The following is a 72,089-nucleotide window of genomic DNA, read 5'->3' on the forward strand; positions in this document are numbered from 1 at the left end:
ACTGAAAAGCTTATCTTTGATGAGTATGGCAGAGATAACACAGCTGGCTGCAGGTATACTAGTAGCTGGTGTGACTGTAGGAATCTGAAAAGTTGAGAGATAACCTTGAAGGAAAATATTTCTTCCTAATACTTTTGGCTTTGAGCAGTAGATAGATATTGCAATATAGATGGGCAGTATAAAATACTTTTTCCGCTCATGAGCCACATGCTATTGAGATCAACATCACTAGGGAAAAGAGTTAGCTTTTCTACCTTAACAAAGAGGTGGACTGTGAAAACACAAGAATGGGCTGGAGCAAGATGAGGACCTGCATTAATTACTTTTTCAGTATTATGAACACAATGTCTGACAGAAATGAGGGAGTGTTGTTTATTTTTAGTATTTTTAGTTCGTAGTTTCCTGAGGATTTCTTGTCACTGTGGTCAGGAATAGTTGGAAACAGCTTAGGTCATGGTGGTCAGAGTGTAGGCTTTTTGCTTCCGGGTAGAGCAGGAAACAGATGACCACAGGAAGCAGGACTGGGAATAACCTTTAAAGTTCCACCCCAAGTGACCTATTTCCATAGCTAAGCACCACCTCCTATTAGTCTCACAATCTCCTGAATGATACACCTAGCTAAGGAAAACATTTAAAACAAGGGTCTGGGAAGCATTTCAATTCAGATCATAACAGAGCCATGGTAGGGAGCTAGACAAAATTCTGGAGCCAACTAGGAATGAGACTGATACACACTACATAATAAATGGAGATCCAAAAGTGTAGAATTCATAGTTTTTAAAAAGCTATTTACTTTATGATGTAAAAGAACTCTCTTCCAGTGCTTAGACCGTCTGACAGTTTGCCAGAACCAAAGTTTGGGGGAAAAATGACTCCCAGCAGAATGTGAGCACTGAAAACAACAGGGACCATGAAGAGCCCTGCACCATATCTCAGCAACCAAATGTTGGGAACCAGGCCTGTAGAACTGCCCTCTCTCCTCTTCTGCTTTTCCCTTCTTTGACTTTCTTTGACCTGAAAGTACACATGATGCTGGAAATCCACGATTTTAAAGAAACATAAAGAAAAAATGAAAGCCTACTTAGTACTCAAGAGACAAAATAGACAAGTGAAAGCTTTGATGCACTGTCAGCTCAGCAGCAACTCAAGGTCCCGATGCCCTCCTTCTCACCACCAACTGAGTGTCCTAATGCCCTGCTTCCCACCACCTACTGAAGGTATAGATGCCCCCCCTTCCCGCAAGCAACCAAACGAAGGCTTTGATGTTCTCCTTGCCAACACCAAGCCAGTATGTTTATTTATTTAACTTTTATAACTTATATTTTCTGTGCATGAGGATGTCAGAAATGATGGGTTAGGTGGATGTTGCTAATTCTATGACAATAGTAATTTGTTTAGTTCTTTTAGGTATGGCCAGAAATTTGCTATCACATTCATTATAAACTAGTAACCAAGTAAAGAACATATGTTATTTCCAATAATTGTTGGAGAATCTGGAGTTGGGATTAATTGATGAGCTGGTCATTGCAGAAGTCGGTTCAAGGCCCAGGATTTGAACACCATCTGACTCCAGGTCACTGTTCATACTCTGCCTCTGTCAGGTCTTCACGGAGAAGGAGAAGAACTTTTTGCCTTCTTGGTTTAATGTTTACAAATTCCGAATAAATATTATCTTAAGGTTCTGAAAATCAGTCCATATTTAAAGATGCACAATCATCTACAACAGAGTAGCCACATATCTAGAACTCTAAACAGGTTTAGTTCCTGAATTGAGTTCATTACGGGCCTGTAAATAGTCCTGCAGACCCCTGAAAGCAGAATTCTGTGTGTCTGTCCATGAATGGTCAGCAAACAGAGCCTGGTAGAAGGCAAAGGACGGGGTCGGGAAGAAGAGAGGGAGGACATTGCCTCTGGAAACATTGCAGTTCTGAGCCTCGAGCTTACTCCACAGGGGTGCCAAGCAAGATGAGAAACTGACCCTATATGTTCAGTGGGAAAATCAAAAAGTAGGCCAAGTGCACATTAGTTAATATTAAAGTGAGAGTCTCTGGAAGTGTTTCTGCAAATCCCTCACTCACTGGTCTAATTAGGGAAAACAGAGGATCCCAACATATCAGTAATTTCACACCAGTGCCAAGCAGTGGAGTTACATAAATGTTTACCAATCCAGGCACAGGGTTATGTCTGCTTCTGAACAATCAGAGAAAGAGGAGGGGATATCAGGGACTCCCCAAAGACTGGAGAAGTTGCTCCGCAAATAAGCAAATAAAATCTGGCTACTGTTCACTGGCTACTCACAGTATGAAGCCATATGACCCTCACATATTTTGTTTTCTGGAGACGTCTCTCCCACCAGAGAAGGCTACTTCTCTCTAGCATAGAGCCCACTGGCACTGTGGACAGAGCCTGGATCGCAGAGCATGGTCACTTGTCACTTCTGTTTACACAGTTCTTGGTGGAAGAAATAAATTATCCTTTTTGTCAGCGTGTTCCCTTGTTTATATTACCTGCTATAAGTGACAGATGACAACAGGAAGTAGCAATGCTTACCTCTCCATTTGCTCCAGCTTTGAACAATAGTAATGAATATCTACCTGACTCCTTGAAGTTCATCTGCCTTGTGGGCCAACCACTTATAAATTATATTCTCATGTGAATATTGCTGCAGTGACCAAGACTTTGTAGCTGAAAATGAAGAGATCAATTTTCTAACAAGTTTAACAACTTTCTTGTGTTCACACTGAAAACGAGTTATTCAGCTTAGACTGGAAAGCCAGGATTTTTGACTTGAAACCCTGCTGCTTCCTCTTTTGTTACTTTAGCATCTTGGGTTCTCAGTCTTCCTCTGTCTTCAATCTCTCTCTTTCATCTAGTAATAACCTAGTGTCTTCAGTCCTCGTGAAGTGATTTTCCAATAAGTTTAAGATATTCATCAGTAAAACATTTCCACAAGGTTATTAAGTCCTTCACGAGCCTGCTAGAGGGCCACTTTACCAGCAGCCAAAAAAATGCATTAATATATTCTTATGTGTGAAGTAGGTTAAAAATAATATACACACTGAAGATAATGGAAACATGTTGACATTATTGAGGTTATAACACTCTTGAAGTTACCTAATTGTAATATTGAGCAAATTAAATATTATCAAGTACAGTGTCCCTGAACATCCTGGAGCAGCATCTTTTCCCATTTGACTAATTGCTGCGACACTTGAGAACTCTGTGTGATGTTTAGCTCCACACAAGTGCACAAGTGGAGGCCACTGCACCTCTTTAAATAAACAGGCAGATGTGCTTAAATAATAAATTAATTCATGAGAAGTCAGAGTTGCAGCTTTGGTCCTTAGGCTCCACCACAAATGTCTTTCACAAAAGGAAAGTAGCTGTGGTGTGTGCTTGTTCCATTGAGCATGCGTGAGAAGGAGGGTGGCTCTCTATTTTATCTGTGAATGAGTCCAGGAGAATCACTGCCTCCTGCCGCTAGAAAGAAATGGGGGTCAACTTTGATCCCACTCTGAGAATAAAAGTTTCAGGCTATGAGGAGTGGTGGTCTCTTTTGCAACTCCCCTACTCTACTGAGAACAGAGAAAGCAGCCAAAGCTAGAGGCAAGGGAATGAGCATGCCTGCATTCAATCAGATGTTATTTCTGAAGGCAGATGTGCTAGATTTGGCAGAGGGACGTACTGCAGATTACCTGCTCCCAAACTGTGCATGGAGTGACTTGTGGTCAGGAGAGAGACATTCAATCATCATTGAAGCAATCATGCCAGGTGACCTCAGACAGTTCATGTGTGGTCCTTAATTATCCCTTGCCTGGATTGGGCTGTCTAGTTCTTGACATAGAGGCTGTGACTCTTTAGGAGCAGCTTCAATGCAGAAGTCAATTGAAACCCAAAAGGATGGATTTGATTGGTCATGGATCTTGTGTCCATTTTAATTTTCCCTAAACAGATACAAACGCAGGGGTACCAGCCTCTTATTTTGCACATGGTCCCAGGAGCACATAGAGGGAGTGTGGAAGTAAGCAGGCAGCTGACAAAATGTGCGAAGGTGATGGCTAGGCTCTGGAGTCAGTATTGATGGAGACTTTCTAAGGGACTGAGTGAAAACACTGACACCTCCCTGAGGTGTCAAAGAGCCAGTGTACCCCATCCAGAAGCTCTGTTTCACTGGTTGGTGGAGAAGGTGGTGGAGCTGCTCTTTATGCTGGTCTGGTCCACTCAGATACCACGTGCAGAACATTGGGAAAAATAACAGCCTCATAGTGAAAGCTACAGGAAGCCACTGGTCTATCTAAAGTGACCTGTTCTATACAAGAAACAACAATCAGTAAAACTTGTCAGTCAAAAAAACAACAAGAATTCAGCAATGAGAGAGCAAAGGAATCAAGGAAATACTTCTTAAAAGAAATACAAATGGCCAATAAGTATACACACAAGAAAAGATCAGCCATCCAGCCATCATGGAAATGCAAGCCAAAACTACATTGAAATTAAATCTTACTTCAGCTAGAACATCTATTACTAAGAGATTTAACACACACACACACACACACACACACACACACACACACACACACACACACACACAATTCTGGTGAGGATGTAGGGAAAAGAAAACAATAAACACTGCTGATAAGAATATAAAATATGCAGCCACAAGACAAATCAGTATGGATGTACCTGAAAACTCAACCGTGAACCATTATATGATCCAGGTAATGCTATGCTTGGGCTTCTATCAGAAAGGATCAAGGTCATTATATGACAGACACCCATCTTTCCTGTGGCATTATGCACTATAGCCTGGGTCTGGTGCAGGACCCAAATTCCTCCAGACAGATGAATGGATAAACACAAATGTGATAGCTGATGGAGTATTATTTACTCATAAAGAAAAATGAAAATGTGATGTTTGTGAGAAAGTGGGTGGGGCTAGAGCTCATCAAATTACTTAGTAAAATAATACAGACCCAGAAAGAAAATATCATAATGTCCCTCATATGCAAATCTATGTTATAAATGTGAAAGTACAGGAGTGACTGTTTGGTACGAGGGTGGGACCAGTGGGAGAAGCGAGACAGACAGGGGTAGCAAAGGGGAAGATGATGATTAAAATACATTATTCACATACATTAAAATGTCATAATGAAACCCAATATTCTATATTTAATATGCACCAATAAAAAAGAAATACAACAATCGTGGGAGTATGACAAATCCAAGAGTGTCTGTCTAACCTAAGGGAATGACAGATTTGCCAGAAGGTTCCAGCAGATGTTTCAGTGTTTCCGAACCAGTCTGAAATCCAGACTATCATATGAAACATTTCTCATGTGTTTTTTAAACTTTATTTATTTTGTGTGCATAAGTGTGGGGTGGGGGTGATGTGGATATGTGCTGGATCAACCCATGTGGAGATCAGAAGACAAATTGATACAGAAGTTTTTTCCTTCCCAGATGTGGGTGCCAGGAATCAAATTTACGTTATCTGGCTTGGTGGCAAGTACCTTACTTGCTAAGCCACCTCTATGTCACTAACTTTCTCACATGTAAATATCAACATATATTAGGACACAGTCAGCAGGACCATCAAGAACAAGTGGCTGTCTCCAATTCATGTTACAGCAAAGGACCGAGTCTTCAGCGGGAAAGAATGGGTAGGCATGGGTAGACCAGTTCAAGGATACTCTCTTGTTTTGTGCTTTACCCACAGCCTTCTTGTCTCTTATTTGAGTCTGTAGCCCTGACCCTCAGCCAAAGCCAGAAGAAAACTTTGAAAATTAATTGTCTTAATATTTCCTATATCACTAAGTACTTTTAATTGAGTTTTCAGGGGGCCCTGAAATTCTTTTTCTTGTTCTTTCCATTCAAAAAAAGCTTCTATTACCTTAATTCAAAATCTTGTCCCACGCTCTAACTTGTAGCCATATAGCTGTCACTGCTGGTGGAACTGGGTAGCCGGTGGCTCTGCTGCTCGTGATTTTGACACAACCTGTGTTTCAAATTGCAAGTGGATGACTGTGCAGTACTGGTCTGATCTCACAGCTTCCCAGGTTAAAACCCAAGGGAGAAATCTGGTTTCTTGCCATTATCCTGCACATGCTTGGTGAGGCACGTCGTATGCATTTTTCTGTTTTCTTTCCAATTGTAGAGTACTATCCCATCTTTTTCCTATTTTTCTGACACATTCCTACTGTATAACCCAGGATGACCTCAAATTTGAGATCTGTGTGTCTCCTCACAATCTTTTGCCTACCCATAAAATCCTCTTCCATCCTTACTACATACAGCTACATGCACACACAGTTCATCTTGTAGGAAACCTGGGAGTTCTTTACTCCAGAGAAGAGAAGGTTGAGTTTGCAATATAGAGTTTGAAGAAAAAAACCTTCATGGTTTAAGGAATGCAACACCTCAAGCCAGTCTCCAAAGCTTTTTCTTTTCTTTTTTTCTTTTCTTTTTCTTTCCTTTTCTTTTGTGTAGACATAGGCCAGACACCTTGTCCATATTCCACTATCTGTCTCTGTACTCTTCAATTTAGGCTACCTTACAATCTATTTACTGTACTGAGCAATGCTCATGACTATTTCTCTTTAAGGCTGTTCTAAGGGCAGAGGTGGTTATTCTTGAAGCTTAGTATGGCCTTGTATTACAGTGCACTTACACCTGACAATTAGCTCTGTAACAGTCCCCAGATGATCCAGGTGCTCAGACAGGGAGGCACCAAGTCTATCACTGGTATCTGCATTTATGCTTCCCCATGCCCAGCATCTACACATCAAATTAAGCATTACAGTTACATAAATAGGGCATAATAAATGTGGACAGAGACAGATCACTTTACCCGACAATTTTCTAATCATAAAGGCGGCTACTCAAGCAAACCATGCCAAAAGGAGATGCAAAATACTACCAGATATTCTGATACTAATGTTAAGTTCTTATAAGGTTGTCATAAAATTTGACCTATGGTAAAGGTCTTAAATGGGGAGTCTAAAGTTTATAACCTAAAATGTTGAGTCACCTTTTGAGCATCTATGAGCCTAGAAATGTATACAATATGAGGTTGAAGGAAAAAGGGCCAAATAAACCTAAAAACCAAGTGACCATTGGAAAGCAGAGGGGAGTGACCTATAACCCTTTCCCTCTACATCGTTGGATTCCATGGGACCCACCTAGTTCCTCCGTGATCTCCTTTTTCTTAGAAGACTGGATGCCGTACATCTCATCTGACACTCCCTCATCCATGGATTGGTTTTCAAGCTTCCTTAACTTTCCATGTGAAAAGATGAAAGAGAATATCCAAGAAAAAAGACCTTTTAGGTTGTGTAGCATTCTGAGTATTATGGTGAAGTCTTGGCTGCCCCACTCTCTCCCACTCAGGATAGGATCACCTGCTGTTATCTACACTGCTTGTGTTGTCTGTCCATCAGTATCTCCTATTAAACCATTTGTGAAGGTTCTGCTGTGCTGTGCTCAAAAAGTTTACTGTACTGAATAAGTACAGTAAGACCCCAAAGGGCAAAAATAGAAGTCTTGGGAATGCAAAGTAGGCAAAAGTGAAAGTGTAAAGTAATTTTTTAAGAGACAGAGGAAAAATGTGTGTGTGTGTGTGTGTGTGTGTGTGTGTGTGTGTGAGAGAGAGAGAGAGAGAGAGAGAGAGAGAGAGAGAGAGATGTTTGCAGAACTTTTGCTATTATAAATTGATATAACTGCCTTATTTTGTTTATTATAGCAGTTGTTAATGCATTAGTGTACTTAACGTATAAATTAAACTCTCTCATAGGTTTATATGTATAGGAAAAATAATTTTATGTAATTGTATATGTAGGGGATAGTGCCAGTCATCTATTGGATAAATCTTGTGGTGTGTTCTTGAGGAAGTCTTAAGATTCTCTATCCCAATCTCTACATTGTCATTATTCTTTTTTCTTTCTTTTTTTTAGTTTACTGGAAGCTGTCTTGCCAAAAAGCTTGTGTTGACCTCCTAATCTTCCTGATTCTGCCTCCTTATTGCTATGCATACAGGATCTACCTGCATGAGTGGGCCACAAAAATAACTATTGAACATCCATCTCTGGTGTGATTTCTCAGAAGGCTGCTCTGATGTTTCCAGGATTTGCTTCATCCTTTGAGTATTGCTGAGCACACAGCACTTCCATACCACTCTCCTATGATATTTGTCTTTCCACTTATTGTTGAACCCTTCCAGAGGAGAAAGGACTTGACCTTCATGTATTTATGATTTATTTCTTAGTCTCAAAAACCAATCTCACCTACAGTAAGAGTCTTTAGGGTAAATAAATAAAAACAGTGAAAAGCTAGCAGTGTACCAGGGTCAGATAACCCAGTGGGAGGGCGAGAAACCTGAGTTTAAGAACCATGGGAAGAAGCATCATGCAAGACATATGTTCTTGACGATTTCTTTCATAATCTTATTTAAAAAACAGTTTGGACACAGAAGAGGATGCTCACAGTCAGCTATTGGATGGATCACAGGGCCCCCAATGGAGAAGCTACAGAAAATACCCAAGGAACTAATGGGATCTGCAACCCTCTAGGTGGAACAACATTATGAACTAACCAGTACCCCGGAGCTCTTGACTCTAGCTGCATATGTATCAAAAGATGGCCTAGTCGGCCATCACTGGAAAGAGAGGCCTATTGGACTTGCAAACTTTATATGCCCCAGTACAGGGGAATGCCAGGGCCAAAAAGGGGGAGTGGGGGAGGTAGGGTAGTGGGGGGATAGGGTAGTGGGGGGGAGGGTATGGAGGACTTTTGGGATAGCATTGGAAATGTAAATGAGGAAAATACCTAATAAAAATATAAAAAAAACAGTTTGGAGAAAACATCGAAGCTATTGGGATTCTTTGATTTGTCTCAATGAGTTTAGATGTCCTGTGCATTGTTTTCAATTGTATAGGTAGGTCCATCATATTTCCTAAAAATATAAACTCATTCCTGAAATCCCCTTTAACTTGTATCCATCAACAGTTTGACTCATCCAAAGTGTTAAACAACTACTGTTGGCCAGACTTTATGTTAAGCAATGACTATTTCAAGAAAAGTTACTGTTTAACTTCAGTCTCTATGGGTTTCTATATAAAAGTTCCCTTTGTTACTTGAACTTTTTCAGGTTCTCGGTACTAGGTACTCCACCAGGGACAGACTGTAGAAACAATGGCACTCAAATGTAGCTCACCAAACCATTGAGTTTGATTGGGGCTAGTTACAGGAATGGGGCTGAGAAGAGAAGACAGAACTGTGTCCCAAACTGTTGACTGTGTGACTCCCACAAGGAAAGGGGCCTCATTCCTGAGCTCTCATGGAGTGTCTTGTGTGCTTAGCTTGGGCTTCTTCCTTTTTGTGACCCAATCTTGTGCTGAGCTCTGATTCTGAGACAGGATTGGTTACTTCAAGCCTAGAGTACAGAGATACTCAAGTAAGCTTGGTTTTTTTTTTTTTTTTTCCTTTGTGTTAGCCACTTTCATATCACTGTGAGCAAAACATCTGACAAAAATAACTCAAAAGAGGAATCATTTATTTTGGCTCAATTCTGGCCCCCGGATTCCTGAAAGTTTCCATGTGTAGTGAGTTGGCTCCATGTCCGTTAGTAAAACATCCTGGCACTGATATGTGTAATTACACTGTTCACACTGAGGTGAACTAGGAACCACACAGATGAGGACTGGAACTTGTGTTCTATCCCTAGTGACTTACTTCACCAGCAAGACACCACTCCTGGAGATTCCACTGCATCTTGATATGGTAGGATGGGCATTTAAAATGGGTATTTCAGATTTAAACCACACTGGTCCCAGTCCCTAAAGGATGGGCTGTAAATCCTAACACATGCAGGTGCTGATTTTTTTTTTAAATTATTATTCGTTTCTTGACCATTTCAACCTCTCCATATATTTGGGAATATATCTGTTTAATAAAAGTTCTCAGTAGCTCAGTTTGGCTGTCTGGTGATATTTATAGCAGCAGACCCAAACTTGTCTAAACTTTTTGTTTTTAATTGTGCTTCCAAGAAGCACAATCATGGATCATGGTTGTTAAGGCACAAAGCTGCGCTGTACAGATAGCAGTGGAAGGGGCTTGTTTCCTTTGGTGCCTCCAGCGATGAGAGGAAGAGGGAGATAGCGATCTATGACCATGGTGTTCTTCAGCTAGCATGTGAAGAATGTTAACACTTTTGTCAATGTCAGTTGATTAATGGACCAACCCCTTTTGGTTGATATACTTAAAAATGTGCAGGTGTTGCGGTGTGGGAATGTGCTTTGTTTTGGGTTGGGAGAGAAGCAGCTCAGAGGAGGATTTGTTTTGGTTTTTTTTTTTTTTTTCAACTGCATACCTGAAGGTATGTGAAAAAAAATTAAAAAATAAAAAGGAACCAAACCATGTGCCTTTATGATGAGATCAGTTTCGTCAGAGTCTTTTACAGAGGGTGACCATCTCCTGGTTGTTATAGCTGGGGACAGTAGGCCTAAACCACAGTGGGCACCTCTTTAAAATGAAGCCCTCTCCCACCAGTGTTCAGGATAATGCACACACTCTAATGTGGACAAGCAAAGGAAAGAATGCAACTTTTTCTTTCTAGTAAAAGCTGGTAGTTGGGCTGGTGAGATGGCTCAGTGGATAAAGACATTTATTGTCTAGTCTGATGACCAACTGTACTCATTGGATTTGTTAATCTTAATGTACTGAAAACAATGGCAGTTCCAATTCAAGGATATCCCCATACTGTTTCCATCACTAGTGCCATGCCTATCAAACCAAATGGAGGGTGGTGGTCATGAATCAACTGAGAAACATGGCCAGCTGGGCTGAGGTCTTATGTATTATTGATTCATTTCCTCTTCTTTCTCTTCCTTTGTGATTTCCTCTTGCCTTTTCATGTTGGCTGCATACATTCCTGTTGAATAAGTGCCAATAATATGGTAAAACTCACTCAAAGGAAAGCGTGTCTTCCAGACACAATAGAATTGTCATATGTGTATGACACACACATAAATATGAAAACACAGAGATTGTGGCAGCATGCACACGGTCTGCACAGGTTTCAGCCAGATGGAGTCCCACTGCTGAGTAGGGAAGGGGATACTGACTCCCATTCATAACCAAGGAGATATTCCACTGACGTCTATTTGCAAAGGAAAACTTACTTTTTTTCCAATAGAGTCTCACTGTAGATATTAACCACACTTAAGAGTGGGTGCTATGTCCAGCATCTGATGAGCAACACAAAAGAAACTCAATGGTAGAGGGTTTTTGTTGTTGTTGTTGTTTTTGTTTGATTGTTTGTTTTGGTTTTTTTTTGTCTCATATTTTTTGATTTGGACAAGTCTCACTAATCTTTTTTTTTTTTTTAAATGTTATGGCTTCCAGTTTTGTGTTTCTATATCTTTTGTTGTGTGTGTTTCTTGTGTGTTGTTTTTTCCATTTTTACTATTCTAGTTTGGTTTTTATTTTACTTTCTGCTTTTTTAAAGAGTGAGAGAAAGGAAGGGCATTGAGTTGGATGGGTGGGGAAATTGGAAGGATCTGAGAGACGTTGGGGGAGGGGAAACTGTGGCCAGAATATATTGTCTGACTAGCTCCTTTGACGAAATGATGTTGCAGCTCTCTTGTCAGAGTCATTAGGTCAAAGGCTTGTAGTTAGGACAAGTGACATACTTTTTTTTTTTAATAAAGGAGGAAGAATCATAACTGCAGTACATAGTAGGTGTGATATATATGTGTGTTCACTTGTGTGTGTGGGGGGCACATGCATGTGTGAATACTTGGGCATGAGTTGTATATGTATGTGTGCCTGCATGTAAATGTAAGTGTGTGGTGCCTAAAATCATACAGATTTTTTTAGTAGGATACCACACATCAACAACTCATTTTTAGAATGATGTTGACACTATTCTATCTTTCCCAGAAAATTAAGGTTTTTTAATCTGATACACTTGGCAGCATGGTGAACTCTGCTTGCCAATAGTAACATCGAGGTATTCAAGGTCTTATAGCTAGTGAGTGCAAAGCCAAAAACTCTAAAAGAAGTCCGTCTTTCTTGAAAGATACCCTCATAATAACCACACTCTGCATACCCTAAGTTGGTCAGCAACCCCTTGTAACATAGCAAGTACACGCACACATGTGAGCAATATACTTTTCCCTCTGAAAAATATCAAAGAGTAATTTCTGGGGATATCTCCAAACCTATGCTGTCTTATAAGCAACTAAGTCCCATGCAACTATGTAAACTAATTTATCAAAACTAAGTAGCATTGAAAGTCACATGTCCAGTGGCTGAACTGATGAGTGGCTATGCATATTAAACAACTCAGATAGAGAACATTTCTGCTATTGCAGAATGTTCTGTGGGGATGTGCAATGCTTCAGCTTCCAGCCGATATTCTACACAAGGCTGGTGAGATCTCAAGCAGTATGCTCACTCAGTTCAGATTCCACTATTTAAATATAACACCTTCTTCCTTAAGCCATATCTGCTTTAGCTCAGATACAGTAGGGACTAACCCCACATACTTTCATTGACTTAGCATTTTTCTGGAGTATCTATTATTTGATTGGCATTCTGCAGAAGGATCAGGATAATAAATTCAGAGCTTTCCATATGAGTAGATCATAGACAAATGCTAGAGATACAGAAAGTGATAATATCTTTAGCATGCAGAAAGGGTAGCAACACAAGCCATTGCTGTGGGAGTAGGAGTGTCAAGAAATAGTGGCCAGTGCTACCATGCTGTTTCACCTGGTTAGTACTCTATTCTGAATAGTCCAACTGAACCAATCTGTAAGAAATTACCCCATGGGAGTTCCCCTGACAGTTGGCAATTTAGTTGCTGTCCTTGGACTTAACTCTTCTCTTTTACCCCTCCCCACTTTACAGTGTAAGATACCTTCTTGTAATCTGCCCCAGAGACGTGGAAAGTCAAATACAGACTTAGATTGGACTAGCCTCCCACTTGTCCCCAATAAATCATTTGAAATTAAGAGCACTTCCATTTGGAGTGGAGTAACGTGGGAATGCTGGAGGGCAAATGCCAGGCTGCATGGGGAAATGGAAGCCCTGGCCTACAGGCAAGGATGGAGTGTCACACTGTTCTGCATTAAGATGCCACTTTTGTTAGGAGGAGATTAAGCAATCTTTAGCCAGAGTCTACGTGTGTTGGCTTGTGGCTTTAAATAAATAATTTCTAGCTCAACATTTTCAGTCTCTCTTGTCTAGTTAGAGTTGCAAAGGGGAAAATCAAATGGCAGTGTTGTACCATCGAATTACCCCAAGGAATGATCTTAATATTTGACTTGCAAACTCTGATTAATACTGCATAGGTAATGCTTTTTATAGAAGGCACGGGTAGTGATCCACATGTTGTTTGGGGAAAGTGGAAGACAATTACACAGACAAGGAATCTGGAGTTCATCCTAGGGAATCGAAGAGCTGCACAGTGGATACCTGAGCATTCTCAAAGCCTTCTCTTGGGAGGAGGGAGCCACCAGCAGCATGGAGAAGAAGAATGATACCATTGTTTGGGGAAGGCTGTCAGGTGGGAGTATTTCCTCCATCACATCATGGTGTCTGCTTAGACTCAGGCACCAACTCTGAGGCTCATTTGCATATAAAGCATCTGGAATAAGCAAAACTAATTTGAATCTTCTTTTATAAAATGTTAGCTGGATTAAAGGATCAGGTAGCTGGTTCCTTTACAAGATTCACTGGAGGGAAGTCAGATAGAGAATGAGATAAAATCATTAGGCTGGTCCCACACTGGAAACAGTTCCCATGTAAATCCCGTCTCTAAAAAGTGTATGGGTGGGGGAGTTGCAGCTCTGTTTCATTCCCTCTAAACTCGGTGAGTTTCACAGCCCTGCACCCTTTAACTGCAGGCACACCTGCAACACTCTTATCTTACCCAAATTTCTTTGTTCTTCTGTTCTTCAGCATTACCACAAGATGTGGGAAGCCCTATAAGATGCCCTACTTTAAACACCTGTCTCTGTCACTGCCACAGTTTCTACTGGAGACCCAGAGGTAGCTTCTTGTACATCCGTATCATGATGTTGAAAAGAACTTCAGGCTGTGATAGCCATGGCATTGTTCATGTATGCAAGAGACAAGTCACTTCCAAGTTAGTCTTCAAAAATTCATAACGAGCTACAAATGCACAGCTGGGAGAAATCACAAGACTCTGTAATGAATTCCAATTCCTTCATTTAAGAGGAAAGGACACTAAAAGCGAAGGAGGTGGAGACTTCTGCAGGCATGAAATTAAAGACTGAGCCCGGCCAAGAATACAAACCTTCTTTTGTCTGGCTCATACTCTGCACTTTAGAATGGCATCTCAGTCCATTTATTTAACTTATTGACTTATTCAACAAGTCAATGCTGAGAAGCCACGAGAATCTCTGCATTCAAGCTCCAAGGGAAGACAAAGATGATGAGTTCACAGTTATTTTTTCCAAAGAGTTTATAACCAAATAAAAGAAATCACAATATGAATAGAAAAACAAGAGAAATAAAAATATGATGGGTGAGTCTGCAGTGATGGCCCAGAAGTGCCCAAGACTCAATGCTGGACTGTCTATAAGCCCAACTCCAAGGGATGCGACACTTCCTTCTAGCCTCTTGGTACCTGTATGCACATGTGCACACTCTGACATAAAACACGACTCATAATGGAAAATAAATCTTTAAAATAATGTTAGTAGCCAGAAGTAGAAGATGGACAGAGCTCTGGGGCTTATAGGACATTTTATAAAAATGAAGTAGGCTCTTAATTAGGATGCTCAGTGATTTTTAAGTACTGTTTGTGCTCATCAGACCATGCCTTTCAGAACTAAATGAATCCACTGGCCTTCCGTGGTAGGTGGTGATGTGTTTTCACCCAAGGCCTTGCTCCAACTGTCTGTACCACTGAAGGATAGTGCATAGAGATTTGGTGATTTTTTCTATTTCTTTCCACCCCTGTCACTGGTTAAATTTCCAAGATCTTCATGACCATTTTGCTAATACCACCCAAGAAGCTGAGTGTCTGAATAAGATTTATTTAATGTTTTTTTTCTGAGAATTTTTATCCTGAGTGGGTATTGGAGTTGGTTAAGTGGTTTTCCTGCTTCTGTTGAGATGATCTGATCAAATGGTTTCATTTTTTATTTTGTTAATATGACGAATTGGTGTTGACTGGTTTTTTTAATGTAAACCCCATAGAAAAGAGTAAGCTTTCCACAGCATTTTTGTTCATCATTTTCTTTTTCTCATGTCTCTTTCTTCCTTCATTGCTTCTTTTCATTTTCCTCCTTTGTTGTCCCGGACTCTCCCACCTAGTGTATGGCTTCTTTGTTACAGGGGTGGCATCTCTATGGAATATTGTCTTCCTTTTTTCCCTTCAGACATTCGGATTGTCATTTTTTTTCTGAGATCTGTTTCCTTCCTTCCTTCCTTCCTTCCTTCCTTCCTTCCTTCCTTCCTTCCTTCCTTCCTTCCTTCCTTCCTTCTCTCTCTCTCTTTCTTTTTCTTTTTTTTTTTGAGACAGGGTTTCTCTGTATAGCTCTGACTGTCCTGGAACTCACTTTTTAGACCAGGATGGCCTTGAACTCAGAAATCCACCTGCCTCTGCCTCCCAAGTGCTGAGATTAAAGGCATGCACCACCACTGCCCAGGTCCTTCCTTCCTTCTTTCCCTTCTCTCCTTTCTTTTCTTTCTTCCCTTCATCTTGAACTTGTAACCCTCTTCCCTCAGTCTCTGGAATGTTAGTATTACAGCATCTGCTACCATATGTAGCTCAAAAGTCTGGTTCTCTTACTCTCTAGGTGGATTTGAGTTGTTTCCCTATCTTTGTATCACTTAGTAAAACTCATGTTTGTCCGTATATGTATATACATGTGTATATGTTTGAGTGCATGTTTATATGGGTGTATATGTGTGTGTATCTAGTATGGTTGGAGGCAACAATTGCCCAAGTGGGCTGTGTCATCCTGATATCATTGTTCTCTCTCCTTCATGCTGTTAGAATTCATGTTAGTTTTGGGGAAGGGAGATCCCATTTGACTTTCCTCTCAGGTCTGCCTGAAGATTTTAAAAGTGGTGAAAAACAGAGTTCTTTCGATATTAGCATGCCAGTCAGTCAGAGCTTCTGTTCTTAAGAGTTTTCTCTTCCTGGACTCCTGGTTACTTCTCTTTAAATGGAGTGAAGATGTATTAGGAGGGAAAACATTAGGGGAAATGTTTAGAATTTCTTAAAGATTTCCCTTCTTATATAGTATTTTTGGGGACTTGTAGCATTAGGGAGCAGACTAGGAGAGCTCATTAAACTCCACCAATCACCAGTCTCCTTGTCATTGACTAATACTTTATTTACATACTTGCAGTGCCAGGGATTGAGCCCAGGGCTTAATGCATGGTAAGCAAGTGTAGACTGCTGAGACTTGCCACCTCATCTTGTCTATTTGATTGATATGCAAGACTATGGTTTTACCCCTCTTCTCTCTGATGCATTTGGTCACCTGTTGCTCGTTGTCAACTTTACGTTGTTCAGTGCTGGCTTCTTTACATGCCATAGAACATTGTATTGTATTTAAAGACAGAAACATGCGCATTCAGGCAGGTCTTTCTCCTTCCACCATTCAAAGCTGTGCACATAACATACATCAACAAACACAAAAGGTGCTACAGGGAAATGTAGGTTCTTTCAAGCCTCAATTTAATAACTATAGTTTTGCTGACATCAATTTCTATGTTTATTTGTAGGTTCCTTTCCTAATGTTGAATTCTGCTACTGGGGCTGGGATGTCCTAAGTTTAGATATCTCTTGATTCTTGACTGTATACAAGTTACGGAAAGAGAATGATCCTAATGTCTGTCTCTGACATTCTGTCTTAGGCTGGGCACCCTGGAAATGATTCCTAGCAAGAATGCTGTTCTGGGTGTGTGTTCTTAGGAGTATCATGCAATGAGAGGGTGCCAGACAAGCAGATGTGGGAGAGCCTTAACTCTGAAGTTAGAGTGGCCGTTGGCAGTTGTCCTTGATTAGAACAAGAGCACTGTGCATCTGAACACCTGCTATGATTTGGGCAGGCTCTGAGCTGCTTTTCAAGATGAGTCTTAATCTGGGCTAAAGCTGTTCCATTCTACAGATGGAATTTCTCAGAGAGAACTCACTTGTGAGTCACCAGCAGACAGCCTTCCTGCTTTCTGGGATAAGGAGCCTGTCCCCTGTTCCTGGAGTGTCTGGTCCATCACAGCGGTTGCTGGATTTGACTGAAACTTCACATTTAGACATTTTATTTACTTACACATATTTGGACATTACAGTAGTTTCTGAGCAGCTTCATTTTCCCACTGACAAAACAAGAATACATGCTCAGTTCATCAAAGTGACAGGTAGCCTGGTCTTACATGAGGAAGGTTGTTTGTGACTATTGACAAACTATTCCTCAAGAAAATGAAACTCTGGCCTTTAATATCATTTCCTTCATTTTTATTGGAGAAAACCCCCTCTAATAATTCTGTTTGAGAACAAATGTGATTGAATCCAAACTGACTCTTTCTGTTGATAATCCAAGGAAAACACACCTAGCTAGTGATACTGCTCATGGTTTGTCTCTTAGGTTTTTGACATGTAGATTGGCTTGTTTAGATATGATTGGTACACCACTTTTTTGGATGGAAGGCAATTATCTCAAAGTGCAAACAAAGAACATGAGGACCATGATAGGGATGTAGTAGGGATATGGCAAATTAATAATCAGTTCCAGCTTTTCTGTTTGTTTAAACCACAGCAGTGGTTGGTACTTTGGAAGACATGGAATGAAACATTTTACCATAGACTAAAATGGTTGAAGGCAAATCTCCCTGCTCAAACTTTTGTGTAGCTCCAGCTCTCCTACTCATTCCCACACACCATGTTCATGGGAGGTGCTTTATGCTACCTCCCATGAGCACTCAATGTCTCTAGCTCTGTCTGTGTATTTCCTTATTTAATTACATATTGAAAACATACACACATAGTACTCCTAAATCACAAAGGCTCACACACATACAGGTAAACACATCAACCTTAAAAGAAAAGAATACATAAGGAGTCTGAACACAAGCAAAAACTCAGAACACCCCTGAAAAAGAAAACTAGGAGGTACTGTTTATATAGTTTTATCAGAGCTAACTGACAAAGATCAAGATATTCTAAGTAAGAGTATTCTTGGCTTCCTAAATGATTACATATTAGCAAAATGGCTAATTTTAAGAAGATATTAATATATATATATATATATATATATATATATATATATATATAGTCTATTTGCCTGAAACTGACTCCTGATCTAATCTGTGTTTTTAGTTTTTGAAAAATATTATCTGCTTGTTTGTTTATATGTTTTCCCAGTGAGCCTTAAAAAACAAGAGATGTATTGGAAAAGATATACAAACTATATGGCAGTCTTCCTTAGTTTTATGTCTCTTTGCAGAAAGATACCTGGCAGAGTATACAGAGCATACATGTGGTGGCCTCCATTATCTGTTTTCCCCCTCTGGCTCATAGGAAATTTCCTCTTTCCGTTCTGTACTTGTAACTCTGTGCATATCTCCTTACTGTATGATTGGTGGGGGCATTCTAATTGGTTGCCTTTATATCATGGATGAAAATGATTAGGTGAGAAGGTTAATTTTTTTTTTTTTACTATTACCACTGTTCAATAAGTGAAATCAAACTTAAAAGTTATCATCTTCCACTGAGTGTTTAAAATTATTTCCAGCAGCCTGAGGCTATTACAGGGATCTACAATTGGTCAAGGTGCACAGAATGGCTGACTGTGGCGTTTACCACCTAATATGGAGTAAAAAGATTATTAGAGCCCAAGGATCAGGATATCTGCTCTGAGATGTTGTCTTATAGACATTATAGGGGTGCTTCCAAGAATGTGGCTAACTAAATAAGACCCAAACAATGACCACTATAACTGCTATACTAAGGTAGATGGAGGAAAATTTCAAAAGGTCCCACCCCTAAATGAAGAACTGTAGGCAAACTGTAGGCAATATCTCCTGAGCAAAGGTGAACCAGTTTTCTTCAAGGACTAGCTCCCAGTCTTAAGAGGGCAGTCCTAAACAAATGCATAGATGAGCAACTCTACTGAGTACAATAAGTTATATATTTATATAGAGTTAGAGCATTCCGTAGGTTAGATATTTACATAAGTATGTGACTATACATGTACATTTATAAAACAACAACAATTATAAAAAGGGGGTTATGAATTTGAGAGAACATGGAAGGGATACAAGAGGGGCTGAAGATGGGGAGAAAAAGAGTGGAAATCATGCAAATAAAGTGTACTCACACAGGAAGTTTTCAAATAAATTAAAACATGGAGAACTACCCACATTTTACCAATCGCTTCTCTTGAGGGCCTGAGTAATAATCACATTCCTTTGCATATTTATTTATGAGGCTCACTGCTAACCTTGAATAGTGCCCCCACCAGTCTGCACCTACTGCTTTGCTCCAAATAGTTATCTTATACCTTTGCAAACATACTTTTTCTTTGACTATACTTAGTTTTGTAATTTTTCAACATATTTTTCTATGTTCCAAACTTTCATCTTTCAAAGAGTGACAAGGACTTTGCTTCCTGGATTCTAAATATGATTTTGTGGTTATGGACTTTTATGTCAGTTGGTTTTGGTTATTTATCCTATTCATGTCAAAAATCATACCTGAGCCTTGATCTCCACTTATGATTAGTTATCAGGTTTTGGAGATGGAAAAGAATGAAAGTGCATATCCAAAGGTATGAAAGTCAGATTACAGTAGAGATACCTGCACACCCTGTTCTATGGTTCTACAACTAAATAATCCAGAGCACAGAATTGACATTCACTGATCCACAAGTAAGGGCCTAGAGAATGGTAAATGCACATGACAGATTGTATTCATCCATAAAGAAAAAAAATTTTTTGTAAGAAATGCTGGGAATGGTAGTTGATCAAGTTAAAGGATCAAGTACTCCATATTATTCTCTGTCTGTGGAAGCCATGGAGAAAAGGCATGCAAGACTAAATGGAGGGCAAGTAGGTATAGGGAAGGGACAGGAACAGTGGGGAGAATAGATAAGAGAGAGCAACAAAGTGTCTGAATATTATCAAAGTACATCATGGGGATGTGTGAAGACATCAGAGTGAATCCCTGCTGCACAAATTAACATATGCTAATAAAAATGTTAGAAAACACTTCTGCCTGGGGCAAAGTCTACTCTCCAGCCCACCTCCCACACCCAGAGATAGTTTGATTCCCAGAAGGCCCATCACAATCTGGCACACAGTGAGACAACCCTGTCCCCACCCCAATACCTGGCCTAACTGGAACCACCCACCCCAGGGCCTAGCAGAGGTGGGTTCTATCTACCCTGCCCTGCCAGAGACACTCATCCTTCTAGTCCACAACTGCACCCAGGAGCAGTTTATGTGCTCAGGCTGCTCCCCCTGAGCCCCCACACCTACAACCAGAGACAGCTCAACTCCCAGGAGGTCCAACATAACTAGGCTCACAGGAGGGATAGGATCTGGTCAGAGACAGCAAGGCCACTTCACACCTGAGATAACCAGATAGTGAGAGGCAAGCACAAAAACATAAGCAACAGAAACCAATGCCACTTGGCATCATCAGAACCCATTTCTCCTACCACAGCAAGCCCTGGATACCCTAACATACCTGAAAAGCAAGATTCCAACCTAAAAGCCCATCTCATGAAGATGATAGAGGACCTTAAGGAAGACATAAATAACTCCCTCAAAGAAATACAGGAGGACACAGGCAAACAGAGACTTGTAAAGAGGAAACACATAAATCCCTTAAAGAAATACAGAAAAACACAATGAAACAGGTGAAGGAATTGATCCAATCCATCCAGAATCTAAAAATGGAAATAGAAACAATAAAAAAAATCATAAAGGGAGCCAACCCTGGAGATGGAAAACCTAGGAAAGAGAACAGGAGTTACAGATGCAAGCATCACCAACAGAATACCAGAGATCTAAGAGAGAATTTCAGGAAAAGAAGACACCATAGAAGATACTGACACAACAGTCAAAGAAAATGCAAAGTACAAAAAGTTCCTAACTTTTTAGGAAATTCAGGATACAATGAAAAGACCAATCCTAAGAATAGGGATAGAAGAGAGTGACTATTCACAATTGAAAGGGCCAGGAAACATTTTCAACAAAATCTTAGAAGAAAACTTGGCTAACCTAAAGAAAGAGATGATCATAAACATTCAAATAGCCTCAGAATATCAAATAGATTGGACCAGAAAAGAAATTCCTTCCATCACATAATAATCAAAACACTAAATGTACAGGACAAAGAAAGACTACTCAAAGCAGGAAGAGAAAAAGGCCAAGAAACATACAAAGGCAAACCTATCAGAATTACACCAGACTTCTCAACAGAGACTCTAAAAGCCAGAAGATCTTGGACAAATGTCATGCAGGCCCTATGATAATACAAATGCAAGCCTAGGCTACTATACCCGGCAAAATTCTCAGTTATCATAGATGGAGAAACCAAGATAGTCCATGACAAAACTAAATTCAAACAGTAATCCTTTTACTAATCCAGCCCTACAGAGTATAATAGAAGGAAAACTCTTATACAAGGAGGGAAACTATACCCAAGCAAAACCAAGAAATTACTCCAATCAAAACAAACCCAAAAGAAGAGACCCACACAAACATAATTCTACAACTAGCAACAAAAATAACAGGAACCAACAATCATTGGTCTTTAATATTTCTCAACATCAATGGACTCAATTCCTCTAATAAAAACAAACAGGCTAACAGACTGGATACATAAACAGGACTCAGAATTTTGTTCCATACAGGAAACACACATCAGTGACAAAAACAAACACTATCTCAGAGTAAAGGGCTTGAAAACAATTTTTCAAGCAAATGGTCCCAAGAAACAAGCTGGAGTAGCCATTCTAATATTCAATTAAATAGACTTTCAACCAAAGGTTATAAAAAGAGATGGGGGAGGACACTTCATATACATCAAAGGATAAATCTACCAAGATGAACTATCAATTTTGAGCATTTATGCCCCAACAGCAAGGGCAACCACATTTGTTAAATAAATGTTACTAAAGCTCAAAACACACATTGATTGTCATACAATAATAGTGGGAAACTTCAACACCCCACTCTCACCAGTAGATGGGTCATGGAAAAAGAAACTAAACACAGACACAGTGAAACTAACAGAAGTTGTGAACCAAATGGATTTAGCAGATATCTAAAGAACATTTTACCCTAAAACAAAAGAATATACCTTCTTCTCAGCTCTTTATGGTACCTTCTCTAAAATTGACTGTATATAGTCTGTCACAAACTTCTAAATTGACCATAGAATCAGACATAAAGCAAGCCTCAACAGATACAAGAAGACTGAAATAATCCCATGCATTCTATCTGATCACCATGGACTAAGGCTGGTCTTCAATAATAACAAAAATAATGAAAAGCACACATACTCATAGAAACATAATACTCCTCTACTCAATGATAACTTGGTCAGGGAAGAAATAAAGAAATCCATGACTTTCTAGATTAAATGAAAATGAAGACACAGCATACTCAAACTTATCAGACACAATGAAAGCAGTGTTAAGAGGAAAATTCATAGTACTGAGTAACTTCATAAAGAAATTGGAGAGACCCTACATTAGCAACTTAACAGTACATCTGAAAGCTCTAGGAAAAAAAGAAGTAAATACACTCAAGAGAAGTAGACAGCAGGAAATAATCAAACTCCAGGGTGAAACTAACCAATTAGAAACAAAGAGAGCTATATAAAGAATCAATAAAAATAAAAACTCATTCTTTGAGAAAATTAATAATACAGATAAACCCTTACCCAAACTAACTAAAGGGCAGAGAGAAAGTATCCAAATTAAAAAAGATTAAAATGAAAAGGGAGATATATCAAGAGAGACAGAGGAAATTAAAAAAAAAAAATCGGATCCTCTACGAAAGCCTATACTGGACAAAACTGTAAAAAGATGAAGTAAATTATTTTCTTTACAGATAGCAGGTACCAAAGTTAAATCTGTACCAGATAAACTATTTAAACAGCCCCATAATCCCTAATGAAATAGAAGCAGTCATTTAAAATCTCCCAATGGAAAAAAAAAGCCCAGGGCCAGATGGTTTTAGTGCAAAAAGAATTCTATCAGACCTTCAAAGAAGACCAATACCAATACTTCTCAAATTATTTTACAAAATAGAAACAGGAAAAAACCTTACACAAATTCATTCTATGAAGCCACAATTATTCTGATACCTAAACCATACCAAGACTCAACAAAGAAAGTTAACTTCAGACCAATATTGCTTTGGAATATCAATGTAAAAATACTCAATAAAATTCTCACAAACTGACTCTAAAGATACATCAAAATAATAATTCACCACGATCAAGTAGGTTTCATCCCAGGGACGCAGAGACTGTTCAATATTCAGAAATCCATCAACATAACCCAGTACATAAACAATTTCAAAGAAAAAATTCACACCATCATCTCAATTAGATGCTAAAAAATAGCCTTTTACAAAATACAACACCCCATCATGTTAAAAGTCTTGGAAAGATCAGGAATTCAAGGCACATATTTAAACACAATAAAAGCAATATACAACAAACCAACAGCCAACATCAAATTAAATGGAGAGAAACTTGAAGTAATCCCACTAATGCCCACTCTGTATGTATTTGTTCAATACAGCACTCAATGTTCTAGCTAGAGGTATTAGACAACAAAAGGATGTCAAAGGAATACTGATGGAAAAGGAAAAAATAAAGGTATTAGTACTTGCAGATGGTATAATAGTATACATAAGCAATCCCCAAAATTTTACCAGAGAGATTCTAAACCTGATAAACAACTTGTTCAAAGTGGCTGGATATAAAATTAACTTAAACAAATCAGTGGCCTTCCTCTAAAGAAATGATAATTGGGCTGAGAAAGAAATTAAGGAAACAATACCCTTCACAATAGTCACAAATAATATAACATATCTTGTCATAACTCTAACCAAGCACATGAAAGAATTGTATGAAAAGAACTTCAAGTCTCTGAAGAAAGAAATCGAAGAAGACCTCAGAAGATGGAAAGATCTTCCATGCTCGTGGATTGGTAGAATTAACTGTAAAAATGGCCATCTTATCAAAAGCAATCTACTTGAAAGTCTCATATGCTAGGGATGTGAGAGGCTCCCAGCACCCAATGGGGATCACATTCGCCAAAATACCCAACAGTCTCAAACAGTTGGGAGATAAAACCTGAAGAGATCACCTTCAGTTGATAGACATGGGCCCCAGCAGATGGATGGGACCACTCACCCATCTTAAAAAATTTTAACCCAGAGTTTTCCCTGTCTAAAGGAAATGCAGGGACAAAAACGGAGCAGAGACTGAGGGAAAGACCATCTAAAGGCCACTCCATCATGAGATCCATTCCATCCATAGACACCAAACCCCAACACTATTGGTGATGCCAAGATGTGCTTGCAGACAGGAGCCTGGCATAGCTGTCCTCTGAGATGCTCTGCCAGCACCTGACTAAGACAAATGTAGATACTCACAGCCAACCATTTGACTGAGCCTTAGGAATCCAATGGAAGTGCTAGGTGAAGGGCTGAAGGAGTTGGAGGGGATTGGAACCCTATAGGAAGAACAGCAAAATCAACTAAACACCCCCTCAGATCTCCCAGGGACTAAACCACCAACCAAAGTGTGTACTGTCGGGATAACATTTGAAATGTAAATGAAAAATATCTAATAAAAATGTTTTTAAAAAAGAGTGTACATGTGCAGGTCAGTGGCTCTAGCTACATACGTAGCAGAGGACTGTCTTATCTGGCATCAGTGGGAGGGGAGGAGGTACTTGGTCCTGTGGAGGCTTGATGCTCTAGAGAAGGAGGATGTTGGAGTGTTGAGGCAGAGGTGGGTGGGTGAGTACTGAGCACCCTCTTAGGGGCAAAGGGGGAGGGGAATGGAGTGGGGGGGGTTGAGGAGGGGAGACCCAGAAGGGGGAAACATTTGAAATGTAAAAAAATAAAATAAAATGATTAATAAAAAAATTTAAAATGCTAGAAAACAATAAAGGTCATGCTGAATTCTAACTGGATCTGAGCATCATTCTGGAATACAATGGTCTTTTGTGCTAATTTATGCTACCCTTAATTAATTAAAAATGTAACAATATTTTAATTGCAGTACATTTCGTACACGGTTTTCAGAAAGATACTCACACAAACATATGAGGAACTTGGTGCATATCCATCCTCTATATCCTAATATATTCTAATTTATAATGTTTGGCTTACTTCCAATTGCCACAAGGTGGCAAAGTAGGTAATTGATATTAGGCTAAAGTAAACAAAGGCCCAAAACGTAAAGAATACAACCTTGGCCCTTTTACTTTAAGAAACTTCATGCCCATGGAGTTCTTTAAAGAAAATCAATAGCATCTATAGTTGAAGCCTGTCATTCTTAACTAAGTATTATAGTCATGAACCATGGCCTAACATGTCAGTAGACAGGCTGTGGCATGTGGGTTTGCTGACTCACAGGTCAAGTAAGAAAAGGATTCCCCTAAGCCTGTTAAGAACTCACTCAGCCCCTGTAGTCCTTTAGGGTCTGGAAGTTTCTCTGAGCTGCTAGTATACTACGTTGGATCCCATGCCTGAGATGCTCAGCGTGTATCAGCACTTATCAAAACTACTTAACTGTTCAGCAATAGAATTAAAACATAACAAGTAATACAGCCATTTCCCCCAAACGCACAGCTTTCCAAGGAGATTCTGACGATTTAAAAAGAAATCTGTGGGAGATTTCTGATATTTACATCACAGGACTGCATTCTATTTTTTTTTCTATAACGAGAAGTTTTTGATAAAATTTTCAGGAAAGGAGGAAATCTTTCCCATCACTCTCCATAATCGGAAGTAGCACAGGTGTTGTGTCATTTAAAAAAAAAAGGTAAAGTGAAAGAGAATCATTATTTTCTAATAATTATAATTATTGTTTTAAGTCATCAATGTACATGTACTGAGTTTATGATGGTTTTATAAAATGTATTTATTTGTCTATTTACATCTCACATGCTCTCTTTTCCCAGGCCCAATCTCGTAGAGCTCCTTGCCCCATCTCCCCTCCCCTTCTCCCCTAAGAGAGTGGCCTCCCCTGGGTATTCCCCCTAACTCCCAGCTCATCATGTCTCTGTCGGATTAGGTACATCCTCTATCAACTGCAGCCAGACAAGGCAGCCTTGTTGGAGAACAGATTGCAAAATCAGGCTACAGCTTTAGGGATAACCCATGTTCCAGTTGTTGGGAGACCCACTTGGATACAGAGCTCCGTGTCTGCTACATATGTTCTGATGGCCTTTGTCCAGCCCATGTATGCTCTTTGGTTGGTGGCGCAGTCTCTGAGAGCTCCCAGGGGTCCAGGTTAGCTGACTCTGTTGGTCTTCTTGTGGAGTTACTTCCCAATTCAGGGTCCTCAATCTCCTCCTACCCCCACCAACTCTTCCATAAGAAGCTACTGACTAGAGCCTCTCAGAGGATAGTTACGCTGGGCTTCTATCTGCAAGCATAGCAGAGTGTCATTAAGAGTGTCAGGGATTGGGACTTGTCCATAGAATGTGTCTCAAGTTGGGCTGGTTTTTGGTTGGCCATTCCTCCAGTCTCTGCTCCATCTTTGTCCTTGCATTTCTTTTAGACTGAACAAGTTTGGGTGGAAATTTTGTGGGAGGGTTGTTATCCTATCCCTTCACTGGTTGATCGGATTGTATTCTAATAGTGTTTTTTTGTTTTTGTTTTTGTTTTTTTTTTATAAAAAAGTGAATTGGTCCAAGAACATAATAAATGCACCTTCGTCTAATGGAGAGAAGGAGGCACAGACTGACCAGATGGCCTGTCTTCTATCTTGTAATGCTGAAGTGTTAAATTCATACCCACAAGTAAAAGTTTACAGAGTCCTTGTCACTTGACAAAACAACTCAATATATGATATTTTATTAAACAACTGTACTCTGAGAGGGCAATTATAATGTGATTTAATTCATGATAGTATTTAAATTCAACTTTTTAGTAATATAAATATTACATAAAATTAAATATACATAATTAAATGGTAATTTTCTTCAGAACTAGTTACATACGGATATACATATGTACAGAAAAGTGGAAATGGCAATATTTATGTTATTATTCATCAATAAAGTAGTCTTTGAAATCCTTAATTTATGTGAGTATAATGTGTATTACTTATTGCTGTAGAACAAATAGCTGCTATTTTTCTTTGTAAAAAATTAATAATTTTTTGTTTACAACAGTGTCATTTGCGTTGATTTTAAAATATTGACTAGTGAAAATAGAGTTATCTGTTACTCTTAATGATAATCTTTGATCATCTCTATCCATTAAGGATAAAATGACTTTTTTGTTGTTGTTCTTTGGATTGGTTAGTTGTAGATATATCATTTTTTTTTTTGCCCTTACATTGGTTATGTATAGCAGCATAGTGTTTTATTTTGTACAAGGTTTTTATCTTTCTTTCATAAGCACATGTGTGTGGTGTGCACATGTCTGTGTCCAGGTTCACAGGACTATGGGAATATGTGTGTGTAGAAGTTCTAGGTTAATGTAAGAAGTCTTCGTCCATCACTCTTCACGTTATTCCCTGAGTCAGGGTTTTTCAGTTGAACCCAGCACTGGCCAGTAAGGCTAACCACCTACCACAGGGAGTTCCTTTTCTGCCTTTTAAGCACTGGTATTATAGACTGCCTGCAGTGCCCATCGGGCTTTTAAGTGGGCTCTGGGAAACCAGCTCTTTAAGCATAGAATGATCTCCCAAGCCCATGTGAAGATTTAGATAACTTTAAAATTAAAATGCATTTATTTATGTGGGTGTGGGGCATGAATATTCCACTTGTCAGAGTTAGCTTTCTCCTTCTGATCCTCGGGTTTCAAGGATCAAATTTAAGTGCTCTGATTTGGCAACAAACCTCTTTACCTGCTGAGCCATCTCACTGACCCATTTTTTTTCCCTAATAGTACAATACCAATGTGGTTAGGTTTTATGTTGCTGAGATAAACACAAGGACAAGAAACAACTTGGGGAGAAAGGAGCTTACTTCATTTTAAAACTCCCATGTCAGCCTCTGTCATTGATGGGGAATCAGGGCAGGAACTCAAGACAGGAGCTGGGAGTCAGGAATTAAAAGCAGAGACTGTGGAGCAACAGTGCTTACTAGCTTGCTTTCTGTAGCTTGCGCAGTCACCTTTCTTGTTCATCCCTGGCCAACCTGCCTTGGGAGTCACTACCACAGTGGGCTTGGCCCTCTGACATCAGTTACTAAGTAAGAAAATTCCCCACACATGTATCCATGGGGCAATCTTATGGAGGCAATTCTTAAATTCAGGTTTCCCCCTTTCCCCGGGACTCTTACATGTTGACAAAAAGCTAACCAGCACAAATACCAAATAATAGAGAATACCCTATAAGCTAATTTTGGCATCAAGCACGGTGTTCTGATAATTTGTTCATGCCACTTACACAGATAGGCCATGCCTGAGTCTATCACATGCATTGTTTTTCTCTGCACTCTGATGAATGAATCTTGCTAGGACACAACAGGACAGAGCTCGTTCACATATGTATATGCCATCCCATGTTAAGGAGAAGGAGCTCCACTCCAAAGTCTAAGGGAATCCTTCGCTTTAGGAATTCTTTGCAGGCCTAAGACACGTTCCTTATCAAAACAGTTACGAAAACCATTTTCCAGCTCTTTCCTCGCACCCTCGCTTCTCAATGGTGGACTTGCTATTAGGCCCATGCTTCCTCCATTCTTAGTTCATAACCAGGCAGGCTAGATGTGTTCTCAATGTCTATCATTCTGAATTTCCCGTGCTGGCAATGGTCTGTCTACTCCTTAGTGGGGTCTGGGGATTCTTGTGCATGAATTTTAAAGTGCTCTAAAGTATATTTGATTTTTAGTTCCTTTCAGCTATAAATAATAAAATGTACCCAAATTGCAACTTCCTGTGAAACTTATTTTTTGTTGTTTTCTTTCATATTTTTTTGTTTTGATATCATTCTCTTTCATCAAAAAGTCTTTTTCATGTAGTATTTTACTATTGTTTTTTGAAAGTTTTTATTGATTCTTTGTGATTTCCATATCATACTCTACAGTCCATTTATCAACATATCCCTTTGTATCTGCCCTTCACCCTAGCAACCTCCCCAACAAACGAAAATAAACACACACACCCCCACCACCACTACCACCACCACCAAACAAACAAACAAAAACCCAAAGCATAGGAAATATCTCATCACACATGTTCACATGCAAATGTTCTGTGCAAATGAGTCATTGGTCTGGTTAAAGGTCTCTGGCTTCTGGGACACTATCCATCTGGGATCTTCACCTGGACTACTCCTGGTTTTCCAGTTGTTGCCCTGTGTCATGGGAGATCCTGCAGCTTTGGATCACACACTCTTTAACAATCCATAGTTGCAGATTTTGGGGTGGGCCAACTCAAAGCTCTGGATCTGGGCCTGAGTGATAGCTGAGCTAGTTGGCCTTCAGGCTCTCCCGAATCCACATCACCAGGGTGAGCCTGAGGTCAGCTCACCTGCATCCACACCCCCCAGAGCCAGCTCTACCTAGTTGAGGCACTGGCCCACTCTCTCTCTCTCTCTCTCTCTCTCTCTCTCTCTCTTTTATTACGTATTTTCCTCAATTACATTTCCAATGCTATCCCAAAAGTCCCCCATACCCTCCCTCCCCACTTCCCTCCCCATCCATTCCCAAATTTTTGGCCCTGGCGTTCCCCTGTACTGGGGCATATAAAGTTTGTGTGTCCAATGGGCCTCTCTTTCCAGTGATGGCTGATTAGGCCATTTTTGATACATATGCAGCTAGAGTCAAGAGCTCCGGGGTACTGGTTAGTTCATAATGTTGTTCCACCTATAGGGTTGCAGATCCCTTTAGCTCCTTGGGAACTTTCTCTAGCTCCTCCACTGGGAGCCCTGTGATCCATCCAATAGCTGACTGTGAGCATCCACTTCTGTGTTTGCTAGGCCCCGGCATAGTCTCACAAGAGACAGCTATATCTGGGTCCTTTCAGCAAAATCTTGCTAGTGTATGCAATGGTGTCAGCGTTTGGAAGCTGATTATGGGGTGGATCCCTGGATATGGCAGTCTCTAGATGGTCCATCCTTTCGTCACAGCTCCAAACTTTGTCTCTTCCTTCCATGGGTGTTTTGTTCCCAATTCTAAGAAGGGGCACAGTGTCCACACTTTGGTCTTCATTCTTCTTGAGTTTCATGCGTTTAGCAAATTGTATCTTATATCTTGGGTATCCTAAGTTTTGGGCTAATATCCACTTATCAGTGAGTACATATTGTCAAAAGGGCTACAGCCAGCCTGAGAGGGGCCTGGGACAGATCTTTGCTCTCATGTTCTCAGGGCTGGCTCACTGGTGCCTTTACCATCAGAGCCAGGTCCACTATGTTGCTCCATCAAGATGCAGGGCCTGCTCTATCTACCAAGGGAGGGGAATGTCCAGCTCTCCAGTTGTCATAACCTCAGGGCCAGCTCTCCTAACTGCCTCCAGTGGCAAGGGACAATGGGGTAGAGGGCATCACCCCCATGTCTGTGCTATTCTGAGGTGCTCAGAGCAGAAAAAAGGCAAGTCAAGCCCTCCCTCCCTCTAGCCCCTGGAGCTGGCTCACTCTCACCCTCCACTCCCACCCCCACCTACAGCCAGGACTAGCTTTGCTGTGCTGCCCAGGTGAGGTACGGGACGTGCTCTACCAAGAGCTATAGTCAATGAGGGTCAGGGCCAGCTCACTTGATCTCAAGACCTCAGGGCCAGCTCTACTGACTGCTTTAGGTGGCTGGCTCACTTGTACCCCACCTCCCCCATCGGGGACAGCTCTATTGTGCTGCTCAGGCAAGGTATAGAGGGGCAAGAACTGTGGCTAGTTAGGGACAGGACCAATTTTGTAGTGCCCTTGAACATGTAAGTGTGCTCAGGCCTTTGCCCAGACCAAGGATGTCCACATGGTGTCTAGTGGTAATATGAACCATGGACATGGACAAAGACTCCTGCCACTGCATAACCCTCAGAAGCAGCACAGGTTGAGACGTCACTATAGCCTCAGCAGGCCGCCCACTCACAAGAGACTATTCCTCTCGACCCTTGTGTCTCCAGTTCCATCTCTCTTCACAATGCTCAAACTGTTCCACTTCTCTTTCTCCCCTCTGTCTACCACATACTTGCACATTGCAGTGGCTTCCTCTGTAAGTGGGCAGGCCTCTGGCTGACCTCAATGCCAGCATTGCATAATGTGGCAGCAACAGGGCCTCTAGGTGTCTATGGTCCCTCCACCCCCTTTGCGGCATGGCAGTGGGCAGGTTTTTGGATAGCTGTCCCTCCCACACTGAAGCATTGCATGGTCACTGGCAGGGTTTTGTGTAACTGAGGCCTACTCATGTCCTGTAGTGGCCCGGAGGTCTCTGGACATCTTTCCTATCAGTGCTACCTTTCAAGTAGTACTTTCAAACTGGTTTATGTGTAGAAAGATCTATTTTGTCTCAAGACTCCAAAACCACTTTCCCCAAGTACTCTGAATATGCATATAATTTTTAAAGAGGTTTTATATCTTATTTCTTTTTGGAATTTTGTTTTATTTGTGTAAATATTAAGAAGTAGATGTTTAAACTTGTCTTTCCTAAGAGAAAGTCAATGGGGATGGAAAGACGGCTGATTAGTTCAGAAATATATACTGCTCTTACAGAGGACCCAGGTCTGGCAGCTCGTAATTAACCCCATATCCAAGATATCTGATACCCATTTCTGGCCTCCATAGCACCTGTATTCACAGGCACATAACTGCATGCAGACTTATACACATGCATAGTACATAAAAATTTTTAAAAATATATCAACTGTCTTAACATCATCTTATGAAGTATACATGTAACACACAATACTTCTATGTCCATTGATCCATGTCTGAAATCCCCATCACTCTCCACAGATGAGTGCTACGACACATTCATATCATTTGCTGAATTGCTGCTTTTTTATATATAGTATTTGGATAGACACAGTACCTCATTATTTCCTGTTTTCCAAGAGATCTTTGCTCTATTTGTCAACATTCTCTTTCATTTAAACTTAGAATTAGATTTGTAGTATGTGTGAAAGACTATAATGGAATTTTGATTGAGAGAAGATTAAATTTATAATTCTGTTGAAGGAAACTGACATTTTTCAGTGTTGAATTGTCCCAATAACCAAATGCTTCTCTTCCTCACTAGAAGCGGTACCACCACAGTGTTGAGGTATAGTTTGAGGATATGTGTGTATCCAGAGCATTCAGATATTCTTCATTTTCTTGATTGAACTTCTATTTTTCTATTACATCATCAACTTCAGGTGGATGTTCAAATATGTTGGTATTGTATATCTGTATCCATGGTGATGCCACTCACGCTCTGGCTTGTACAGTCACCATTTCTTTTGAACCAAACATTTCACAATTGTGTTTATTTTATTCAGAGAACATGTCTGCGGTGATTCACATACATTTTAGGTCCCATTTTTTCTAATGATCTAGTTGTTGCATTTATCTTATCCTTATATCTCTTTTTTGAAGCAACTGTTCATAGTTTTGTAATTAATTTCATTTTTTAAAGCTATTTTGTTATTACTTTTATTCTTACTAAGCTCATTTATAGGATTCCTTTTCTATTTTTAAATGTATGCCCCTACACTAGGAAAGAAATCTTCTTAAACCCATCCCTACTGCCAATACAAAGGTACATTCTCTGTTGTTTGTTTCTTGTTTATTTTCCTCAGTCTTCTTTTTTATATTAATCGAAACTTTCAGACAAATTACAGTATAGTCCAACAGAGTGAGCCAAAGATATTAGCTAAATTGAACAACATAATATGCAGCACTCCAATTATTCAAATATTTTTTTTTACTGCAAGGTGAGTGCCAAGATCATTTATTTTATTTATTTTATTTGCATTAAATTTTATTTAGTTAATTTATTGTGGAAGGACTGGTCGTCAGGTTTGATGACAAGTGCCTTTATATAAACTGAGCCATCTTGTTATCCCTGTAATTTTTTAAAGACTGTAATATAAATTTTTTTTTGTCTTGTATGGTTTTGATAGTTTTGAAGAGCAAGACTCTGGAGCAATTTTGAACTGCACTTTCAGAAAGATAGATCGTAAGTCTAAAGCTGCTTCTTAACCTTGAAGTGAATAGTTATTACGTATCATAAAACATCACTATTCCTTGATAATAGTGAATAAAACTTCAGTATTCCTTGATAGGAGGAAGGTTGTAAATATGAAAACTCAGAAGACAAGAATGAATGTTGTCTTTGAAAGGACAAGTGAGTGATGACCACCACAGCTTGGCATCTGAAATTGAGTCTTCCTGAGAATGATCCAGGGGTCCAGAAGGAATATCTACAGAAAATATGTGAAATGAGTTGGCATTACCTCAAGCTAGAAAGTAATATCCAGCAAGTGACTATTCATGGCAAAACACAGAGATGAGCATGAATGGGCTCTTTGCTGGTTATATTTGGAGCATGTTTGAGGACAAAATAAAGAATAATTGCAACAGATTACATTCTATTGGAAAAACTAGAATTTAGAAAGTTGTATAGATACTGAAAGAGACAATGATGGCTGGAGAGAGAGGTCAGACTCTTACTGAAGGTGCCATCTGTCACTGATTTGTATCTAATTCACTTATCTTGTTTTCTTTATTTCAAGAGTTCTTAGAAGTTCTAACTTTAAAACTCTAGTTGAAAATATTTGGACAGTGAGGTGTTATGGGTAGAGAATTTGTGCTTATCGCATTTAATCTCTGCTTTTATTAAATGAGATCTTGAATCTATTGACATACTTTGTGGAAACTACATAATCAATTTTGTGAATATTCCATTCATGTTCAATGTAATGCTCTCATTGAAATATACATTTTTCTAATTTGAAGTATAAAATTACGTGCAGCCACACAGTTTTTCTCTTTTTACATGCATTCCTAAAAGTAAAATGAAAAAATTATTTTCTTACACTGTAAGAAGCCTAGGGCAAATGCTCAGTTTATGCTATAATTTAAAAACTTTATTAAAGTTTAAGACTCCATCTATCATTCTGTTGTACAGTTTTCAGTACAGAGCCTTCCTCCTGACTACCTCTTGTTCATACGAGACATTCCATCTGGTTTCATCCGAGCAGCTGCAGCTACTTGCTAGACTCTATCATGATGATGTTTGCTGACTATTGACCTTTCCTCATAAAAGAAGGATACAGGGAAGTTATTAGACACTCACCTGAGTAGCCAGCTGCTCTGCCCAGCCATTTGTATATAGTTCTGTCCTAATTACAGGTGCCAGAGTACATAGGCTGGGGGAGGCTAACTGAGATGGGCACCATTTGTGTGGCTACAGAGAAGCCATCATGCATGTTTTCTATGCTGGATGAAATCTTTCAGTGCATCTGCTTTGTGTCCATTCTTACCAGTCGTACATTTTTGCCTATGCATTGTAAGACTAAGACACTCATTGGTTCCCAAGAAAGAAACCTTGATGAATTCTAATTTGTGTATCATTGGAATCTTAGGAGTAAGGAAAAGGTATTATTTACCAGGAATTCTCACAGCAACCCTGTCTGAAAGACTGAGTACATTAATAACCCCTAAAAGCCACCTGAACATGTGTACCAATGCAAGGTCCTAGCAAGCGACTACCACTAGGGGTATGGGCGACTACCACTAGGGGTATGGGTGACTACCACTAGGGGTATGGGTGACTACCACTAGGGGTATGGGTGACTACCACTAGGGGTATGGGTGACTACCTCTAGGGGTATGGGTGACTACCACTAGGGGTATGGGTGTGGAGCACAGTTTGTAGAGAGATTACTTGGGCAGATACCAACACATGGATGTTGCTCACAGCTTTGTCTGAGCCGACGTGAGATGGATCTCTCAAGAACTGTGCAGACAGTAAATTACCTTGGGCCTAGCAAGGATCACCATCAGTTGTAAAGGAGAGGGAGCCTGCAAAAGCAGGAGTGACAAGAAACAGTCAAGGAGACGAGAAAGAAAAAGGTTCTGCGAGTCAGAGGAAGGATCAGGAGTCCAACATTTTAAGAATTTCAGAATGATAAAACTGAAATAAGCAGTGGCCTGAGATTTTTCCTTTTTTTTCTCCCTTGTGGTGACAAATTATGAAATGAAGAGTCCCCTTATGCAGGCCTGTTTAAGCATCTTCTGCCATGATGGGTCCTCGGTTAAACTGTTGTCAGCTCTCAGTCTGTTCTCTTTCATAATTCCCAGGAAACATAAGAAAATGTCATAATGTTTTAAAAGAAGCCAAAGTTCACTGACTTTTTTTTTTTTTTTTTTTTTTTGCCCCAGAATGACCATGTCAACTGGGCAGGTATAAAATTATACTGCTTTGGGTCTAGGCAGAGGGAGTAATTATTTTGCTATATTCTGTTTTTTTCATATCATATTCAGTTCAACAAAAGCAACAGAAAAAATAAGAAGAAAGGGAAAAAAAGAACGGGGGTGGGGTGGGGAGCCCTTATCCACACAGTTGCAATGAATAGACTTGATTGGGTTCTCACACAGCAGGCAGGTGATGGTCGTTGACTGTCTATTTCAGGATTAAACTTTCCACTGGCCACAGGTGTTTTTCCTTTTTTGGCTCTGCGGCCCTGCCATCATTAAGTTTGCCTGAGGCAGCAGACAGCTTCTGGAGACCAAAAGCTGGGGGGGTTGGGGGGGGGGGAGGCAGGGTGCTGAGACAATCCAGCTGACATTTTAAGCAGGAAACGCAACCATCTGAATGTAAAGGAGATAAACCCAGTCTTTACACAGACTGTTCACTCTGGGGAAATTGAGGTAAAGCGGAACAGGATTTGGAGCTGGGAAATGATGACTGGAGCAAGCATCTTTGAGATCACCCTGGCTCTCCCTGCTTCGTGGTTGGTAACCCCTTCTGAGTATCTAGAAATGGTGAAAAAGTCAAGGTGAAAAACTCATGAGGGATGCTTTTTCCTTTATCAAAATTTACACGTATTTAAAAACATTGACTTTGCCAAATAACATAAATAGAAAAGAAGTATTTGTATATAATGGCCTCACAAGGGTCAGTCTTCTCACCACTTCTACATTTCTAGGACTCTGGAGAGGAGGAAATGCTTGCTGTCCTCCAGATCTGAGACCCCAGGAGTTGTTCACCTAGTACTTGTTGCTCTGAATTTCTTTCATGGGGCGGGGGGAGCAAAACTTAAAATAAAAATATAAGCTTAATATACAAAGTCTCCAGGAAAATGAATGTGTGATCTTAAATTGACTTTAAAATGTAAATGAAGAACAGGATCATGTTTTCACTGCGAAGCTCTCACTGGGGCTGGAGAGAAGCTAATGGTTTGTGGAGGTCATCAGTGCGCAGTGCACAGCAGCATCCTTGGGACAATGACAAGCATATCAGCTCTACCCTGTGGTAACCGAAGACTGGATGCAGATTTTATTTCTGCATATGAAGGATCATAACTAGAAGAGGCAAATTATGTAAAATAAAATGAATACCATTGCTTATATAATTTCTAGACATAACTTAAAAGTACAGATTTCATGGACTTTTTTTTAAAATGAGGATCTTGCAAAAATTAATCATTTCATTTGTTTGTCTTTCTTTTAGAATGCCGTACATGTACAATTTCCTAGTTATTAAAAACTGATTTGTAGGGCATAGGGGAGGGAGGGGGGAATATTTCTAAAGAATCACAAAATCATATTATTTAAGGTGGTCTTAAAACCTCAGGAGAGCCCAGACATCTATTTTGTCATCAAAGTGTATTTTTAAGAAAAGTCAGAAAAACATTATGCACTGTGACAAATCCATAGTTTTAGAGAGGGAAACTGTCTTAGAATAGAACACTTCTTTTCAAAGAGCAGCCCAGCAAACGCAGCATTGCCAAAGTTAGAGCAGAGAGATTTGTCTTCTGGGTCCCTGTTATAATCTGCTGGAAGGTCCTGTCTTTTAGTTATCGCATGAAAGTATCCATGCAGCTACCGAGAAAGAATAATTTCTTTTTCATCAAGTGAGCCACTGACATTCTGGCAGCCGTTTAAAGATTACTACTGTGTGCTGTTGCTTTGGCTTCAATCTCCATCACAGGCCCAGTGAGGAAGCCATTTCTAAACATACTACTCTAAGAGAAGGAGGTAGCATCTACATGACAGCCTGTTTGTGTGTGTCAGGGAGATCTTCCCAGGGATCCTTACAAATATAAATTGAGTGTGGTCTGCCCAGACAATTCTATAGGGCAGAACTATAGAAATTTACTAACTGAAATCTGGGGTAGGTTTCCTCAAGCTAGAGTTACTTAAAGCTGCCATAAGGGAAACCTGCCTATGGATGAGTTGAAGATGTTTTAGACAGGCCTAGACTTGCATGTGAATCACTGCTCAGAGGAGCTGACTGTAGTTCACTCTGAGTTTCATCCCAGAATATGAGTGCTTGTCGACTGCATATTAGAAAAGGATCAGATGGTTCAAGTTGTCTTTTGAGTAGGCATCTGAGCAGGCTTTTACTGGGAGGTGAGCTCTTTTCTTGCTGTTTATCACTATGATTCTGTCAAGGATGGAACAAGACCGGTAACTTTTCTTTTTTTAATTCCAAAATTTAAATGTATTTATGAATCATAGACATAAAAGCCAATCCTCTTGGGGTGAGTTAACAATAGAGCTAAAGTGAAAGAATCCATGGTTGGAAATCAACTGTCCTTGGTTGTTGCTAACACAGTACTAGAAGTTCCCAAGATGTATTTCTATTCCTCTTCTCCATTAGCAGCTTGACAGAAGGATGATGCTCATAATAGCAAGCTGCCAAGACGAAGAGAATAAAGCTTGCATATAATGGACACATCTGACCATGTTAATTCAATAAGCCAGACTGAAGCCTGTGGTGTTCAAAGAAGAGTGTGACCCTTTGGGGGCGGGGGAGGGTTGGCGACAGGGAATAGGGGACCCAATGACACTACTTGCATCTAAAGCCTCAGCCTTTACTAGGGAAGACAGCAGCCACACTGATGGGTACTTCTCTTAGGAGAAAGTCAGAACAGAATTGAGGAGGTAGAAACAGGAGCCATTAATGCCACTGGCAGTTAGGGAATGATTATAAAAGGTGAGATAAAATTTGGGCTTAGAAGATAGAGGAATTTGAGTATGTAGAGACATGGGAACCGAAGAATGATGAAGCCAAAGACTTACAGAGCTGGATGGGAAGATGACCACACTTTGAAAACAGAGAAGTTTATTTAGATTGTATTTTTATCCAGCTTATAACTTTACTTATTTAGAAAATATGTCTGTTTGCAGGAATGTTTTCCAGCACTTGACATGCAAGGTTAATTAGTGCTGTGGTAGGAGAGTTATGGAAAGCCCAATCAATGATGCTAAAGTCAGTTCAGCCAGAAACTCCTTGTAGAAGTTAAGTTTGTTGGTTAAGTGTAATGCTGCATTGTCTGGCTCTTTTTTTTTTTTAAATCTTTGGACTTTTGGATTCTATCTCCAACATACATCATGCATTGCAGGAAAATTTTCTTGTAGCTCTTTCATGTTCAATGGATTTGGTTAAGAATAACTTGTCAGACATAATAGAACATTTTCAAAAAAAATTACATGTGTTTATTTTCCCTGTTGGGGAAGGCATGCGTGCTCCAGAATGCATGTGGTAGTCAGAGGACAACTTGTGGAAGGGGGCTCCCTCCTTCCATTACTTGGCTCCCAGGGATCAAAATTGGGACATCAGGCTTGGAGACACATGCCTTTATCTGCTAAGCCACCTTGCTGGCCCATAACAGAGTGATCTTTAACCTATATGCTCCACCCACTTTATCCCACCCCTGCTCAAAAGGGTGCTCTCAAATCACAGTGTTGGCTGGCAGAATAAGTGAGAAATGATAAACAATTACAGAAATATATTTTTAAATTGCTGTTTTGCTGTGAGCCATATGTGAATGCTCTAGTTCTAGCTTGCCTCTCAGTGACTCACAGTTGGTCCCAGAGCCTGCCTCTTCTCAAGGAGCTAGGTGTTCATGTGCTTGGCCAGCTCAGCTTTCATGGTGAGTGGAAAGGGGCAGGAAGATAATGTCATAGAAGTGCTACCAGAGCAGCAGCATAACCACTGTGCTTCCTCGCCACATCTCAGGTCAATGCATACAATTCTTGTGTTGTTTTTGTTGTTGTGCCAGACTCTACTTCATCCCACTTCTCCCCATTTTGTGTCTGTGGCCACTGCAATTCTTCGTGTTGTCTTAAACTCTGATAATGCTGACACCCTACAATTTCCTCTTACATTTTTTTCAGTATCATTTTTATGGTATCCTATAAACTACCTCATTAATCAGATAGTGTAAAATCCAATTAGAGACATTAGAATCCAGAAATACAAGTGTTAAGGAATGTATTTCTTGATTGACAAGGAAGCCAAATAGACCCATCTATTTAGAATCTTAGCAACAATTAGCTGCCTTAGTTTCATTTATTGTGACATAAAAAATCTGGTTTATTGAGAGCTCTATTGAAGGAGATTTCTATGATATGCACCATGAGAAAATATCTTCAAACTAAAATGATTGTTTCGCTGTAATAAATTGAACCATATGTACACTGTGTTATTCAATCTTTTTTTCTTCAAGGCATAAATTGATATTAAAGAACGTTTAAGTCATAACACATGGTTATCCAGGCATGAACGAGGCAATAACCCATATAAGTTGCCAAGGTGAAGCCAAAGCATTTATTAGAGGTTTGTGTTGTTTTTGAAAAGTGCATGGTTGGATAAACACGGATTAGTGCTATTATGCTGCTACGATGACTCAAGTGTGTTTTCCCAGTGTCAGTAATTTTTATGTTTAAAAATCACTGGTGCAGTATATTAGCTATAATTTATGTTTATCATCTTGTGTACTCTAATAGGTTTCAACAAACCATTTAACACTTCAGCTTGTGCATATACATTACTTAATAGGTATTTATCTTAAAAAAGAGATACTTAACGGGACTTTCAAAGCTTTCAACTGCGTGCTAGGAGAGGATACTGCAGTGTATCACGTTAACTTTCTTCCTCCTGTTCGCAGTTAACTTTGAACAGTCTGGCTAACTTGTGTCTTTGTTTGATGCACCTCAGACCAGCACAAGAAGAGGAGAGTCTGCTAATGTCCTTGCCAGCCGCACCGAGTGTCCGCCCGTCACACTTCCTAATAGTGAGGCTGTAGCATATAGCCAGCACAGCTGAAAACATGTCAGAGGCTCACTGATCAGTTGCCACATTGGGGTGCCCTTTCACAAAGGGCTGGTGTACTTCCTAGCAGAGCTGTGTGACTGAAGCTGTTCATGGCTGCTATGAACTGGACTCTGCCTTAGGAGAGCAACTGAGAGGACTCTAGGGGTGAAAGTATGAGGGAGGGAGGCTTAGAGGGGAGTCACTTGGGATTCCTGGCTAAGAAGAGGTTTGCTGCAGCCACACAAGAGTGGGACTTCATTTATCATGGCACTATTGATTCTTCCACATAGTGCTATGCTTATTGTTTTTGCTGCAATGATGACCTATTTCTCTTTTGGATATTGTAGGTAGATGAATTACCAGAGTTTAGTCTCCCCATAAAGGAGATTGATCCATATTTAAAATGTACCAAAAGTTGGCAAAGTGATAAAATTTTGTCTTTTCTCTTCTCTCCCACAAGTTACCTTTGTTTTGACCTTTTGAGACACAATAGACACAGAGTTAGAGCAGAAATACATGTGAATCTCTTCTCACTCCTGAAACAAACAGTGCCACCTTTTACATTTGTGAGGAGGCTGCATGAGAGTTTGCTGGGGAATCCTGGAATTATTAATATACTGATCTCCTCGGTGGTACATTTTTAGAAATGGACTATGAATTCTCTGGAGTCAGTCAACCACACCAAAATGGCTGAGTTAGCACCGAAAGGGTTTATTATTCTCCAGAGACAATCTGCCTAGCATGGCTAGTGCTAGGCTCTGCCATTTCTCTGATTAAACATTTGTCCTTATACACACAGATAAGTGTAATATACACCAACCATCAAGAAAACTTCTCTTTGCCATAGACAGATCATTACAGAAAGCCAGAACCAATAAAAATGCAGAATTGTGTAAGCCGGCCCCAGTGGATGCATCTACAAAACAAGCCCACACCTAAGACTCAGGAAACACTGCAGAAAAGGAGCCATGAAGACTATAAGAGCCAGAGGATCAAGGAGTTTACTGTGAAATTATGTCTTCTAGGAATGGCAGAAGCTACATCCATAAAGCCTCACCCATGACTGTCTAAATGTGATCTGAGTAAGAATGACCAACTGAATGGAGAAAAGTCTTAGCTTGACATAAAGAACAATAGGCAACAAAGGAAGTAGCCTTACCCAGGAAAGAATACACCAATTGGTTGTCCAGTGCCCAGTGGTCAGCAGCTCTGAAAATATGTATAAAGACAGCAGTATACAACTGAACATTTTACATTTAGGGACAAATCTATCTATCTATCTATCTATCTATCTATCTATCTATCTATCTATCTATCTATGCATATGCCAATATATGTCAATATAATTTTATGATCTTTTTGATATTAGCAACCTCCCATCAACTGGACAAAAAAATGTTTATTAAACATTTCAAACTTTCCTACTTCTATCTTACTCTTTAAATTGCATGTAAAAATATCATAGCTGATTCATATGAAAATGAATATGATTGTGTTCTCCGTGAAAAGAATTAGAAAGGAGCTCATTATGCACAAACATTACAGATTCAAAAGAGTCAAGAAGGATAACCATCTCTGCTCATACTTCCAGTGGAGCTTTCTAGGATAACTAATGATGAACCTTATGTTTGAGCTGTCTTATAAAGTAGTCACTAACCACATATACTAGTCAGCACTTCATTATTTGATTAGTGACACTTAAGAACTACTTCATTTTCTTGATTTTAGGTTCTCCTGAGACAGTCTTTCATATAGCCCAGGCTGGCCTTGGATGTTCTAAGTAGCCAAGGATGGCCTTGGTTTCTGATCTTCTCCCATCACCTTCCAAATGCTGGAATTATAGTGCATCATGACTCAGAGATTAAATGGTTTAATATATTTGATTTTAATGGTAATAGGTACATGTGGCTAGTGACTACTGTGTTGGATATTAAAGAGCTGTTTACCTGTGGAAGCAGGGTCAGACAAAAAGAACAGAGCTGGTTGTAACAGGAAGATGTTACAACTGCCCTCTTTCAGAGTCATTTTGGAGAAGATCAGAAAGTGTGAGAATAAAGGTGGGGAGCCATAAAGATTTTGAAATCTGAGAAGTAAGCATGCTCTGAAATTATAAAGGTATTTACAAATGAAAATTAATGCCGACATAGCAGTGATGGGGCTATATTATACACAACAGAAAATGGGATCTATTTTGAAAGATTACATTTAAAAAATGGAGAATATAGCTACTAAGGAAGTATTTGAGTACTTAGATATCACCAATAATATTTTAAAGAAAAATAATTTAAAACACCTCATATATGTGTGTATCTGTGTATAGAGGTGCGGGCATGCGTGTGTGCGTAGCAAGTGCTCTTAATCTCTGATCCACCTCTAGGTTCAAGGATTTTCTTCCTTGCCTTTTTTCTTTAAGATATATTAAAGCATGCACATATATTTATATGAAAACAAATTACATGGGCGAATACTGATGGGATGTCTATACTGCTCTCAGCTTAGGAATTGGTACCCATCCTTGTTTATACAATCGAGAACTCTGCTTCCCATCATCTCAATCAGAGCCTCACCCAGACTCAGGTGTTTGACCTGGTGTTTCATAGCTTACAGTGCCTGCTTCTTCCTCCCTGAAGTCAACCCTATCCACAGAACCAAGGTCATATTGCTCCTCACATGAAGGACGTGTTCTTTAGTGTCTGAGGAGTGAATGTATATGATAACCTACAGTCCTTTTTTGAAATTCTAACCATCACTATGAAGGTTTTGGAGATAAAGCCCATAGGAAGTAAATTAATCACAAAAGTGAATTCCTCAAAATTCAATTTGTGTCTTTTAAAGTGTACAGCATAGCTTCATCACATCTCTTCATTTTTCTCTTTGTCTCTCTTTCCTCTCTCCTCTCTCCTTTAGGTACCAAATATCTGAAATAAAAAGATATCTGTCTACACAGTGGGAGAAGGAGGATCCGCAGCCGATACTAGGTCTGTCAGAACTTTGACTTTGAACTTTGAGCGTCTGGATCTATAAGAAATGAATGTTCTGTTTTTACCGACCCTAGATATCAGATCCTATTCTAGCAGAGCAAACTGGTTAAGACAAAGGGCCTCTTGATATAAACATTGCTCAACTGCAGCAGAAAATACATGTTTTTGCATGTATGGGTCCTTGTCTGTCAAATCTCAAAAGATGCTATCTTCCATCTTCATTTTAGGTCTAACAAAGCTGTGGCACCTTCTTTGCTGTCTCTTCATCTTGTACACATTGTTCTGATGATTTCCTCATTTGATTCATCCTTCAGCATGCACCTTGAAGTCACTTCCTCTGCAAATGTCTCCCCACAACAGCCCCCTGAAAAAGATGCAGAGGTCCTTTATTCAACCCCCCGTTATCAGCATGACACTGGATTCTTATTTTCCATTTACTTTTTCCCCCCAAAGTGTAAGGAAAACCCATGTTTATTCTTTATATTCCCACTACCCTCAGTGACTGGTACCCAGGAAGCATTGGCTTCCTTCAAGTCTGTTGACTTAGTGCTCACACTCTCATTTCTCATTATGAGCCTGGTGATGTCTGAGGTAGCTTAAGTGGTCATGGCTCTGCGTCTACACGTAAATACCTGTCAAAAATAGCCAATGGTGATGTCTTTAATCTGGGGAAAATTCCTCATTTAACTATTAAGTAAAATATATATTAATTTTTAAAAATTTAGCATATTATTAGAGAAGATTCTTTTGCTATCACTAACTCAATAATCTCAAAATAATAGACAGGTCTGAGGAATATTAATGCAAACAAATATTGTTGCTATATAGTATTTTGAATATTTTCTCTACTTTTCAGCTTTTTAAAATATTGTAGACTATATTCTTGTTCTATGTATGTATTTATTCAATATTATGCATATGACTTTCTTTTCTTTTTCTTATTAAGCCCTTCCAACCTTGTGTTGGCCTTGAGTACTAAAGAAAGAATGTCGAGATATTAACTTGGTTTAAATGCAAAAATCTATTCTAAATGAGAAATTCAATATTCTATAGACCCATCTTTAAAGCTGTTATACATTTGGTCACTGCAGTTTACCTCCCTGTATTTCCATCTCGTTAAGCCAAAGTGAATAGACACAATGATGCTGTTTGAAGGCCTTTTTAGCTCTAAATTCCAGAACTTCCTTACATTTATTTTATTTCATTATACAAAATAAAAATATGTATAATTTAGTAGCCTTTTATATGTATGCATTCTCAGGGTTTCACGGGAATCCTGTCATGGCAACATTAGGAAAACAGCCAACCTTCTTCATATCATCTTATGAGGTCCTAAGGAAGGAAAACGACAAGGCAGTGCATTTGGTGATGACTGGAGAGGGTATTGACAATTCTATTAGAATTTGTATTCAGCAAGATTTAACTCAACTCTCTCTTCATTTCATTCCTTTATTTATTTTTTTATTTCCTTATATAATGCAGGAAAAAATAATACAATGATTAATAAAACCCAATATTTGCCCCATCCCTGATGCAAAGCAATGGTTAAGATAAATGAGCAAGCCCAGAATAGCTCATCTGGAAAGACTAATGAGAGAAAGGGAGGATTGAAGATGGGATGGATCTAGCAAGATGCAGGGTATTGCAGAGGTTGGTGGGGAGAGGGTATGTTTAGAACCAATGTTTTAGCCAAGTCTACAGGGCAGACAGAGGTTTGGGGATGTGACAGAGTATGTGGTTCATTAGAATCTAAGAGGAAACATGGCCTCAGAGGATGTTATTTTGTTTTATTATTTCTGTAAGTCAGCAGACCTAGATCCAATAGTCAGGTTAGCACAGCTATGCAGATAATATCTGCAAATTCTGATGGCTGGCTGTCTGGCTGTGAATTCTGGCTCTCTTACCTTGCATCACCTTGGTCCTAGGTATATTTCTATTGTTCATTTTACTCAATGATAAAAGGGGTGAAATACTGCCAATCTCACAATGTGGTTCTGAGGATCAGCTATCTAACACACTTAGCAAACTTGGCTTATAAAAAATGCGTCTGCATGTTTATTTATATGATTGGTGGATCTAGTGTCAATTGTAATCAACAGTTCTTCATTTCAGTGGTAGGATCTCTTGGCCTTCACTATTTGACTATTATAACTATATGATTGACTATTATGTCATATTTGTGTAGTTGAACATAATAGTCATGTGACTATTATGTCATATTTGTGTGTCATACTGTTTAAATATAAAGTTCTGGTGTTTAACATGCAAATAGAATAATTAATTCTCATTCACTGTCAGAGAGGCAAGTGTCAACAGCTCCCTTGTTTATGTATTGGATGAATTATAAGAACAAAGGTAACATCATAATGACCAGAAGGGCTGTGATCCCTTTATTGATATATGTGGAGAAACCTGGAAACTTGGCTTGCAGTCTTCTCTTCCAAAAACAAAGGGTGCTTTTAATACAATAATATGATTAAGATACAAATAAAATTTCTGCCTTGGAGGACAAGAAAAGTGCTGTGCGAGTTGGATACAAAGTCAGAACCTGTTCTGTATCTCCATGAGAAGCAGGTAGGTTCCAGAGATTTGGGGATATTTTTGGTATGTAGCATATTCTTGACTGTGAGAGGCAGAATAAGAGGTTTATGGGAACTTAAAGATGGGTTTTAGGACACTGATTTGTAAATATATAGATTAAGTTTCTCAGTAAAGTTAGGTTAGGCACCAAGGATGAAAGCCTCGAATGAGATTGCTGATGCAAAACTGTCTTGCAAAAGAGAAGAGTGTAATTTACTAGCACGAATTTACCTCTAGCTCCAACTCTTCCTATTATTATAGGTAATTTCTGAAGGCATTCTAACAGGTAATCAAGAATCTTCTGGTCAATAGCGTTGATGAGCTGTCTCTGAGTTTGGGGTTTGACTCCCCTGATGTCATCTACTATGTGTTTCAGCTGTAACTGCTGCAGCAATGGTCAGCACCTGGGAGTCTGGAGCCTCATAAGGAGGTCTACATATGTTTTCAGATATCTGTCTACGATGAGTAATGTCTCTGTGATGTTAGGGGAACTTTCAGTAAGACCACCAAGCATCATTTTCTTCATCTGTAGAGAGATTAATGTGTACCTACTCCCAATGCAACATGCCTAATATCACCAAGATGGAAAATTTGCGTTTTCTGGATTGATACCTACACCCTAGAATAACAAACACTATGTAAAAATTTATTGAATGAAGAGATGTTCCATAAAGAACCTAAACAGTAAAGAAACACCACTGATATACTTTTTTGCACTTAGAAAGCTCTGCTCACATAATATATACTCACCGATAAGTGGATATTAGTCCAGAAACTTAGAATACCCAAGATATAAGATACAATTTGCAAAACACAAGAAACTCAAGAAGAAGGAAGACAAAAGTGTGGACACTTTGCTCCTTCTTAGAATTGGGGAAAAAACACCCATGGAAGGAGTTACAGAGACAAAGTTTGGAGCTGAGATGAAAGGATGGACCATCTAGAAACTGCCATATCCAGGGATCCATCCCATAATCAGCTTCCAAACGCTGACACCATTGCATACACTAGCAAGATTTTGCTGAAAGGACCCAGATATAGCTGTCTCTTGTGAGGCTATGCCAGGGCCTAGCAAACACATAATTGGATGCTCACAGTCAGCTATTGGATGGATCACAGGGCCCCCAGTGGAGAAGCTAGAGAAAGCACCCAAGGAGCTGGGGGGATCTGCAACCCTATAGGTGGAACAACAATATGAACTAACCAGTACCCCCCCAGAGCTCATGTCTCTAGCTGCATATGTATCAGAAGATGGCCTAGTTGGCCATCAGTGGAAAGAGAGGCCCATTGGTCGTGCAATCTTTATCTGCCTCAGTACAGGGGAATGCCAGAGCCAAGAAGTGGCAGTGGGTGGATGGGGGAGCATGTGGGGGACTTTTGGGATAACATTGGAAATGTAAATGAAATAAATACCTAATAAAAAAGAAAGAAAGCTCTGCTCCACATAGAAGCCATCCTTATATGAAATATTGTTAAAAATCTATGAGTTGCAGCATTTCAACTGATTGTCAAATGCTGTCAATGGGAGCCACCTGTGGGAAATAGAGGTGGGTGTGGGTGATATACACAAGTCACAGAGGGTGAGGCACACTGCCTTGGGTAGATTTTCTTCATCCGCAGGCTTTCAAAAGTCTTCATTATTCACTGGGGAATTGTGATCTTCTAGAAAGAGACTAAGATACATGGCTCAGGCCTATGTGATCCGAGGACCCTTTTGTCATAGACTGTTACATCATACTAGAATACCTTCTTGGGAAATATGGACCTAATCATAAGTAGTAGAACAGACCTAGGAAAAGATTTATTTTTATAGGGCAGTAAAATCCTTTTTTTTCAGGTCAGGGAAGACTTATTCAGGGATGAGATGTGGAGTTCTCATAACCCAAGGCAGCCATTGGGGAGATTTCATTCCAATGAAGCAGTTAGATGAGTGAAAACAAATGAACATAAAATAAGTATATAATAACACCTAGGGAGAATTAAACATCTCTCCACTTAACAGCTGTCACAGAGATAATCGTAGCAACTAGATTGATTGTGGAAGATGAAACTGTAAGTTTAAAAGGGAAGCAGCTGAGTTTGCTTATATCACCTGCAAAGGGACTACTTTTCTTTGGCAGATTGATATTGCACAAAGGTTTGAAGTTTCATTAAAGACGTATGGCTGGATGGCGATGTGGTGTGTTACAGAACCTGTGTGGATAATCAGACAATGCATTGTATCGCACTATCAGGAAATGCAATGGTACTAATGCCGCCTGCATCATGCTCTCCCTTGAACAGCACCTTTACACAAAGAAGCAGTTTGACATTGTGTTAAGCCTGTAACAATAAAAATATCATCAGCACATTTATTATATAATGACAGGTGGATGTATGTCCATTGGGATCTCCTTTTCCAATTTTATAATTTTATAACACTTTAGTATCTATTGTAACTTTGAAAAGTAGTTGCTTTCCCATCCTAATAAAGTCCTTGTATGCATAATGAAAGAATTAAAAAAATAAAAAAATGAAATATGAACAGCCAAACAAAAAAAAAAAAGAAAATTGGAGTTACCCATGTCAAGGGGCACTCACACCTGCAGACAGTGCATTCTTCCTCCCTGGTAAACTTCCTGCCGAAAACAGGTCACAGTTAACAGCTGGAGCGACTTGGAGAGGTTTAAAATTTTTTTTAAACAATTAGTTTTATGTTCTTTTAAATAATTGCTTCATTATATTTGGTACATCTGTGCAGGGGTCTGATGATGACATTTGGTAAATTTCCAAATAGCTGGAAAACTGGGGAATACCAGTTAAGCAATCGCAAAAGCCACCTGTCAGTTTTGAAGAGGCTTTCTCAGTGTAAAAGAGAAATTCAACAAAAGAACTGATCCTGTTCTCTGAAGAAATGGCTCTGTTTCAGATGAGGCTATCAGAGCCTATGTTTCCTTTAAGAAGGTAGGCTGTAGGTAGTTCAGTCGAGGCTAACAAAAAATAAGAGGTTTAGAAAGGAATGCCTGTGAGGAAAGGCATACAACCTGGAGATATCCATTCAAGTCAAAGGAGACAGAGGGGAGACATAGCTATCTACCAGAGGTTCAAATGATGTTCCAGGCGGGAATGTACATTAGCCACAGTAGAAAAGGACAGTTCAGAGAAAAGAGCTGAGCCCACTTTACTTAATATTAAGAACAATTTTTAAAAACAACCATTCAAAGAATGCAGTTGTCTGTCATTGGAGTCTAGGGCTTACAGTTATCGAATGGAGAGCAGGTCCTTAGCAATGGCTGGAAATCCCTTTTTAACAGATCTTGTGCTTAGATTATAGGTGGTAAGATGTCTCTCTGGTTGTAAGTGATCGTGCGATTTTCTGCTTACTCTAATAACATGTTTTGATTCAGAAGCAAATGTACGTCAAGAGATTCACATATCCTTCATGTTGCATACAAAATATTTTCTAGGGATAAATAGGAAATCAAACAGAAGAAAAGAAAGAAACAGAATATTCTTTGACATGTGTGAGACCATGGGTGCACCATCTCAATAAATGACTATTCCTGACTTTATACGAACCAATAAAGACCTTCTTTGCGCTCCGATGTTGCTGGTACTTTAATGCAGGGTTACTTGTATATTAAGTAAGCAATCTACCACAGAACTTGACACTTGACAACAACTCTAATAAATTCCATCTTTCTATTCTTTTTTTTATATTAGGTATCTTTGTTGTTGTTTATTACTTTGTTTGAACCAACCAACTTTATGCCCCATCAACCATCCTTACTTTCAAGAGTGGCTTTTTTAAAAATTTTCTTTTTAAAATTGTTAGATGTAATTATTTTATGTGAGTGTTTTACTTGCATGTATGTCTGTACACCATGTGCATGCATGATGTGCAAGAGGGTCAGGAAAAGGTGTTGGATCCTTTAGAACTATAGTTACAGATGGCTGTAACTCTCGAATTGGGTGCTGAGAATCAAACTTGGATGCTGAAAATTGAACATGGGACCCCTGGAAGAGCAGCCCATGGTTTTAACCACTGAGCCATATCGCTAGGCCTGGGTAACTTTTTACATACAATTAAATGCTTTAATTAAAATTTTGTAGAATATAGATGCTATAGGAAAAAGTTAGCATGGAATATAAATCTGAGTGACTGGGAACACAACTTTAAAAGGAAATTCAGTATTGAACCTTCTGAGAAAGTGACATCTGAGCAAGCAAGAACCTGTGGATCTAAGGCACATCTTCAGGAGGACATCCAGGGAAGGCAAGGATTTAAGAGTATGAAGGACATCTTCAGAAACATATCTAGAATATCCAGTTCCTAAGATAGGACATTTAACTTAGAAATCTAACTGCTACAGGTATATCCTTCCCTATAGTCTTTTCAATATCAAATCAAATCAATTTCTTAGCAAGTGCTACATTCTGATTTGCTTTCCTTAATAAGAAATTCAATTTAGGCATGTCTCAGGACTTGGGAGGTAGAGGTAGGCATATTCCCATGAGTTCAAGGGCACTTTGTACTACATTGTGAATCTCAGGATATTCAGAGCTACAGAGAAAGACTCTTTCTGGGATCTGCAACCCTATAGGTGCAACAACATAATGAACTAACCAGTACCCCGGAACTCTGGACTCTAGCTGCATATGTATCAAAAGATGGCCTAGTTGGCCATCACTGGAAAGAGAGGCCCATTGGACTTGTAAACTTTATATGCCCCAGTACAGGGGAACTCCAGGGCCAAAAAGTGGGAGTGGGTGGGTAGGGGAGTGGGAGGGAGGGTATGGGGGACTTTTGGGATAGCATTGGAAATGTAAATGAGGAAAATACCTAATTTAAAAAAAATAAAGCCACAAGAATCAAATCCTCAAAAAAAAGAAAGAAAGAAAGAAAGACTCTTTCTGAATAAGAATATTATGTAGAAGGAAGATAAAGAGAAGGGTAAGGAGGAGGAGGAATAAGAGGAGGAATAAAACAAGGAGGAAGCTAATTTAATATTTATAAAACTATGTTTTAAAAGCTGAAGAATAAAGCAGAGCTTGTCTAAGTATGTGTATCTACATATAAATTCTTATACATGAATATGTGTGCACACGTGCTTGTTTTTGTATATACTTTATTTTTTGACATTACATGGATTAGTAAAAGTTTATTGACAACCTGTTTGTCATCTCTTGCTTTACTTCTGAAAATTACATTTTAAAAAGTTAAATTTAAGCAAATTATATGATTCTACAACCAGAGTTTAGTTTATTTTCTAAACAACCACTTAGAACCGACTATCCTAAATATGGTACTATCATCCCTAGCAGAAGAAATACTGGTACACAATTATTTTCAATACAGCCTTGACAATTACTTTAATATATCTGCACAGCAATGGGCACCTAATTATGCCATATATATATATATATATATATATATATATATGGCATAAATATATATATATATACATATATATATATATTTACTTATAACTCTTCAACTCATTCAAACATAGGATAAAGATATGTCATCCTCACATGATTGCCTAACTTTTGTAGTCTGAGCATATGCTGGTAATTTGAGCCTGAGAAACTGTAATACATGATATCCTTGAGAGTGTGGTCTGGACCTGAACTTTCTCAGATTTCAGTTAAGTATGTGTGGGTGTGGCTGGGTGTGAAGATGGAAGACAGTAGTTTTCTCTTCCTAGCAGGAGCAATCTGGCTTATTTACTTAAACAAATCAACTAACCAATAAATCATCAATCAACCTACCAACAAACAAATAAAGAAATCCTTAATTCCTTTTGCTGAGCATGAGCAAATTATTCTTCCCCAAACAACAGATAACTCAAGAAATACACATTACACAGGACACTAGGCTGTTTCCTGCCATTTCCATATGTTCCTCTTTGTCTACCTCCTGCTTGCTGCCTTCCTCCATTACTAGTTCCCCACCCACTGATCTGCTCTCTCTTCTTTCTGTCTTCCCTATTTTCCTTTGGGAACAGAGAAATTTATGAAGAGTACACAGTACTTCTTGGTTTTGGTGAAGCCATCATGATATAGGCCCTCTCGGTTCAGTTCCCTAGGAGTGGATTCTGAGACAAGGAATGTCACACTAGGCAATGGATCAGGGTGCTCTTCCCTGGAGGTAAAGGAAAGGAGCAGGTAGGACCAGTGTAAGGAACAAGTAATGTGGTGGCCAGTTCCAAGGGCTGCTTCTAGGCTTCTGTGTGACATCCCACAGTGACTTTGTCATTAGTTATGGTGCCAGCAGAGAACAGGGGGTTGGTCATCTGCCAGGCCAAGAGATGACAATTAAAAATTTCCCAGTTGGTACAACAGCAGGGAACAGGAGCTATAAGGACCTTGGATGAAGCATAAACCTATCCCTTGTGTAGTCCATAACTCCATGGAGGCATGATGCATGGCTGATTTTTAGTTAATATTGTCTATTTTAAAACAAGAATCGATTTCTGTTTGAGCTATGTGAAACTAAATGTCTAATAAACATTCCTGTCCACTCTAGAGATAGAGCTAGCTGTTGCTGACCGAGGCTGAAACCATGGACAACTCCCAACCCCCTGTGGATAAAACAAAGCATAGTGGTTACAAGATATGGTGTCTACATCTCTAAGCTTTTCAAAAATTCTAAGTGAATTCTTTCATAAGGGTTTTGAAAGATTTTTTTTCCAGAATGTCTGCATCACTGAACATCTAAATTTAACCTGTGTATCACAGTTGAGGAACCCTGAGTGTCATAAAGGGCCAACCCATGTTTGAGAGCTTAATTGGATACTCCGATAATCCAAATGCAGTTTTCTCCATCACCTGGGAGCCGGTTAGACTTTGAATCTATGACGAAACTCTGCCATTTAATAGCAGGTTTGTGTATACCTTGGTTTTGGAGAACCCTGAAGGTATAAGATCTTGCTGGAATACACAGAGAGTAGCCTAAAGAAGCCTGCCAGTTTTGGGTCATTCAACTGCACACATGGACTATTAAGAACTCTGGTTGGTCACAATTTCAAGAACAATAACAGATGTAAAGCATCTATTTTTTTTTTCTTTTTGAGCAGGTAGAGTTACCAGAGTGTGCTCAAGTTAATCACCCATTTAATTATAAACAAATAAATAAACATAATAATTGTACCTTGAGCTAATTCAACAAGTAGAGGCACTTGTGTGGAAGGCCTATGACCTGAGTTTTGCCCCCGTATTAGGATTGACTCAACTTTGGAGAGTTGTTTTCTGATCTTCACATACTCTCCCTGCCATGAGTACCAGCCCACATAGGCACAAAACAAATAAATAAATTTACATTTAAAACATTAAACCCAAAAATGGATGTGCTTTTCTTGAAGTATTCAACTGTAGAGATAAGTGAGTGGCTGGAGGCCCACACCAGGAGAGGGAGTCTACACCTCACATTGACAAGGTAGCCAGGAACCAGAAGTTGTATAGCCCAGATACCTAGGCTAGAACCAAATAGACTTAAAAAAGTTTGTGGGGATCAATGAAATAATTCTTTATTATTATTATTATTATTATTATTATTATTATTATTATTAGGTATTTTCCTCGTTTACATTTTCAATGCTATCCCAAAGGTCCCTCATACCCACCCCCCCCAACCCCCTACCCCCCACTCCCCCTTTTTGGCCCTGGCGTTCCCCTGTACTGGGGCATATAAAGTTTGCAAGTCCAATGGGCCTCTCTTTGCAGTGATGGCCGACTAGGCCATCTTTTGATACATATGCAGCTAGAGTCAAGAGCTCAGGGGTACTGGTTAGTTCATATTGTTGTTCCACCTATAGGGTTGCAGTTTCCTTTAGCTCCTTGGGTAATTTCTCTAGCTCCTCCATTGGGGGCCGTGTGACCCATCCAATAGCTGACTGTGATCATCCACTGCTGTGTTTGCTAGGCCCCGGCATATTCTCACAAGCGAGAGCTATATCTGAGTCCTTTCAGCAAAATCTTGCTAGTGTATGCAATGGTGTCAGCATTTGGAAGCTGATTATGGGATGGATCCCTGCATATGGCAATCACTAGATGGTCCATCCTTTCGTCACAGCTCCAAATTTTGTCTCTGTAACTCCTTCCATGGGTGTTTTGTTCCCATTTCTAAGAAAGGGTAAAGTGTCCACACTTTGGTCTTCGTTCTTCTTGAATTTCATGCGTTTGGCAAGTTGTATCTTATATCTTGGGTATCCTAAGTTTCTGGGCTAATATCCACTTATCAGTGAGTACATATTGTGCGAGTTCCTTTGTGATTGGGTTACTTCACTCAGGATGATACCCTCCAGGTCCATCCATTTGCCTAGGAATTTCATAAATTCATTTTTTTAATAGCTGAGTAGTATTCCATTGTGTAAATGTACCACATTTTCTGTATCCATTCCTCTGTTGAGGGGCATCTGGGTTCTTTCCAGCTTCTGGCTATTATAAACAAGGCTGCTATGAACATAGTGGAGCATGTGTTCTTCTTACCGGTTGGGACATCTTCTGGATATATGCTCAGGAGAGGTATTGCAGGATCCTCCGGTAGTACTATGTCCAATTTTCTGAGGAACCGCCAGACTGATTTCCAGAGTGGTTGTACAAGCTTGCAATCCCACCAACAATGGAGGAGTTTTCCTCTTTCTCTACATCCTCGCCAGCATCTGCTGTCACCTGAGTTTTTGATCTTAGCCATTCTGACTGGAGTGAAGTGGAATCTCAGTGTTGTTTTGATTTGCATTTCCCTGAGGATTAAGGATGTTGAACATTTTTTCAGGTGCTTCTCTGCCATTCAGTATTCCTCAGGTGAGAATTCTTTTTTCAGCTCTGAGCCCCATTTTTTAATGGGGTTATTTGATTTTCTGAAGTCCACCTTCTTGAGTTCTTTATATATATATTGGATATTAGTCCCTTATCTGATTTGGGATAGGTAAAGATCCTTTCCCAATCTGTTGGTGGCCTTTTTGTCTTATTGACGGTGTCTTTTGCTTTGCAGAAGCTTTGCAATTTTATGAGGTCCCATTTATCGATTCTTGATCTTACAGCACAAGCCATTGCTGTTCTATTCAGGATTTTTTCCCCTGTACCCATATCTTCGAGGCTTTTCCCTACTTTCTCCTCTATAAGTTTCAGTGTCTCTGGTTTTATGTGGAGTTCCTTAATCCACTTAGATTTGACCTTAGTACAAGGAGATAGAAATGGATCAATTCGCATTCTTCTACATGATAACCGCCAGTTGTTCCAGCACCATTTGTTGAAAATGCTGTCTTTTTTCCACTGGATGGTTTTAGCTCCCTTGTCAAAGATCAAGTGACCATAGGTGTGATTCTTAACGATATCCTGCTATACTCATACTCATAGATCAGAGCCTAACCAAATCAACACCAGAGAGGTTCCTTCCAGCAACTGAGGGGAGCAGATGCAGAGACCCACAACCAAACATTAAGTAGAGGTAGAGAGGAAGGATAATGTGAGCCAGAGGGGTGGAAGACACAAGGAGAACACAGTCCATGGAATCAACCACTCAGGGCTCATTGGGACTTATAGACCCTGAAGTGACAATCAGGGCATCTGGATGGGTCTGAGTCAGGTCTTTTTTATTCATTATGGTTTGTGTAGCTTGCTGTTTTTGTGCTATTACTAACACTGGGAGTAGGGGTTATCTACGATTCCTTTTGCCTGCTCTTGGGACCCTTTTCCTTTCACTGGGTTGCCTAATCCAGTCTTGATATGAGGGTTTATGTCTTATTGTAACTTGTTATGCCATGTTTGGTTGATATCCCTGGGAGGCCTGTTCCTTTAATGGAGGAGCAGTGACTGGGAAGATTGGACGGAGGGAAACTTTGGTAGATTTATTATAAGAAAGGATAATAATAATACCAACAATAGCAAACCTGGGTGTCTTAAGAGCCTCACGACTGTTGCCTGCCCTTTCTGGGTCGTCTTGTGGAGAGTCAACTGAGGGATATTTAAAGAAGCCATTTCATAGTGTCTACTTAAAACCTTCTAAATACCTCTTTTATGGGTTATAGAGAGGAGGAAACCAAACTGAGCTATGACTACCAAGTAGAAAAGGAATAAATCACTTTCATTTGATGAGGATTAAGACATCAAACTTCCTAAATAAATTCGAATTCCCTCTAACACTTGGGGAGTAGCAAAACACACTTGAGAAAAATATCCTGTGGAAAACTCGGACTATAAGAGCCACCATCTCTACTGTAAAAGCTACCTCCTTAAGAAGATACACACCTTTTGATCCAGCTTAGGGGTGCCAATCAAGTTGTAGATCTTCAGTGTGTAATATTTGGCAAGATTCACTGGAACTCTGAAGGCCTGAGGGCACCCACAGATTCCATGTGATTCTTTTCAAAATGCCAACTTTTTAAAAAAAAGTTTCAAATATGTGTAAGAGCTATAAATTCTTCTGTGGTAAGTGTCATGCTGTCCCTTTGGGAGATTCTCCTGGGCATAGATAATTACTTCTATCTGGAGAATAATGATTCAGAACATTTTTGATTCATATCTCTATTCTTCTGGCAGATCTCTGGCATGAATCACATGCAAATGAATGAAATGTTTTCCAAAACTTACTAAACAGCTATGCTCTTCCGAGACTCCAAAATATATGGAAGATGGCTGAGATAGGATATTTCTACTTCATTCCTTCTTATCTTATAAGGATAATATAGAAAAAAAACTGGCTGAACCAGTCTTGGTCTTCCAATGTAATATAAGAGATACTTTTATTCACTTGATAATCAATTTGTTTGTCCTTCTATTAATAAATGCCAGTTAGGGCTAGAGAGATGTCTCAGTAGTTAAACATACGTACTCTTTGTTTTTGTAGAGTATCCAGGTTTGGCTGCCAGAACCCATATCAGGTGTCTCCTAACTGCCTGCAACTCCAGTTCCAGGGTATCAGACAATTTCTACTACCCCCACAGTCACCTACATAAATGTGGTACCCATACAGACACATATAGATGTAATTTAAAAAAAAATCTTATAAAAATTCTTAAATGGTAGCCCTTGAACAGCTTTGGAGGGTGTAAAAGACATATTATGTTAAAGGTTATTGAGGGAAGTCGTCATTCAAACCATTCTTTAAGTCGGGTAAAATGCTACCAGAATCAGGACCAAAACACTTCACATACAGAGAAGACTAAAGTGTTAGCCAAGTCACACATGGCTTCTTAAAAAAGGTCGTCTTTAATAGGTTTTTGAAATTTTCTCTGAAGCAGAAGAGGTGGCTGTATAGGAAAGAGCTCTTATTGCATAAGCATGTGGGTCCTAGCTCAGCCCCAGTACCCGTGTAATGAAGCCAGGGTGTGGCTACCCCATATGTAATCTCTGGGCAAGGACAGGAAAAGGGAGTTTGTGGGAGCTTTCTAGCTGCCAGCCTAGGATCACCTTCACTGAGAGACTCTGTGTCGAAAGAGTAAGACAACAAATGATAGAACAAGGTTCCAGGAATCCTATTTGGGCCTCTGCAGGCCCAGGTACACACACTCTACAAACATTGCATATCTTATACTCACAACACAGATGAACACATACATGCAAGTGATACATAATTATATACACATTCTAATTTATCTAAGAAGATAAGAAGAGCAATAAGAAAGGATTCATGGGCTAAACACATTTGAACCATTGTAATGGTAATAATGACCGTGTATCACAAGTTACTAGAGCCTCATTTGAACAACCTGTGTGTTTGTTTTCCAGGAGTGAAAACTCAAAAAGATCTTGGCTAAAACAGATTCCATATTGTGGGAAGCCGCCCTCACATTCGCCGTTGCAAGATGGCGCTGACATCCTGTGTTCTAAGTGGTAAACAAATAATCTGCGCATGTGCCAAGGGTAGTTCTCCACTCCATGTGCTCTGCCTTCCCCGTGATGACAACTGGGCCGATGGGCTGCAGCCAATCAGGGAGTAATACATCCTAGGCGGAGGATAATTCTCCTTAAAAGGGACGGGGTTTTGCCATTCTTTCTCTTGCTTTCTTGTTCTTGTTCTTTTTCTTGTTTTCTTGCTCTTGTTCTTTTTCTCTCTCTTGCTCTCTTGCTCTCTGGCTCCTGAAGATGTAAGCAATAAAGCTTTTGCCACAGAAGATTCCGGTTTGTTGTGCTCTTCCTGGCCGGTCGCGAGAACGCGTGTAAGAGTTGGTGCTGAGACCCGGGACGAGAAGACCTGGTACGAGAAATCCCGGTACAAGAAAACCCGGGACGGAATTTACCATCACCGGCGCAAGGAAGATCCCTCATTCCGGAACCAGAACTGCAGGTCATGGTAATGAAGTGTTCCCGTAAAACAGACTGTTGAGAAGGATCCAGCCTGGATTCAGAACTCTTCAGCTGGGGAATGGTGGTAATGAAGTGTTCCCGCAAAACAGACTGTTGAGAAGGATTCAACTGCGTGAATTCAGAACTCTTCAGCTGGGGAACAGGGTACCCGTAAGTATAGCTTTACAAGGTAATTCTGGTCTTGAACTTTCTAACGAAATTCAAGACAGTCTATCAGAAGTAAAGTGGGAAATAGCTTTACAAGGTAAGTCTGGTCTTGAACTTTCTAACGAAATTCAAGACAGTCTATCAGAAGTAAAGTGGGAAATAGCTTTACAAGGTATGTTTGGCCTTGAACTTTCTCTAGTGTTAGGAGCCTTTTTGTTCCTTTTCACATGTTATCAAGTGGTTAAGGCAGGGCTGAAAATTCTGGATGAAATTCAGGGCAATCTATCAGAAGTAAAGCGGGGAGAGAGAGTAGGAGCAAAGAGGAAATATGGTGCACAAAATAAGTATACAGGCCTTTCCAAGGGTCTTGAACCCGAGGAAAAGTTTTGGTCAGGTAAGAATACCTGGGGAGAGATTAGAAGGAAGGAAAAGAAAAAAGAAAAGAAAAAAGATCAATTAGCGGAGGTCTCTAGGAGAAGGAGCCTATACTCATCACTAGATGAGCTCAAGGAGCCAGTTCTTAGTAGTTCTGAATCAGATGAAAAGGCTATTAGGGCCTGGAAGGCGCTCTCCCGAGCAGGTGAGGCCACTGGACAACTAACAAAGATCGTTCAGGGACCTCAGGAGTCCTTCTCAGATTTTGTGGCCAGAATGACAGAGGCAGCAGAGCGTATTTTTGGAGATTCAGAGCAAGCCGCACCTCTGGTAGAACAGCTCATTTATGAGCAAGCCACACAGGAGTGCCGAGCGGCCATAGCCCCAAGAAAGAACAAAGGTTTACAAGACTGGCTCAGGGTTTGTCGGGAGCTTGGGGGACCTCTCACCAATGCAGGCTTAGCGGCCGCCATCCTCCAATCCCAAAAATGCTCCATGGGCAGAAATTAATCAACGCATAGATCTTGTCCAGGAACAACTAGATGTATTATGGCAAATAGCTCAGCTGGGATGTGAACAAAAGTTTCCGGGATTGTCCGTTACTTCCATTCAGTATGAGAAATTTACTAGGGCAGCTAATTTGTCAAAAAGTCTTTCTCAGTATATGTTACAGAATTGGACGGCTGAATTTGAACAGACCCTTCTTGAATTGAGACTTCAGGTCAACTCCACGCGCTTGGACCTGTCCCTGACCAAAGGATTACCCAATTGGATCTCCTCAGCATTTTCCTTCTTTAAAGAATGGGTATGGGTGGGATTATTTGGAGATATACTTTGCGGTGGATTAGTGTTGCTTCTCTGGTTGGTCTGTAAGCTTAAGGCCCAAACTAGGAGAGACAAGGTGGTTATTGCCCAGGCACTTGCAGCTCTAGTACATGGTGCTTCCCCTGATATATCTATGCTTAAGCAATAGGTCGCTGGCCACTCAGCTCTTGCACCCCACGAGGCTAGTCTCATTGCACGGGATAGAGTGAGTGTTCTTCAGCAGCCCGAGAGTGTTGCACGGTTAAGCACTGCAGTAGAAGGGCTCTGCGGCATATATGAGCCTATTCTAGGGAGACATGTCATCTTTCAAGAAGGTTGAGTGTCCAAGTGTCCTTCTCCCCCGGAAAAACGACACGGGACCAGACCAGGACCCCTCTGGGTGATGAGCCTGGGAGGAGGTTATGTGTACGGCTCCTTTACCTGCACACTGGGGATTTGACCTCTATCTCCACTCTCATTAATATGGGTGGCCTATTGCTCTTATTAAAAGAAAAGGGGGATATGTGGGAAGCCACCCTCACATTCGCTGTTGCAAGATGGCGCTGACATCCTGTGTTCTAAGTGGTAAACAAATAATCTGCGCATGTGCCAAGGGTAGTTCTCCACCCCATGTGCTCTGCCTTTCTCGTGATGACAACTGGGCCGATGGGCTGCAGCCAATCAGGGAGTAATACGTCCTAGGCGGAGGATAATTCTCCTTAAAAGGGACGGGGTTTTGCCATTCTTTCTCTTGCTTTCTTGTTCTTGTTCTTTTTCTTGTTTCCTTGCTCTTGTTCTTTTTCTCTCTCTTGCTCTCTTGCTCTCTGGCTCCTGAAGATGTAAGCAATAAAGCTTTTGCCGCAGAAGATTCCGGTTTGTTGTGTTCTTCCTGGCCGGTCGCGAGAACGCGTGTAAGACCATATTCCACTGACTCGAGAGAACATGAAAAGATCACGCAGGAGATCATGTTGAAAGGAAGCTAGTTCCTGTTAGATGATAAGAGCAGACTATTGCCTTTGGATGAAGATTCATGAAGCGAGTGTGTTCACTGTATTCTGGGTTAGGGGCACCATAGCGTTATCTTTTTAAAAAGTAGTTTCTTCTCAGAGTCTATATAAAAATGGGCTTGCTGTTTAGATTTACAACTATAGGGAAGAGCAGATATTAATATCTGGAATCTGAATATGTGCACAGACATACAATTCTGTTACTTTGATATTTGCCATTTTGCCTTGAACCACCTGACTCCCCAATCTAATGTTCTTAACAAGCAAGTCAGGAAATAAAGACCATGAGATTTTTAACACATCAACGAGAAATAGAAGGGAAACACCCAGAACCTGGTCCAATTTGTCTCTCAAGTTCGATTTACAAAGTATTATTACAAACATCCTTTGGCTCCTCACACTTCTTTTGAACACATAATCTGAGAAGCTGACCTGGGGAATTTTCCTTCAAGCAGTTTACAGCAGCTCCTGCTGGAGATAAGTTATACGGGCACCAGGATAGCACAGTTACTGTGCGGGAAGCCTGCCCCTTGTGCCTGCTTTATCTAGGTTTTTTTTGGGGGAGGGGTTAGGGGGGCGTTCATAGCATACCTTTTACTCTGAATATTGTCACAAGGTACCATACATGAGATCATTTGAAAAAATAATAGCTCTGTTTAAATACTTGGCCTGGTGTTTTTCTAATGGCTTTTGAGTAAGGTCACACTGGCTGTGAGCAGTGTGCATTGTTTATACAGGGGTCAGATGTCTGAAACCTGCTTGACTTGAACTAGTGAAACTCCCATTATCATTTTCATTGATCCAGAGAGGCAAGCAGAAATGGAACCCAAACGACTATCTCCAGCAACAAGGAATCTTTAAATGTGCGTCATTTGGCAGTGGCATTATCTTAAGACGATTATCCAGTGTATAAATGTTTATTGCTTTGCTTTAAGATGCACACTGTAAGATTAACAATCAGAGTGGTTTTTGTATAAATGCAATATTTCTGCTATTGTGTTTGTGGAATTCAGCTAGATAATAATTGATTCCATGACAGGGATTGGCTAATTTGCCAACAGTATAGTATAAAACACATTTATACAGTCAATTACACCCAAGTGCATGGCCTATTTGCTTTATAATTTCATAAACTTGCCAGCAATTTAAATAAAAAAGTTCCATTAAATTATCATATCATGTGATAGAATGATATTGCCAAGTATATTAAACCATGTGTGTTCAGCCAGAATTAATTAAATATTATTACTTTTTTCTTATTAACACATTGAACTTACCCTTCCTACTCTCTACTCGAAATAGAAGCCTATTAGTGAACAAAGTAAACTTAAGGGCAAAGTTTAAACATTTTCCTGAGGGTGTTTCATTAAGAACCCTAGTTCTTTTGTTTAAACATTTGCTCTTGGTAAATGTACTTGTATTGTGAAAATATTTTATGTTCTTAGATATGAATCCTGGAAAGTTGAAAAAAAATCCCTTTACTTGAATTATTTGGGTATCCAAAGGGAAGCACCGTGTCTTCAGCTAGGGAAAAGTCATGATTGAAATTACGGCTGCATTATCCACATTATTCTTTGATGATTTGGTTATTTGTGACTGCAAATCTGTCTAATCTTAATAAAGGAAATACACAAGGCTGGATAACTTAGCACCTCAAAAATGAGTCAAATGCAATACCTTTCACCAGAGAAAGTACCTGCTTCATATGAAAGAGATTAACTGGGGTCCCCAAGGGAGTTATGGTTCAATAAATCTACTGTGAACAGTAAGACTCAAACTCTTAATAAATATGGCCCTTGTTTTATTTTATTAAAAGAAATATATAGAGGTGAACTTTTCCAAGGCTCATAGTAATTATTCTAACTAGATGCACTTATGCACACACACACACACACACACACACACACACACACACACACGTGCACGCACACACACACACAAAGAGTGTACACACTTAGACACATACTCACATGCACATGCACTCACTCTGACCTTTCTTTATTTTGACTCTTCTACTTCATCCCTGTCATCATTTACTAGTTTATTCATGCTTCTCCAATCCAGAGTCATAAGGGTTTGTGTGTGTGTGTGTGTGTGTGTGTGTGTGTTGCTGTTGCTGCTGTTGTTGTTTTGCTTTATTATTCTTGCTTAACAAGAATGTTTATCTAAATATTGTATGCTATTTCCCTCATTTTATAATTACAGTTTTTCTTAGAGAGACTTTGAATGAAAATACAAAGCATACCTCTCTGTAATGAGAAGACTATGGTTATCAAGAGAGAAATGCAACTTACTTATAGTGATACAGACAGCTCTTGAGGTGGGCAGGTGTCTGGAAGATGTTTAGCAGAAAATTCAAAGGACCTACCATGACAGTTACCCATTTCATGAATACCTGGCCTTTATCTCTCCAACAAAGCATTTCAAGTCTTATACGGAGTCGACCCATGGGAATTCATGCTACCTCTGCCTTGAGCAGTTTGATAGCAGCTTCCCACAACATAGTGGAGTCATTCTTGCTGCTGGGAACAGAATATCATGTGGTCCCTGGAAGGCCTTAGAAATCCCCGTAACTTCCTTTGAGGGAGACAGGCCTCATCCCCAGACAAGCTCAGCACAGGTGGGGATGTCTCTAAAACAGACTACGGGAAAGGGACAAAAGCAAGTGTTGTAATATATCAAAAAAAGGAATCACCACACGAAGATTAAACATTTGCCAATTTTTGAAAAATTGTTGAGAGTTGCACAAACCTTAAACCATAGAGAAGTTTACAAAATCCAGGAAAATGCTTTTGTAACTGATGAGCTGATATTAGCAATAATAATTCTTATTTTTTTAATTTATACCTTAAAAATATCTTCCTCTATTAATTCACCATTTTTACTCATTTAAGTATTAAGTATTAATATAAATATGAATATTGATGGTGTGTATGGGGGTGGTATTCTGTCTTTATGGCTTTCTAGTATTCCACTGTGTAGTCTTAAAAATTTGACCAATTTTCTTTCTATTAGGGAATAGGAAAAATGTTTTGTTTTTTTTTTTGTTGTTTCCCAGAATCTCTAACATCTTTCTGCAATAATTTTTGCCTTCTCTTCCAATTATTTCCTTAGGAGTAACTCTCGTACGTGGAACTTGTAAGTAAAAGGTTATTCGAATTTGTGAGTTAATACCAAATTGCCCTCTGGATGGATCATGACAATTCACACCCCCACAAGCAGCACATGAGAGCCAGTTATCAACATCATCAATTTCTTCATCATTTTCCCGTCTTAATCACCAGAAAGGTGTGAAAAAAAATCCCTACACTTAAATGCAAACATTTATAATTACCAGCACTTCCCATAATAAGATGGTGTTTAGAGTTGGATAAGCACAACTTTAACAGCAGTGTGTCCACATTCAGGAGAAAAAAATTGGAGGTATTTAATTATTATAGTCAAGAGAACTTGCCCTGAATAACACTATGCACAGGAGTCTTTAAGAGACAGACTATTTTAACTTGCTTCCTGGGTCCTTCATTAAATACTGTGTAACTTATTCTATGTAGGTAACTGGGATTTATGTAATTGTTTGCCTCACATCTATGAGTCAACCAGAATTCTCCATGTCTGCAGTGAGATAAAAAGGATAAGAAGACTGTGCTAAGAGAATTCAAACTGGAGAGGCATCGTTTACTTTAACTACTCACAGAGAACTCACTCAACTTCAGAATTGATGAAAAACTTCTCACACTTCTCCTACCTTTGAAGCTCTATTGGCAGTGATCTAGAAACATCCCATATCTCTAAAGCATCTCAGGCATGAGGGAAACTGTCTCACTCTGAGAAGATGACATTAATGCCAAATTTGAAAATGTGAAGATTTTCCTTATTCGAGTGAGTGGTGTTTTTGAATAAGGAAAAATCTATAATCTTAGTAAATATTATACACTATTATTAAAGAAGCAAAAAAGAATTGTGCTAGAGTTAATTAAGGCTTTAAGAAATGCCTGCTTTTATTGGCAAAAAAATTTTTTTTGTTGCAACAAGAAAACTAAAAATTAAGAGGATGGTTGGCAGCAATATTGATATGCTAATGGATAAACATGCTAATTTAGAAAAACTAATCAGCAAAGACATTACTAATGGAAATGTACAGGAAAATGGCTAATGCTGTATGCAAACCTGGTATCCACAAAATTAAGAGGAAACTGGTTTTGTTTTCATAATCATAACATGCAAGTCACATATTTTACAGGCTTTGCTAGAGAAGATATTGACAAACTCACTAGGCACTTTGGGAGTGAATCCACACAAACATACTTCCACATATATAAATACGACTGTTTAAGGGTAGAAATTCAAATCAATATTTACCCAAATGGAGGGGAAGGTTCCCATTCCCTCAGTCTGATTGGTCTAAATCTACCTTCTGGGAAAAGAAGAATGATTTTCACATAAATGAACATTGGGGTTATCAAATGCATGAGGTTGTGACTTCATTGGCTAAAATACCTGAAAAATATGATCTTCCTACTACAGAAAGATATTCTCAACACACACACACACACACAAACACACATACACACTCTTGATAGACATGCATCTTTTGAAGTAATTAGTTTTATTTGCTTTGTTCTTTCAATATGAAGATATATTTAGATGTTGGTATTTACAGGTTCTAAGAGAATTTAAATTAGTGAAGATGAGGTGCATTCTTGGAAGTAGTAGGGATTGCAGCAAAGTGGACACCACCTGATGTCCACTTTTTTCAGCCAAGCTGGAAACTCAGGATTTTGAAAATTCATGTATTAAACCCAAGAGGTAATAAATGGGACCTCATGAAACTCAAAATTTTGCATACAGCAAAGGACATCATTGCTCCAGAAAAGAAGCAGCACGATTAGAAAAAAGCCTTACCAGCTATACATCTGACAGAGGGTTAGTATCTATAATATGTAAAAGGCTTAAAAAAAGCAAAAGCAAACAAACAAACAAACAAACAAACAAACAAAACCCAGACTCCTTAAAGTTCTAAAAAACAACCCAATTAAAGTTGTAGCATAAAACTAAAACACAGAGTTCTCAAAAGATGAAACACAAATGGCTGAGAAACGGTTGACAATCACTCCCAGGTATAAAATGTGCAAGCTACAATGATGCTTGACCTGAAAAGACATCCTTATTGGTGGAACAGAAGCATGAGGATTATGGGAATAACTCTCTGATTTAAGTTTCACTCCACAAGAGGAAACAGATACTTTACATCATTATTAGGCTAAGGATCCATAGCTATTCAGTAATAGGCCCTAGAAGGAATCCCCCATTATTATTGTACTAAATGTATATAGTGCTAAACTGACTGCCAATGACTTATTATACCCACAGATCAATGCATTTCTTAACCCTCATCTGAGAAGCTTTCATTTGCAGCAGATGTTAACTAATGCATAGACCCATAACTGGCCAGACACAATGTAAACTTACATAAAGATGAATGTTCAGCATTATAGGGAATGCATATACCAACCCAAGAACTCAAGGATTATTGTGGAAGAGTTGATGAACAGATTAGAAGAGTCAAGAGGAGTGGAAGCATTATCCACAAAGCAGGGTACCTGCACATATGAATCCATAGTTCTTTGGCCAGCATATACAAAACCTGTATAAGTCCAAGGCAGATAAAAACTTAGGGTGAAGAGGAGTTGGCCACAGACCCCAAGCTTAGCTGTGGAGCCATTGACAATTGTTAGCTGCTGGGGGAGGGAGATATAGCTTCCCCTTAGATTGTATCCCCTGGTAAGCTGTCAACTCCACAATGGAAAGCCACACATCCAAGAATAGTTGGGCTGCAAAATTATTCTTGGGTGTGCAGGGAAGGAGGAGAGGACCTGGCAAGAGATCGAAACTAGGGAATCAATATGATCAGTACACATTATATGATATTCTCAAAGAATAATATTAAATTTAAAAAAACTTTTGAAAAAAATTCCTTTAAGATGTGGAACCATTCAATTGACCTAGTCACTAAGATTTCTTTTTTCATTACCTCCAATTTGGTTGACACAAGTCCCAAGCCCACTTATGCATTTCTAGACGCAGCTAGTTTCCATGTAGCCTTTGGGGATAGTCAACTCTTCATATTGTTATTTGAGATGTTACAATGAAAACAAATGCAGGACCATTTATCAATAGAATCTCTAAGCATTGCGTTCATCTTACTTCACCTCAGACATGTTCTCTGGACCACCTGTCGAGTGCCTCTCTAGTCTGGAACTTATTAACTGGGATTGAGTGGTCATTCATGTTTTGAGTTTTAAGTCTGAGTCAGAGTCCTCAAACATAATGTCCAAGCCTCTGGTGCTGGTATAAAAAGAACACTGAACCTCCCTCAAGCTGTTCATATTTCATCAGTTTAGAATGTCATGACCTTGTCATTCATTTTTTCTTCTTGTTTTTGAAGTAACCAGCCACTCAGCAAGGACACTGTGGATCAATGTGTTGGAAGCTATTTGTAGATGCAAGAAAATTCTCCCCCAATTTATTAACTATCATTATGACAATCTTAGCTCACCTGAGAATTTTCAGCATCTTATTGATAATTGACAGTGATATGTGAGTCTGATCGAATGCCAAGTTAATTCAAATATGAACTATTGCAGCTGAGAACAAAAATAAGATTCCAATTACTAAATATAAAAGTTCTTTCTCTCCCTTACCTCAAGTTTTATTACAGAGCAATAGTGTTAAAAACTGCATGGTATTGGTATAGAGACAGACACATTTGTTAATCAATGGAATAGAATTGAAGACCTTGAAATAAAACCACACACTTAGGGAAACTTGATATTTGACAAAGATGCCAAAAATATACAATGGAAAAAAAAGGCATCTTCAATAAATGGTGCTGGTCTAACTGGCTGTGTGTATGTAGAAAAATGAGAACAGACCTATATTAGTCACCTTGCACAAAGCTCAAGTCCAAGTGGATCAAGAACCTCAAAATAAAATCAGATACACTCAATCTAACAAAAGAGAAACTGGGAAAGAACCTTGAACTCATTGGCACATGGGAAAATTTCCTAAACAGAACTCCAATGGCTCATGCTCTAAGATCAAGAATTTATAAATGTAACCTCAAGAAACTGTAAAACTTCTGTAAGGCAAAAGACATAGTCAAGACAAATCAGCAACCTACAGATTGGGAAAAAACTTCACTAACTCCACATCTGATAGAGGGCTAATGTCCAAAGTATATAAAGAACTCAATAAGCTAACCACCAAAAACCCAAACAACCCAATCAAAAAATGGGGTATAGAGCTAAACTGAGAATTCATAACAGAAGAATCTTGATGGCTGAGAAGCACCCAGCAAAATGTTCAATATCCTTAGTGATCTGAGAAATGCAAATCAAAATGACCCTGAAGTTCCACCTTACATCAATCAAAATGGCTAAGATCAAAACCTCAGGTGACAGCACGTGTTGGAGAGGATGTAGAGAAAGAGGAACACACCTCCATTGCTGGTAGGATTGCAAACTGGTACAACCACTCTGGAAATCAATCTGGAGGTTCTTCAGAAAATTGGAAATAGATCTACCTGAAGACCCAGCTATACCACTCTTAGAAATATACCCAAATGATGCCCCACCTTGCCACAGGGGCACATATTCCACTACGTTCTTAGCAGCCTTATTTGTGATAACCAGAAGGTAGAAACAATCCAGATGTCCCATGATAGAAGAATGGATACAGAAAATGTGGTTCATATGGTTCATTTACACAATGGAATGCAACTCAGCTATTAAGAACGAGGACATCCTGAGTTTTGCAGACAAGTGGATGGAACTGGAAAATATTATCCTGAGTGAGGTAACTCAGACCCAAAAGGACACGCATGCTATGTACTGACTAATAATTGGATATTAGCCAAAAAGAGAAAAAAGGTACAGAATACCCAAGATACAGTCCACAGAACTCAAAAAGTTCAACAAGTTGAAGTGGCCAAGTGAGGACTCCTCAATTCAACTTGGGAGAGAGAAGAAATTAATTACAAGTGGGGAGAGAGGGAGGGACCTGGGAGTGAAAGTGGATGGAGGGTGGAGAGGGAGAAAGGAGTCTGATCTGGTTATGGGTGAGAGAAAAGGACTGAAGCCCCGAGGGCCAGCAGAAAATAATTTAAACAGGAAACTTTAGGAGGTAGGATGTTGGGGGTAGCCAACAGAATGCACAAGAGACCTGGGAGGTAAGAAACTCGCAGTACTCAAAGGGAGGGACCTTAGATGAAATGTCCAACAGTAGGGAGAAGGAACTTAAAGAACCCAACTCTAACAGGAAGACAGGATATCAAATAAGGGAGGGGACTGCCATCCCATAGTCAAAACTCTGACCCATAATTGTTCCTGTCTGAAAGAACTACGGAAACGGAAATGGAGAGGAGCCTGGAGGAAAAGAAGGTGCAATGACAGGCCCAAAGTGGGATCCAGCTCAAGGGGAGGTCCCAAAGCCTGACATGATTACTGAGGTTGTGAAGTGCTCACAAAAAGGGACCTAGCATGACTGCACCCCAGAAGATCCAACAAACAGCTGAAAGAGTCAGATGCAGATAGTTGGCACCCAACCAAACGACAGAAGCTGCTGAACCCTGTGGTTGAATTAGGGAAAGGCTAGAAGAAGCTGAGGAGGAGGACAACCCTGTAGAAGGGCCTGCAATCTTAATTGATCTGGAACCCCGAGATCTATCAAACACTGAGCCATCAAACACGCAGTATACACCAGCTGATATGAGGCCCCCAATGCATATACAGCAGAGGACTGCGGGGTCTGTGTTCAATCAGAGATGATGAACCTAACCCTCAAGAGACTGGAGGCCCCAGGGAGTTTAGAGGTTAAGTGCAGTGGGGGGGTGGGGGTAGGGGGTGGTGACAGCCTCATGGAGACGGGGGGGGGGTAGGGAGGAGGTATGGGATGTGGGACAGTCAGAGGGTGGATGGGGGGGCAATAAAATTCGAAGTGTAAAAAAAATAAATTTAAAAAAAGGGCAAACAACCCCAAAAGTTCTCTCTCTTAAGTTCCTGTGAATTAATAATTTTGAGGGAGGAATGGAGTGAGTGGAGAGAAAGAAAGAAAACAAGAAGCTGAGTGGGTAAAGGGATGGGGAAGATCAGGGAGAAGTTGTGGGGGGAGAATATTATTAAATATATTGCATGGAACAAATGAACAATTTTTTTTTTTTTAAAGTTGAGGAGGAAAGGGTTTGTTTGGCTTCAGCTTTTGCTTCTGTCAGTGTTTGTCATCAAAGGCAGTCAGGACAGGAACTCAAGCAGGGCAGGAACCTGGAGGCAGGAGCTGATGTGGAAGAGGCCATGAAGGGGAGATGCTTATGTCATGAGTTGCTCCACATGGCTTGCTCAGTCTGATTTTTTTTTTTTTTTGAAATTGGTTATTTTGTTTATTTACATTTCAAATGTTATCTTCTTTCCTAGTTTCCCATCCACAAACTCCCTGTCCTATCCCTCCTTCCCCAGCTTCTATGAGGGTGATCCTTCATCCTCCCACCCACTCCCACCTCATAACCTTAGCATTCCCCGACACTGGGACATGGAGCCTCCACAGGACCAAGGGCCTCTCCTCCTACTGATGCCAGATAAGGCCATCCTCTGCTACATATACAGCAGGAGCCATGGGTCCCTCCATGTGTACTCTTTGGAAGGTGGTTTAATCCCTTGGAGCTCTTAAGGGTCTGGTTGGTTGATATTGTTGTTCTCCCTATGGGGTTACAAATACCTTCAATCCTTTCCCTAACTACTCCATTGGCGTCCCCTTGCTCAGTCCAATGGTTGGCTGCAAGCATCTGCATCTGTATTTGATCAGGCTCTGGCAGAACCTCTCAGGAGACAGCTATATCAGGCTCCTGTCAACAAGCACTTCTTGGCATCAGCAATAGTGTTTGGGTTTGATGTTTGCAAATGGGATGCATCCCCAAGTGAGACAGTCTCTGGATGGCCTTTCCTTCAGTCTCTGTTTCACTCTTTATCCCTGTATTTCCATTAGACAGGAGCAATTCTGGGTTAAAATTTTTGAAATGGGTGGGTGGCCCCATCCCTCAAATGGGGGCAGTGCCTAACCTCTGGATCTGGTCTCTACAGATTCTCTCTCCTCTTTGTTGGGTATTTCAGCTAATGTCATCCCTTTTGGGTCCTGAGAGCCTCTTGCTTTCCTGACACGTGGGGCTTTCTAGTGGCTACCCCCAGTTCCCTATCTCCCATTGCTGCATACCTCTGTTCAATTTTCTGACCCTCTGTACATCTCCAGCGTCTCCTCCCATACCTGATCTTACCCCCTTTTCCCTCTCCTCCCCCTCCTTTCTTCCACCCAAGTCCTTCACACCTTCTACCTCCCATGATTATTTTGTTCCCCCTTCTAAGTATGACTGAAGCGCTCATACTTTGGTTTTCTTCTTGAGTTTCATATGGTTTGTGAGTTGGGCATTCTGAGTTCGACTAATATCTACTTATCAGTGAGTACATACCATGTTTGGTTGGTTTTTTTGTGACTGGGTTATCTCACTCAGGATATTTTCTAGTTCTATCCATTTGCCTGCAAATTTCATCAAGTCATTTTGTTTAATAGCTTAGTAGTATTCCACTGTACCATGTTTTCTGTATTCATTCCTATGTTGGGGACATCTGAGTTGTTTCTAGCTTCTGACTATTATAAATAAGGCTACTATGAACATAGTGGAGCATGTGTCTTTGTTATATATTGGAGCATTTGAAATAACAATAAAAATAAGCAAATTTAGTTCTCCTTTTTTATATTTTTATTAGATATTTTCTTCATTTACATTTCAAATGCTGTCCCTAAAGTCCCCTATACCCTCCCCTTACCCTGCTCCCCAACTCACCCACTCCTGCTTCCTGGCCCTGGCATTCCCCTGTACTGTGGCATATAATCTTCACAAGACCAAGGACCTCTCCTCCCATTGATGGGCGAGGCCATCCTCTGCTACATATGCAACTAGAGACACAAGCTCTGGGGGTGTGTGAGGGTACTGGTTAGTTAATATTGTTGTTCCACTTATAGGGTTGCAGTTCTTTACACCTTCGAAGAGATTATCTATACTTTAGGACATTTCAAAGCTAAAGCAAACCTTCCTATAAAATGATAAGTCAGAGCTATATCCCAATACTCTTTCTTTTGATGCTGTGAATCCATTTTGATGACAATTGAAGAGTTAGTGTTGACCTATCACCAGCGGTTTAAGGAATGTCTTCCTTTCTTTCCTTCTCTCTTTCTTTCTTTCTTTCTTTCTTTCTTTCTTTCTTTCTTTCTTTCTTTCTTTCTTTCTTTCTTTCTTTCTTTCTTTCTTTCTCTCTTTCTTGTAGTTTTGAGGGAATTATTCCATTCAACGTCCCCACCCCCTCCAAACACAGGTGTGCACACACACACCCATACAGAGAGAGAGAGAGAGAGAGAGAGAGAGAGAGAGAGAGACAGAC

At 39.8% G+C, this 72,089-nt stretch overlaps 1 long non-coding RNA gene across 1 annotated transcript; it reads left to right on the top strand.

Moving 5' to 3' along the window:
- Positions 1–35,977: 35,977 nt before the first annotated feature.
- Gm41600 (predicted gene, 41600) lies at positions 35,978–58,080 on the top strand. Its single transcript, NR_169078.1, has 3 exons — positions 35,978–36,114; positions 43,332–43,402; positions 57,695–58,080. It is a non-coding gene; the product is annotated as a predicted gene, 41600 (long non-coding RNA).
- Positions 58,081–72,089: the final 14,009 nt, after the last annotated feature.

This window comes from Mus musculus, chromosome 17 (genome assembly GCF_000001635.26).
Source record: "Mus musculus strain C57BL/6J chromosome 17, GRCm38.p6 C57BL/6J".
NCBI lineage: Eukaryota > Metazoa > Chordata > Mammalia > Rodentia > Muridae > Mus > Mus musculus.